This window comes from Cucumis melo, chromosome 7 (assembly GCF_025177605.1).
Source record: "Cucumis melo cultivar AY chromosome 7, USDA_Cmelo_AY_1.0, whole genome shotgun sequence".
NCBI classification, from domain to species: domain Eukaryota; kingdom Viridiplantae; phylum Streptophyta; class Magnoliopsida; order Cucurbitales; family Cucurbitaceae; genus Cucumis; species Cucumis melo.
The window spans coordinates 25,624,617-25,695,240 of NC_066863.1; the positions used below are offsets into that span (position 1 = coordinate 25,624,617).

Genomic DNA, 70,624 nt, shown 5'->3' on the forward strand with positions numbered 1-70,624 from the left:
CTTTCTACTTTTGCTTCTCTATCCATTAATCTTCCTATTTTTGTCCTTTTAAACCCCAAAATATAGTTACTATATTTTACATTGTTGTTTTCAAATTTTGGATTAAATTTATCTTAATAAATATCAATATCAATATCAATATATATATATATATATATATATATATATATATATATATATATATATATCCATAACTCAAATTTAAAGCTATATTTTATGAAATTTAGAAGAAGAAAAATTCTTGACATGATGGAAAGTTGTTGGTTTTTTTTTTTTCAATTTATTTTATAAAATTTTAAATCCTTTTAAGAATATATTTTAGTAACATGTAAATTAGCACATAGGGAAAAAAGTAGTAAGATAGTATATATGTTAAGAAATGAAAAAAAAAATAATTGATTAATTAGATACATCAGTTAACAATAATATTCATATAAGATATATTTTTTTGGTGGCAAAATGTATAAACATAATAAATATGAGTTTGAGACAAATACTTTTAATATCATTGGGGTATAAAATTAATTTGTGATAGTAAGCTTTTTTGTTCTAACACAACAAGAGAACTTAGGCTCGAAAAAACTTTGCAAAGGAGAAGAAATCAAGCGTTAATAGCATGAACGAAAAAAATCGTAAAATATATATCAAATTTATCCCATAAAATATTATGAATATATTAGGACAACCAACCATCAACAAAACAAAAAATATATCGATAAAATATTGAAAATTTTCATTGGGATCGATCTTTTAGAAATATGATTCTACGAGTATCATTATTCAACCTTCATCATCAATGTTTTAGTTAACAATAACAATAATACATGTTTATTAGTTCGTGTAATTTACTTTATCTATCTTGAAGAAAGACATATATATATATATATATATATATATATATATATATATATATATATATATATATATATATATATATAATCATGTTGATATTGTTATATTCATATAAACTGTAAAACAAGACTATGTTTCATTAGTATAACAAAGTTAAGTAGTTAAAAATAGCCCCTAATGGTTGACTTATTCAAACATAGTTTAATTAGTAGACCTAATTAATTCAAAGTTAACCAATGAACATGGTTAACTTTACTTCATAGGAACAAAAGGATAAGACCAATGAGGTAGCAGCACCAATGGAAAAGAAAGAGAAAAGGCTTTAGATTAAATAATTAGTCTTAATTAACAATGAGATTATTAAAATGAATAAATAAATAAATAAATAAATAAATAAAAGAAAAGGTGATTGGGGAGCATGAATATGAGATTCCCTTCTTTACAAGCTTTTATTATAAAAGTAATTAACAGAATTAATTAATTTGTTATTGAAAAAAAAAAGGAAGTAATAAAACAATATTGCTTTGACTTTAAAAAATAAAAATAAAGAAAAGGTAATTGATTAAGTTTTATTAATTGAAAGATTATAAACTAATGGGTGTCATGTTTATACCGACAAAGGCAGGCCTTGTTTCCCCATCTTCCAACTTCACAAGTTGCTTTAAACTTATTGGTCACAATTATGATTGATCACATCTTTTAATTATTTTTAATTAACCTGCCAAATCAGAGATTCCCCCTTTGATTTCAAGCACTTATTTCAATTAACCAAATCCCTCAATATATATATATATATTTATAGTAATTTTTTAATTATATATTATTATAGGTTTCTCTACTTTCCTAGGGTTTTGTTCTTTTAATTATAAAAAAAGAAAAAAAAAAAAAAAAAGCTAATTATGTTTGAGAGTGTTGATAGTGGGGATGGTTTGCTTTTGTTTTTCTCGAAAAGAAATCTTTTCTTTTCTAAATGTTTTAATGTTTGGTCATATTATTATTTATATATTGATAATAATAATTTTTTAAAAAAAAGTTAGAATTAAAAAGCAAAAAAAATCTTTCCTAAAGATCATCAAAACCTGCCAATACAATCAAATTACCCTCGGATTACTCAATCAACTTTTAAGTTTAATCTTGTATATATGTTCGGATTTTACAATTTTGTTAGAAGATCGATAATTAAGAAAAAAAAAGCGAAAGATAACATCGATAATAAAGATCTTAATATATATTTACGTAATTCGCTAATGATATGTTAGCTATATCCACGAGTATAAGAAGAAAACTAACTTTAATTATTATATCAAGAAGAAATATATGATATATCTCTTTGAAATCTAATTAGGCTAAATATTGTAAATTACATAATTACATTTAAATGCGTTTATAACTTAGGTTTTGGGGTGTTGCTTCCAAACTCCATCGAAACGCATTGCCCTTAATTAGACATTGATCGTGTTGGATTATTTTAAGTGTCATTTAATAAATTTAAGGCATTTCAACAAATTTTTAGCTTACTACGTCATTTTAATACCACTTTATCTTCGCTATTGTTAATCGATAATTCATTCCTTCTCCCAAGAATTTTCATTTCATTCTTACCACGATAAGCTATTATTGGAATTTGTCTACTTATTGTATATAAAAATGGCTACTATATCATTGACTCAAAGGGAAAAGGAAAATAAGAAGCAACTAGGATAAAAACCTTTAAAGTATTAATTCTTCGTCTTATAATATTCATATTAGAGGCTCTTTTAATATAATAAAATAAATTAAAATATTTATAAAAAATATAACAAAATTTCAAATTCTATCGAGATATTCATACCATTTTGCCATATTCTATAAATATTTTCATCAATTTTACTCTTTGTAATAATTTATATATCTTCACCACTTCGAAAAGCAACAATTTATCACTATATTAATTTTTAAATTACTCCAAACTATCTCCATCCTTACGATTTAGTTCATTTTGATTTTAACTTTTAACAAAAATATAATAGAAAAATGAATCAACCAAACTGGTCAATTTTTTTTAAGCTGTGCACTAACCCATATAAACATTTTTAAAATATAAAAAAATAAAGCAGTATTTAATCCTTGAAAACATTAATAAACAAATCAAATTATCTATTAAATATATAACAAATAATTTAACCAGTAGAGGAAATGGATGATGAGGAGACAAGTTGTATTCTTTTGATAAAGTATACCCTATAATTTATTAAAAAGAAAAGATTTACCTTAGACTATATATAGATGGAGATCTTGGCAAAGAGAGAGTATATATATATATACACACACACATATATATAACTGCAGTAACATACTTTATGCAGGTTACCCAAATGATTAAAAGTATTTCAGATTGTATATTTACCACTTTTCTAAAATAAATAATAAATAGATCTAGGTTGTATTTTCTATTTAAATTTATTTTTGGTTAATTGAAGCTATAGTTTTCTTAATTTAGTGACATACATAAAAACTTTCTAATATTCTTTTGTAACTACATCATACCATAAAAGGAGAATGGCATTATATTTAATGAAACTTAATAAAAGAGATATAAAAATAAAGGAAATTTAGTAAATAATATATTTTGGTACAGTAATAATAGGGTTCAAGAACATATAGAATTTCAGTTTTATGATAAAAAGCTTAACACGATTAGAAAATAGTTTGAAATCACCTTCACATCGTTCCAAACACATCCAACTTAGATATGACAAAGAAAAAGGTATTAACCAAAATTTAGTAACCAACAGAACCCCATCCAAATCTTATAACTTACTTGACATTGCATTAAAAACTAGAGCATTATTTAAAGTTGGTAATTGCTATTAATTATAATTTTAGTTTCCTTAAAAAATGTGCACTGTGCATTGTAAATTGTAATATTGAAAATGAAAATGAATGTCTAAAAATCTTCCCACATCCTGAACCTTGTTCCATTTCAATAAAAATATTTTCTTTTCCTTTTTATATCAAACAAAACCCATTGTTAATATATATATATATTTGTAAGATTTTCTGAATTTGTATTTAATCCTATAGTTAGCCTTGAATTACGCCATGATTTAGTGCTTAATCTTGGTGGGGTTGTGACAAATTTCCAGCACTAACTTCAAGGGATAACTGTAGTATTCAACTGACTTCTACCATTATTCAAATACCTTTACTTCTTAATTCCTTCCCTTTACTTATTAAATTATATACTATATAGTATTACATTACATGGTGACGTATTGCATGATTTAATTCCCAATTAGTTTAAAGATTATTTCATCAAACCACGTGATATGAGAGAGAGAGAGAGAGAGAGAGGAAAAGATATTAAAATTTACCTGTCAAAAACAGAGAAAGAAGGAGAGATGAAAACCTAACCTTATTATATAAACAAATAAAATAAATAAAGAGTGAAAAATAAAGCATTGATCTTTAATATATATTTGTCTTCTAGAACGAGGAGGAGCCTTTTGTTTATGGTTTAAAGATTAGGTAGGGATGTCATCATATGGTATCATTCTGGAATAATGAGGACCATGTCATCTCATTTGGTTGGTGTGCGCGTGAAGCTAATGGAATGGTCCATCGTTGCCTCGTGCGTTGGTGTCTTTTGACGATTGGGTTGGTTATGGTTTTGGTTAGTTTTGTTTAAATGAATTGGCTTCTAAAAAACACTTTCATTTGGATAACTATTGTGTTAAGACCTATAATTTCATAGATATATTTTTTTAAGTGTTTTTTTTATGTGCGTGTGATTTTGGCTTTTGAAGAAGTTGATTGTACATGTGTGTAAGAATATTCATGCAGGGATGATTTTTCCAACTTACACATTATATAAGAGCTTAATTGATATAAAGTAGTAAGTTTAAATCAATAGAATTAGTAATATACTTCACAGGTGAGATGATTATTAAAATCACCAATAAATTCAAAAGATGAAACTAATGAGTGAATGTAAATTCAACATTATTATACCAAACACCGAAAAACTTTTATAAAAGATCACTCGTAAAAATACTTTTTTTTTAAAGGAGACAAAGCGTCCGGGAGAGCTTCAGGAGAAACCTAAGATTGAATCCTAAAATGAATCCAAGATACAGATTTATTAATAATACGAAGGTGCCATTACAAGCTAGGCTAGAGAAAAGCCCTTATGTGAAAGCTCCTAAATGAGCAAAGCTTTGAAGTTTAATGTTGTAGCACTATGTTCATAGTACGTCTTTAAAGATAGGTTGTCTACGGTACCATAAACCTAGGTAATTACGATGAGAAGATACGATTCTTTCTTTCAGACCAAATCATCCTGGTTTAAGGTTCGTTGATTTTAAACTCGCAAAAAAACTTAGAGGCCAAAAATGACTTTTTCCGAGTTTAAAAATTACATTCAAGTATATATATACTTTAAATAATTGAAAATCCATTTATATTTGAGGAAAATTTACAGCTAAAAATGTAAAATGAAAGAAAACCATAAGTAAAAAAAAAAAAAAAAAAAAAAAAAAAAAAAAAAAAAGAGTTCATATAAAAGATGGTTTTGGGCTGGACCAACCTTAGGGAACAAATAATTTTATACAAATAATAATACAATGGGCTAAGATATATTAATGGACCTAAGTTTGTCTTAATTTTATATGCTTTGATAGTACCACCTAAAGCAACACCATTAGATGTTATCATTTGTAATATTAAATTATTTTTTCTTTGAAAATGTCCTTTGTTGAGCATTTAACTTAATTACACTTTTTAATTATTTATTTAAATTTAACAATAAACAAAAACTCATAAATTTACAGTTTGAATGTTTTCATTTTACAGTTTTTAATTTTACTGTTGAAGAAAGAAACTGAAAATGATGAATGAAAGAAGTTCATTCAATAATTTTAAATGTTACCTTAATGCAAATTAATTAAAAACTGTAATCTCAAACTATATATAAACTCTCATTTCCTCCCATTTATTCTCAACCACTCTTTCCTTTTTCTTTGTATGATCTTCATAATTTTGAGGGTGTGGATTTTTCTTCATTTCAACACTTTGGAGATTTTTTTCCTTTAATTCCTCTCCTTTTGATTTTGTATTCCAATTACAACTATTTCGCAAAATTCGTTATGGAATACCAAATATTCCTTTTGATTTTGCTTGTTGCCTTCATTCCAAGAACCATTTTGGGTTATAACGTTACAACCGGTAAGATTGTGGTTGATGGAACCACAAAAATAGCTGAAACCGACGAGAATTTCATTTGCTTCACTTTAGACATTTGGCCTCATGATGAGTGTAGTCAACCCAACATTTGTGTTTGGGATAGCCATGCATCAGTGCTCAATCTGGTAAGATTTATTAATCTAGCTTGGACGATGTTCAAAGAAAGTAATTCACATTATATTTTATTAATCAATTTCTTTTCTTTTTTTAGGATTTGTCTCTTCCTATCCTCAATAAAGCCGTTCAAGGTAATTTTGCTCTTTGGAATACATGAACGAATTACCAGTTAACCTTTGCGTTAAAATTCTAATTAACCTATAATTTTATGCATGGTTTGTATGATATTAGCTTTCAAGACGTTACGAATTAGAGTAGGAGGTACCTTGCAAGATAGGTTGATTTATAATATTGGAGAAGGCTTTGAAGGCAATTGTCATCCATTTGAAGCTGATGACAGTTTACTATTTGAGTTTACGGAAGGATGTTTGTACATGGAAAGGTGGGATGATTTGAACAAATTTTTTAATAATACAGGGTACGTTTATCTCTCTTTTCACAACCCAACTATCATCTGAATATTTTTCTTATATGTATTAATTTTTTTTTCATTGATTATTCTATATATATTTTCATTAAAATTAGTTTTTTTATTTTTTTATTTTTTTTTTTTAAAAAAAAACAATAACAGGGCCTTGGTAACTTTTGGATTAAATGCTCTATTGGGAAAGTATCATACAAAAGGAATGCAATGGGAAGGGAATTGGAACCACACTAATGCTGAAGCTCTAATTAAATATACAGTGGACAACAATTATCAAATTAACTCTTGGGAGTTTGGTAAGTTAATATTAATTTAACAATATATACCAAATTTCATTTCTCATGGTTGAGTTAAATAATAAATGTTTTGAAGAAAGTTTAAAAGTTTAATGGAATATATATATATATAGGAAATGAATTGGGTGGAGCAAACAGTATTGGTGCAAGTGTTAGTGCTGCACAATATGCAAAAGACCTACTAAAGCTTCGAGAAATGGTAGATCGTTTGTATGAGAATTCCCAACAAAAACCTATGATTGTGGCACCTGGTGCATTCTTTGATGACAAATGGTACCATGAGCTTGTTACAAAAACTGGACCAAATGTTGTTACTGCTCTCACTCATCATATCTATAACATGGGTGCAGGTATATATATATATATATATATATATATATGTAAATGTATAGAAATTGTCTTAATTTCATTTAATAATCTTCTTCTACCTACTTTACTTACCTATATATATATATATATGTTATTATTCTGTATAGGTGATGATCCCAAATTGATATATAGGTTTGTGAATCCAACATACCTAAGTGAAGTATCAAAGACATTTAGACAACTGAAGAACATAGTTGAAAAGCACGCACCTTGGTCTTCTGCTTGGGTTGGTGAAGCTGGTGGAGCCTATCATGGTGGAGCCTATCGTATTTCTGATACTTTTATCAATAGTTTTTGGTAACAATTTAAATTCTTCTTTTATTACTTTTTCTTTCCTCCATTTTATTTAAATATGGTTTAATTTGAATAATAATAATAATATTAATGTAGGTACTTAGATCAACTTGGGATGGCCTCTTTGTACAATACCAAAGTCTACTGTAGGCAAACTTTGGTCGGTGGATTTTACAGTGTCCTCAAAGCTAAGACTTTTGTTCCTACACCTGATTACTATGGGTAAGATTATTAACATTTATAAAAGTTTAATATTGTCTCAAGTGGAGTTGTCGCATGAGATTAATCGATATGCATATAAGTTGATTTAGCACTCAAACCAATATCATAAAACTTAAAACAATTATCTTACATGAGTCGGTTTTTTTTTTTTTTTACTTTGTTAGTGCACTTCTCTTCCATCGGCTTATGGGTCCAGGTGTTCTCAAAGTTTATAATAAAGTCTCTCCTTATCTCCGCACCTATGCTCATTGCTCAAGGAAAAAAGTATGTAAAAACCTCTTTTTAAATTTAAAGAAATTAGTACTTCAATTTAGTAATTATATGGATTTTTGTTTTAAAATTTTTTAAAAATAAGCCTATATATAAACACCACTTTTCACCTATAAATTGACCATATATATCATTTTCTTGTAGTCTGGTGTAACCATGCTTTTCATCAATTTGAGCAATACAACAGAGTTTACGATAAATGTTGAAAACCCCATAAACCTAAGTTTGCACAAAAGAGGCAAACCCAACTATGATTCATCTTCAAATGATAACGTGGGAACAACAGAAAGGGAGGAATATCATTTGACACCACAAAATGGTCTTCTTAGAAGTTCTACTGTGCTTTTAAATGGAAAAGCATTGGAGCTTACAAAAGAAGGAGAATTGCCAGATCTGACACCAATCTATAGAGACAGTAATTCTTCTATAAATATTGCTACTTGGTCGATTGCTTTCATTGTCATCCCTGACTTCGTGGCCATTGGATGCAACTAATTAATTAGATACATTTTATTTTATACGTAAGAAATCAAAGAGTCATCGTTAATGTTTGGAATAAATAAAACACCGAAATGGGTGCTTCTTTATATTAATCGTGATATTTTCTTTACTATTATTATTAATTGTCGCATATTTTTCTAGTACTTAACTGAAAAAATAGCTAAATTAGAGCATTGAAACCAACGATGTGTACATGTTATTGATTAAAGTTATTAGGTCTTGACAAGTACTCCAAGGAAGGACATTGTTATAAGTGAAATATTCTTCTTAATAAATAACGTAAATTCAGTCAGAGATAAAGTACTGAGTATAGAAAAAGGGAATAATTAAACATCAAATTGATACAAATTTGTTTGGAGACACCCGTATTGATTTTACATTCAATAACCACTAATAAGGTAAATGAATATGTGATACAAATTGGTAAGGATTTGCCATAAACTTCATAAATGAAAAACCCCAAGTTAGCTTATAAACAGAGTTGGTGTGGGGTGGGGTCTTTGATTAGGAGGAAAATTTGCATATTTACACCTTCACCCTAACCTTATTTAATTGTCTTCTTCCCTCCATCAATTGCTTTCCACATGTTCTTCGTCATTTCAATTTTAACCAACAATAGTATTATATTTTCTCTGTCGTTCCCATCCACCCCACCTTTTGTTGCTATGAAAGACTAAAATTTCTTGAAGGTTATGTTTTTCGTTCGAGAGGTTCTTCACAATAGAGTTTATACTTTAGATCACATTATGAGGGTCTTATACTGTTGTATCTGTAATTGGTTGAATGGAAAACCTGGCTTTTGAACTTGGTCAAATTGGTCCGTTTCTTCTAACTAATTAGCATGAACGCAAGAAGATCATAGGTTCCTGCTTATTCCCCTAATCTTATGGTGATTATCAAATCATTTGTCAAATTTTAGAACAAGGACTTGTTTGCTTCGATTTCCCTTAAAAGTAAATAACTATTACTATAAGTGTATCTATGCGTATATTGCAGCTACACCTGAATCCCGTACATGCAGTTGTGCAACTTCAACCATCATTTGAACACCTTAATTCTGGTGGCCCGAAAAGGAAAAAATGGCGTTAGAGCTGATTCAGATATTAAGTGATCAGAAGAGCATGCGGATGTTAATTCTGCAGGTGCATCAAGGAAGCAGGTTATGTTCTATTTTTTCTATTCCGTTCCCAAATTCTAAACGCATCCTAACCATTTTCATGATGGATAATTTTGTCATTGACAATTACATCTCATAACATTTTCGTGGATAATTTTATCATTTATAATTACATTTAATGTAAAGGAAAACCATTGAAAACTCTTATCTTAAAAAGAAGGGGAGAGAGAGAGAGAGATGAAGAAAAAGAACGTTCTTTTTCTGAAAATCACAAGGGAGAGAGAGAGAGAGAGAAGAGAGAGAAGTGAGAGAAAAACTTATCTTCAAAATAAATCATAATGGAGAGATCTGATAAAATAAATTTTTATAGTACAATTCACGTCTTCGCAGAATTACGAAGAGAATAAATAAATGGACACTAATCTTAAAAATTTTCTTGCTCTTTAGAATATATAACTAACAATTGCAGATTACAAATATCTATCTTAAACTGTGCATCTCTTAAACTGAGCTCTAACCAAAAAGGAACAGAAGCAAAAGAAAAAGGAAGGATTATAGCCCGATAGTTAGGAAGATAAAATTTAAATTATTGAGATCGGAGGGGTGCGCCAAGCCCGAGCTGTAGTGGAAGGCCTGGGCTACACTCGAGAGCTGGAGTAGCAAGCTACCGTGGTGAGCTCTTCCCCTTAAAAAATAAATTTAATATCATGTGGGCCGATGGCCCACGTATCAGATATTAAACTGATAAGAACAGATACTACACTTGATCTTAGCCAAAAGGCCGAGAAAGGTATGAATTATTAACACCCCATGCCTTTGCTTTTATACTTCATCTTGCTTTCCTTTGTTCCACCCAACCGATGTGGGAATTTCCACACTTCCTTTCTTCTACCCCCACTAATGGCTTCCTTCTTCTTCAATGGAATAAAGTGGTTCAAAACTCAATTTCAAGCCCTTTTATTACCATTTTTTTTTTTAAGTTCAGTCTAAAAGGTTGTTTTAAAAAAAAATCAATTCGATTTTCAATAATGATATAAGAAGTCTAAATATATATTTTGTGAGTATCAAGGAAGCCAACGTAATATGGTTATTGTAATTTGAGCGTTATTGTGACATGGAAAAAATTACTGTACTAAAAGTAAATTTGAGTGACTTTAGTACTAAATTGACTTTGTTGGTTGCTCTCCTAGATGTTAAATACAACACTCTTAATTCTACATTTACTAATAGAAATTGATAAAATAACAAGAGGATTAAGAGGGGGATCAACAACGAAAAAACACACAAATATATTTTAAAAACCTTTTGATTCTAAAAAGCAAATCAAAAAGTAGTAAAATAAAAAAACTCTATTTAGAGCAAGTGTAGTTACACGTGCTCCCGAATTAATCATTTGTAGCATGCATGTGGAAAAAATATTCTACTACACCACGAGAACATTTGCAAGTTTACAGTAACATCTTAATATCCTTTATGTATGAACCAACAAACATTTTCTAACCAAAGTTTATTACAATATGCCAAAATCTCAAGCCATTCACAACCGTTGATACGATGGTATCACCTCAATGCATGTATATTGAGAGATGTCATGAAAACCAATATGTGTGGTAGATGCATCCATTGTTAATTCTCCTTATTCTTTTATATCTTAGATAGTGATGATAGTTTCATTTCCCATACTTTTCTTCACATTTTGTATTTTAATATTTTCGATGGATGATAAAGATACGAACAAATATGAAGTACAATTTTAACTAACGAAGAAATGAGTAAAAAAAAGTTTGGAACAAGAAGTGAGTTATTATGGTTTTGTTATTATAATTAAAAGGCGATAATTTGATAGGTATGATGTGAAAAGGGATGTTGTATAAAAAGAAAAAACCTCGAGCATTTTTGTTATAAATAAGAACCTAAGGTTTTTCAGACTTCAATAGATAGACCTTAAAACCCTAGAGATGTCCTTCTCCATCTCCACACGCCACCACATCCGTCGACTATCTACGGCAGCCACCGCCGCCGCCACCAATGCCACGGAGACGACGTCCTCTTCACTATCCATTTCAAAAGCGAAGTCTAAACTTAGAAACGAGTATGATCCAGATAAAGCCTTAGAAATTTACTCCTCTGTTTCTAGTCACTACACCTCCCCTGTCACTTCTCGTTACGCTCAAGAAATAACCATCCGCCGTCTCGCTAAGTCCCGTCGATTCAAGGACATCGAATCCCTAATCGAGTCCCATAAAAACGACCCGAAGATCACTCAGGAACCTTTTCTGTCCACCCTGATTCGATCCTACGGTCGAGTTGGTATGTTCGAGCACGCCATGAGGACTTATAATCAGATGGGTGATTTAGGTACTCCTCGATCCGCACTTTCATTTAATGCCCTGTTATCTGCTTGTAACCATTCGAAGCAATTCGACAAGGTTCCTCAACTGTTTGACGAAATGCCCAAGAGATATAATTTCTCTCCCAATAAGATCTCGTACGGTATCCTGGTTAAATCCTATTGCGACGCGGGTTCTCCTGAGAAAGCCTTACAGATTTTACGAGAAATGGAGGAAAATGACGTGGAGGTAACTGCTGTGACATTCACAACCATTATAAATGCTCTGTACAAGAAGGGTGAGAGCGCAGAGGCAGAGAAAATATGGGACAAGATGATATCAAAAGGGTGTGAACTTGATGTTGGAGCCTATAATGTTAGATTGATGCACGAACATGGTGGCAAGCCAGAGCGTGTACAAGCCATAATCGAGGAAATGGCTAATTCAGGTTTGAAACCCGATGCAATTAGTTATAATTACTTAATGACTTGTTATTGTAAGAATGGGATGATTGATGAAGCAAAGAAGGTGTATAACGATATGGAGATAAATGGGTGTAATAAGAATGCTGCAACCTTTAGGACCTTTATTTATCATCTTTGTAGAAATGGGGAGTATGAGAAAGGGTACAAGGTTTTTAAGGAGAGTGTGAAGATGAATAAGATTCCTGATTTTAACACGCTGAAGTATTTGGTGGAGGGGCTGGTGGAGAAGAAGATGATGAGAGAAGCCAAGGGTTTAATCAGGACTGTAAGAAAGAAATTCCCTCCTGATACTTTGAAGGCTTGGAGAGAAGTTGAGGAGGGGGTTGGTTTGGCTTCTGCTGGTGATGATGTTTCTTCTAAGGATGATAACGTTTCTTCTAAGGATGATGATGAAACTAAAACATGAGTGTTAAATTCAACTTTGTTGTTGTTGAGTTTGATGCTTTCTTCTCTGTATCTGTATTCATTGCTTTTTTATCTTTTGGTCCCCAATTGAATAAGTTCTGTTTTGGAAGCTATAGATGGCGAACAATTGTTGTTATGCATCGGCAATGGAAGTCTAAATTATAAGCAGTCATATGGGACTTGGGTAACTATAGAGTTTGAAAAGCACCAATTTTATTCTAATAGATCTTGAGCCTTTCTTCTTTCAATATCTCTCTAAATTTGCTTTAGCTACACTACAATAAGGTTCATTAAATTAATGAGTGAACTCTTAAAAAAATCTTGGCTGTAGATTTTGGAGGGGAATGTGCTACAAAAGTTGTCTTTGTAGATTTAACTATTTGATTTTGAGTAAGATTTCAAAAGTATCTGATTTTATATGTAACCACGTTTTCTGATTTTCAATATCCAAACTCTGCCCTTATATTTGTCAAAAAGATACTTTATGCAACATTCAAATATATTCGACTAAAAATACCAAGTAGACTCGATGAACTGATGTTTAAAGATGGATGGCTGTATTGAGGAAAGACGCAGCATATCAATCATGTTTTCAAGGTACAGAAAATAAAATGAAATAGAGTTAACTGATGTTTAGAGAAACCTTCAAGCCTTCTTTTTGGTGGCAATTGATGGTCCAGCACCGTGGCCGGTGGTCGTAGCCTTTCTGCAATGTGGTAGCAACCCACGAAGCATGGCGAAAACTCCCAACACCAAAAAAGGGGAATATATGGTTAACAGTATACCAGATGCTCTCTGTGAACCAATCAATTCAGCAGCTATAGCAGCCTGAGAAAAAAGAAAGTGTAAAGCTTGCTTCCATCTTCAAGAATTAGAATTAGAAAACAAGGATAAAGAAAAGTAAAATACCATAGCAGAGAAGAGGGAGACGCCATAGATCAAACAGGTGGTGTGCAGCCATGACTTCGCAGTGGAGATGGCGTAGAGGTTGAGAAGCGTGAGTGGCCATTGAAGAAGAAGCTCGAGCCAAAGCAAGCCGATGAAAAAGGGAGGCGGCTCGGCCATCAGATAATCGCCGGAGTGGGTAATGTATTGGTTTTTGAAATGAATGAGAATGTCGGGGAAAAGGGCTTGAGGGAGTAATAACTGGGCGCCGATGAGAGGAGGTGCCAAGGCATGTACAAGGAAAAACACAAATAGAACTGAGTTGAAGAGCTTGAGAGCAGATCCCATTGTTCCACTTTGCACAACTTCTCTTGCCGGAAGAGACTACGGGATATTGATTCTGAGATGTTGACTTCTAAATTCTGCTTTTGCTAAATAATATCACATTCAGAGATTCACTTAGCTACTTCCAAGCGTTGAAATTTAGTCTTTTACTTTTAACAAACAATAACATTAGAGGTCAATTTTTAACGAATTTGGTCAAATAATAATAGTAGTTTTCATTCCAGGAAAATGACATAATATGAATATTTTTTTCATGTCTGAAAATCTTAAAAATAAATTATAATAGTAGGGATTATTGACATTAAACATTTTAACATTTAAAACCAAATACACTACGATGGAATGAAATTTTTGTACAAAAAGTAAAATAGTATTTTAATAGAAACAAAACACTAGTTGAAAATCTTGTATACATTTGAAGTCTTGGACAATTTGAAATAGTTTTAGTTGGAACATATTATAGTTCTACAAAGAAAAGTCTCAAATTTTTTGACGCTTTGGTGGATGGTATATACATTAACGAAGTAATACATATCAATAAGGCTGCGAGCTTTTCCTAGATCCAAATAATAAGAAAAGAGAGCCTTGTGAGGCCATGAGCCATTACATTTTCTCTCAAGTTTGGAGGGTTTTAACATTCTGAAATTCATACGAACATGGATCCAAAGATAATTTTTCCTCAAGAATTTTTTGTATAGATGACCTATTTGAAAAATGCTAAATGAAATATAATCTTCTTTCTTAAAAGTATGTTTGACTTAACAATTGCCGATATAAAACATTGTGCATGCAGGTTGAAATTTTGGTCTCAGCTCTTTAAGGTTCGGGATTTTCCACTCAACTCTTTCTATCTTCTCTTAATAGCAAACATGCACAATAAGATCATTTCGGTAATTTTCATCGATAATGACAAGAAAAGGTTAAAAAAAATGTAAACAACTTTCGTTTGGACCAACAACAAGACAATTATCTCATATAACACTCTCCAAAGAATACAATTCCAGCTAATAGAACAAATGGTCGATAACTGAGGTGAAATAAGGGCAACAGATTCTCCACTACAAAAACAATATTGATACATAATTCCATCAGTAGAACAAAGTATTTCGTCTTGGTAATGATTGGAGCAATTTTTTGTTTCTCATAAAAAAGTGTACCAAACCAAAATACCCACGTTGAAGGAAAAAAAAAACGTCCAATCTTAAAACCTAACTGGACTAGAAGAAAGAAAACAGAAATCAGTCTTCAAAAAGAAAAAAAGAAAAAAAAAAGGTGGTAGTACATTTTTGGTTTACGACTGTGAGTGCTTAAGCCTACTTATGCCCAACTAATTAGGTGGGACTGCTACATGAACAAGCGAAACTCATAACGATGAATCAAAATTGTGGGTAAGAGGGAAAGCTTCCCTTGTTACCAATCGGAGGAAGGAGGTGCAACAGCTTCAAGTGAAGGTGCCGGTGGTGGTATGGCAACACCCCATCCGTCTGCTGCTCCGACTGCAAACGCAAAAGGGACAAATAATAAATATCCACGATAAAACCCTTTTATACACTCGTCCTAAAACCAGTGTTTAAAAAGCTCGACGCTGGCACCTTGCCTCTAAGAAGGAGGCGCATTTATTAGCACTCGCCGTTTGTAAAAGCCTAAGTCCTAAAGCCTTGGGACTTGGGAACTTTCATAATTATTTTTAGGAAAAATGACGGCCTAAGAAAATAGTTGGCAGTGTAAACACACCAATAGCAATGGCAATGGCAAAGGATTAAATTATTAAAACAAGCAAGAAAGAAAAGGCTCGTATCCAACCTGGCTCTTGTGCCCACCCAACATTAGAAACTGAAGCAGCGGCAGCAGTAGGAGCTACATTAGAAGCATCCCACTGAGCATCAGGAACCCATTGATCTACAGCCAATGGAGCAGAACCAAAATCTGCAATGCCGTAATCTGGTGGTGCAACAGCTTCTTCTTCCTCTTTCTCCTTCATCTCCTCGGGCTCTCGGTAGAAAAACAAATCGACCTGTGCAACAAACACATGTGCAGACCATTACCATTCATTCCAAGCCTTCGATTTAACATCCAACAATCAAGTGTCAATTTCAAGTATCATGTCATATAATGCAATTTCTCAAGTTCAGACAGATAAAGAAGTTACCATCACGTCCCATTTGTACCCAGGGCGAACCGTTCCACGCATCTGCAAAACCATCCTTGCAAGAAGCCAGAATAGACATCCTATGCTGTGTTTCCCCTTGTTATTAGCTGGAATCCCAATGTCAACATACCGCATTGGCGAATCAGTGTCGCAAAAGGCAATTGTAGGAATGTTTCCAAGGGCAGCTTCCTTGATGGGCTGCAACACGCAAATAAACCAACCAGGCAACATAAATAGCAGCAACAACAACAAAAGTAAAGCATACATGGATTATGCTTACGGGAATAAACATGAGTAAATCTAAATTTGGTAAGAGAAAACCATCCTCTTGAGTCTTGAACGCAAACTTACAATCCCAAACTAGAATTGATTCTTAAAGATGTTAAAGCACCTGATGATCAGTTCGAGGATCAGTCAATATCAGAAGACGTGGCTCATTGAATGAGGTTTGAAGCTGGTTGGTGAATGTTCCAGGGGTATGCCTCCCAGCAATTGCATGAGCACCAGTGTATTGAGCAAACTTCAAAACAGCTCTCTGACCATAAGGCCTAGCAGATTGAACAATAATGTCTTGAGGATTCTCAATAGCGACAATAACTCTAGCAGCCATCTGAAGTTTCTCCCATGTTTTACCCAAGTTAATAATGTAGATTCCTTCATCAAGATAAAACATATCCATTCATGAGGATTAACGAAATTATGATCAAATCCTGATTTGAAATATAGATAAAGCACACCCATTAAAGGACTTAAGAGTTCCAGTTCAAGCTAAATATCTATAAAACACTGAAAACAAAGAGAAAAGAAGTGGAAATGCCTTCTAATAATCAGTATCTAGCAAGCACTTGACGGATTTAAACAACAGCAAAGATCTATAAATCTGAAATTTATTCCCAAAATACCATCATTCCGGCGCTGGAAAACGTATCGCTCCATTTGGAAGTCGCAGTTCTTAGTTCCTAGATGAACCTCGGCGGCCAACATCATCTGAATGTCGGCCTCCTTCTGTGAGAGTTGACGCTGTTCTGCTCCAGTCGCCATTGCCGAATCTCTGTCAATCATAGTTTACATCAGGGTTGACACAGTATCTATATACTTACATGGAGCTATCTTAATAGAGACGAACAAAAATCTAAAAAAAAAAATAAAGAAAGAAAAAAAACATGGGTCAAGAGAGAAAAACTAACCGAAGATATGTTCAAGAGAGCGCAAACCGCCTCCGCCGCCGCCGCGGAAATCTAGTAGTATGAGTTGGATTTGGCGGACGGAATAAAAGGGTTCTTCTGATGAAGAAAGCCTCGTGATAAAAAGAGTTTTTATTGAAAACCCCATGAAATTTCGAAAATGCCACTCTTCTTGTTTGAAATTAAGTTATTAAATTTCACTTCAAAATTGATTATGCATTCAGTTTTAACATTTTGCGTAAACTTTTTCGATTTTGGAATTAAAAAAAAATGAATGGAAAATAAATTATTTTTAAATGAAATCTAAATTGATTTGTCTGTGAATTTATAATTTGATCGATAAAATTATAATTTTTGTTGTTAATCCAAACAATGATACAATATGTATAGTAAAAGTTGAGTTGGACAAAGTAACAAAAAAAATTGTTGCGTTAAATGTGTGATTTTATATGATAGCATAAATTATATATTTAAAATATGTCTATCTTTAATATATGTTATCCCTTTCTCACTTATTATAATCGATAAAATACTTGTTTAACAATAAACCGAGGATAACTAAGATATATATTTTATTTGCTTCGTTTTTTCGTATAAATATCTTCACAAAATCATCATTGATTTGTTCGTAAAGTGTGGTTTGTAAATATCATAGCAAAAAATTAAAAAACAATATAAATAGTTATATGTGAGAGAATATCGATTGTTATGCATATTTAACTTATATTTAGAGATTTAAACAAAATAATATGCTAAACTAAACCATAGAAATAAGAAAACACATACTCAATGTATTTGGATGGTGGAATCGAGACTATTGATTTAGGATTGGCTAACCTTTGGAACATTTTATTTCGTCTAGTCGTTCTCACTTCCCTTCGAATTTATCCCATCTTTTATTTTTAATTTTATATACTAATTTAGCAAGAAAAATTATCGCAAGAATAAAAAAGTAAAGAAATATTATAAATATTTGTAGAATAAATATGCATTAGGGTTCTTTTAAAAAATATAACGAAAGGAACAAATATTTATTCTATAGAATAATTCCGAAAACGGAAAAAACTCACAGATTCACCTTGAAAAATATCAAAAATGTTCTGCCAATCATGTCGTTAACAACACACATGTAATATATTTGGTACGTGATCGTTTAAATTTGGTCATTGTGTGGTATACGATCATTTAGGTTTGGACCTAAATCTAAACTTTTTTTTCAAAATTTGGTACACGATCGCTGTCTACCTGATTTTTTTTTTTTTTTTACACAATGGTTTACTTTTTTTACACAATCATTTACATCTGGCTATTCCAATCTAAATGATTTTTTATTCAAGATTTTTTTATCCATGATCTTTTAGATTTTGCTATTTTTGTACACAGTCATTTAGATTTAGCTACACAAATTTAATTGATGTAAAAAAAAAAGAATATTCTTTATCAGGATTTTTAAAATTTTGTTATTTTTCTTGTACACGATCGTTTAGATTTGGTTACCCAAATTTAAACGACATGAAAAAATAAGAGGAAAAGAAGAAAGACAATTGAAAGATTAAACGAGGTAAAAAAAGAATAGGAAAAGAAGAAATATTATGGAAAGAAATGATAGCGGAAAAAAGAAAGACGATGAAAGAAAGCGCAGCGAGGAGGAGAAGAAAGACGGAAGTGCAAATATGAAATATTTAAAAAATTGTTACTTAGGCATTTTGTTACGCGGGCCGTAAAAATGGTGTTTTGTTATATGAAAATTAACCTATGCATTATTCATTATGCTTAATGTCTATATAGTCACGCATTACTCTCACTATCATCCAACTCCTATACCAAATGTATTGAAGATACTCACTCTTAGTAATGATGTAATCTCCTTGTGCTTGTTAAATTGCCTATAGTGATATTTGGTAGATTTGTAAGATAGATACATGGTAGAGAAATCCATGAAATTTGGAAAAAGTAGAGAAATTTGAAATTTTGTGTTTTTATAATTAATTTATTATAATATTATATTTACTCGAAATCCGATTTCGGTTGTGTCTCGTTTTCAAGACAAAGAACAATTATTTGGGTGGGGAATTGATACTCACCAATAGGTGGGTTTTTTTTTTTAATAATGTAAAAAATAGGTGGGGTTCATACTAAAAGGTAGGGAATTTTATTTTTCCAATTCAATGATAGACATAGTATTAGATAATAGTCTAAAGAAAGATTTATTTTGCCAAATATTCTAAATTTCTAATAATGCAAAGTGAGATCCAAGGAAACAAAATCATCTTTACTTGCAATTTGTCTCTTCACTTTTTGACCATTTCAATTTTTCTCTCTTTTTATTTTCTTCCTTCCAATTAGCTATTCATTCAAATTTTAAATCAAACCAAATAGATAATAATTATAAACTTGTTATTCAAACAAAATTTAAATTAGAAATTAGAGTAATGTTCTATAAAATAAAAATTATAATAGAGAATTAGTGAAGCTGATTAACTTAATTTTCAAAAACTAAAATTAAAAATATGTTATAAAAAAATGAAATTTGTTAGTCTATTTTAATAGTCAATAAAAGAAAAATAAAAATATATCTTATATTATTTTTTCAAATATTTTTAATTTTTCATATCATGCTAATAGGGTGTGATTAATGTGATGTGATATACAATCAAAATATTCCTAAAGTAGTGATGAGTGTAGTGAATTTGTAATGCAATGTAAAAAGAAAAAGAAAAAAGAAAACTGAACTTAATTTTCATTTGGCTCTTGAATCTTCATGCATGATCTTCCTAGATTCCTAATATCCCGATCACATTTCAGATCTCCAAGGGCACAAAGTCTAACTTCCTCTCCTAGTAAATACTTTCTATATGAACAAAATGTAAAGAAAAATATAGCAATTTTAAGTAATAATGTTGAAGATATTACCATTAATTAGGATGAGAGACATTGAGAAGAAGAAGAAGGGGATCAACTCTGTTTTCACAATGGAAAAAACAGACATAGATTGCAATCTGACAACCATCAGTTATTACAGAACAGAGACTGCCAAATCTCAGCGAAAGCTTCAACAATGATCCCATGGTGTTCCCTATCATTCAACGACAACAAACAATGAAGAAGCTGCTCCAAATCCTTCTCCTCGAACATCTCCTTCTCCATTATCATCTCCATCATCGACCTTTTGAAATCCTCAAACGGATCTGCAGATTTCTTCACCACCGCAAAACTCTCCCTGATTTTCCCCTCCACCGTGCATGGAATCAGCCTCTGGAACACCGAAAGCCTCGCCGGCGACTCGATTTCCGGCGATGGGGATGTCTTAATGATCGTTGTCCTCTTCTGTTTACGACGTCGTTTCTCTTTCTCCTTCTTTCTCCTCAATTTGATTTTGTTTGGTTTCTCCCGTATGGTTTCCAATCGAGGATTGAATTCAGAGGAAGAATCGTTATCGTCGTCGGAAGTGGAGATTGTTTTGGACGATGAAATTAGGGTTTCGGTTTCTTCTAGTTCGTCAATTTCATCGAACGATTCGCTACTGAATAAACCGCTCTCCGTCGACGAGGTGCTGGTTCGGAGGCGTGTGAGTGTGGTTGATTTTGATTTGTTTTTGTTTCTCCGGCGTCGTCGTCGCTTCGGGAAAGTTGAACCGTCGTCGTATGAGTGAAGGAGGGGCGTGGGCGGCACGTGCGTCGGGAGAGTTGGAGTTGATTTGGGAATTTGGTCGTCGTCGGACTTGGTGGAGGATGATCTACAGCCGCAGGCGGCGGTTCGGAAGGCGGAGGACACGTGGCGCCTCAAGGAGGAGTGTTGGGGTTTTGACGGTGGCGATGGCGATGGTGGGTCAGTGGGGACGACGGAGATGTCGTTGGAACGACAACAATGGAAGGAAGGGATTCGGAGTAGCTTGAATCGTTTTGGCGTCATCATCTCCCAACTCTCTCTGTGTCGTTGTCTCTTTGTTCTCTTTTTATACCTGTCTACTCATTACTCATGATGTTTGAGGCAACAACTCAATTAGTGAACTCCAAACAGTGGCGTGAAGTTCGGAATGTTTTAAATCTTTTGATAATGTATAAAATTGATGTTTTTTTAGTATGACTTACTTATCATTCGACTAAATAATGAGTAGAGTTGATTAAGTTTCAACCATATATGGACCAACTTTAGAAGTTGTTCATCACCTACTTGTATCTCTAGAGAGTTATCTCTTCTTTGAATTTAGTAGGAGTTTGTTTTTTAGATGTATGTTAATTTATTCTTTTTATAAAATAATAAATATTGATTATAATAATAGTAGTTGTAAACATCAACTATTATAATTTGAGTCTCAAACATGAAGATTCGAACTAAAGATCTAACGATCGTTAATACATTTGGATGTTGGATGAGACACTATATTGCTTTGGTCATTTGATATTATTAGTTTGCTCCTTATCTTGGTTCTAATATGTATTATAGAATTTAATTTTATATACTAGATTAGGGGGAAATATTTGTCACAAGAATCAAGAATTGAGGACAAGATAATTTGGGTGAATAAAAAAGAGGGGAGCTTGGTAGTTACCAATAGGTGGGGTTCCTACTTAGGAGTAGGGAATTTAATTTTTCCAATTCAATGATAATATGAGATAATAGAGCTTCATCAAAAGACATTTATTTTGCAAAAAAGTCAATTCAAACAACCTATTCTAATAATGCAAAGTGAGGATCCAAGGAAAACAAAATCATCATCTTTTACTTGCAATTTGTGTCTTTTCACTTTTTGACCATTTCCATTTTTCTTTTTTCTCTTTTGTCCTTTTTTTTTTCCTAAGAGTCTTTCACCAATTCACCAAATCTTTTGCCCTATTTAGACTCCAATGTCTCTCATCCATTCTAATGATGCATCAACATCATGTATTCTATATCTTTCTTTCTTTAAATTTATATATATATATAAAAAAAAATGTCCAATATTATATCGAAGGACTTGTATTTATCCAATGTATATTCCCACGTCATATTCATATGTTATCAAACTCGTATGCATTTTAGGGTAGATTCACGGGATTGAATTGTAGAAGTTAAATAGTGTTAAATCATTTTCAATATAAAAACTAAAACTCTTGTGACAAAAAAAAAAGTTAATAAGTTTAGTTTATTGTCTATTTATTAAGACAATGCTTTCGATTCCAAATGTTGAATGATTGGAAAGAAAGAAGAGAGAGATTCTTCCTCGTAAGACATGCGAGTTTAATTATAATGATTTATACTTAATGGTTACTAAGTCACACCTACACTTGTACATTTGTTTGAAGCATCTTAATTTAAATGTAGGCCAATAAGTAAAGCATGCACGACATGTTCTTGTCGATTTATATCTTCTAAGTTTGTCAAGTTCTATTGATTAGCTTTACCCTAAACTTTTGATTTCATTATTTGGCTAAATGTATGGTCTATTTTAATGGGATTGAAAACCAAACTAAAAACTCAACCTCCCTAGACTTTGGGGACAAGAGTTGAATTTTTTCCAAATTTTAAATTTTTAAAATAGAGTTTTTTTTTTCTCAAATAGAATAATTATAGTATTGTATAAGGATCTTTTAAAAAATATAAAAAAGCGACAAAATATTTACAATGTATAGAACAATTCTGAAAACGAAAAAAGCCCCAACCATGTAAAATACAAAAAATGTTCCATCAACCACGCCGTCAATAAGACGTAATATATTTGTGATCGTTTAAATTTGGTTATTGTTTGTTATTCTGTCGTTTAATTTTGTTACACTTTTAATTTGGTAGATTTCTCTAAATGTCGTTTAATTTTGTTACACTTTTAATTTGGTAGATTTCTCTAAATTATGATTTATTTTTTTATACGATCATTTACATTTGGCTACTCCAATCTAAATGAATTTTTTTCACATTTGGCTACTCCAATCTAAATGATTCTTTTTTAAGATTCTTTATATACGATCTTTTAGATTTTGGTTTTTTTTTACAGTCATTTAGATTTGATTAACCAAATGTAAACGACATAAAAAAAGGAAAAGAAAAAAAACAATGAAAAGAAACTGCAACGAAAAAAAAAGAGAAAAAGTAGAAAGATGATGGAAAGAAATCGAAAAAAAAAAAGAGAGAAATACGGAAGATAGAGCGTAAGTAAAGAATTGAAAAATAAGAAAGACAATGAACAGAAATCAAAAGGAAGAAAAAAGAAAGACGATGAAAGAAATAACAGGACAAAGATGAAAGAAATTGGAGGACGATTTCATCGCGAGAAAGAGAAGAAAAATAAAAGAGCAAACCTGAAATATTTAAAAACTAGTTAGCTTTATGAACTTTGTTATACAGACCGTAAATAATTTGGTATTTTGTTACATTTACGAAAGTTTTCTTATTATATAATTTACATTAGATTGCAACTATCAATGTTAGTAAGGTTAATGTGAATTTTGAAAGAAAAAGATAAGAAAATAATTAATTAATTTTAAAAAAGGAAAAAGGAAAAAGAAAAGGTTGAATGGTACTGTTTGGTGAAATTAAGTTATATTCACCTTTTTTTTTTTCCTACTTTTTACTATTTATTAAAACTGCGAAGTAACTTTCTTTTAGAAAATCATTTTCTACTCGCTTCACAAATGATTTTTTTTTCAATTTTGAAATGCACTCTCTTAATCTCTCTCTTCTCTTTGAAATCTTTTTAACTATATCTTTTTTTTTAAACAAAAAAAAGTTAACTATAATAGGTACCCTTGATTAGGCTTGTTTTGAGTGTTAAGATTAAATATAATGTAAGAAATACATGATCAAGAACAATTTAGATAAAAAATGTGTTTGGGAGTGGTTTTGAGATTGTCAAATTTTTTTTGGCATCAACTAAAACTGATTTTAAAAAAATATACAACGATTTCAAATTGATTTTAGAGAAATTAAGCCATAGGTGATTTTTGTCACTTAGAAATCATTCTTAAATTAATTTTTATGTAAAATTTTGCTACTTAGTCATTTGCGAATTTTTTTAATTATAGATATTGAAACAAAATGACGAAATGTTTGTCATTAAATTGTTAATAAAACATTATATACATGCTTTAAATTTTTTTCAATATTGATGTATATAAACACATATCAACCATACATATAAAAATTTTAAATAAAATAAATTGAAATAAGTATTCACCATGATTATTTAGTTAAATAATTATTTCTTAATTAAAAGTTACGATTACTAATCGTGTAATTCTAAATTAACTTTTAGAACCAAACCTAACAATACACGAAGATCCTCTTAAGAATTTGGTACCGAACATAAATTTGATTATTTAAAAATAAAATTTTCAAAATCTCTTTTCCTAAAATCACTACTTCAACTAGGGTGAGTAGCAGGCGGTTGGGATCAGTTTTCCGACCAAACTGTCATCGGACCGACCACAAGACGGCACATAAGTTGCAAAATCGATCTCAACCGTTGTTTCCAACAAAATCGACCGGTCCGACAGTCGGTCAATTGATCGATTTTGGTCGGGTTTTTTTTTCTCCTTCTTCCTTTTTTCCTCTCTATGTTTCTTACTTTCTTTTCTTTTTCTCCCTATCTTTTTCCTTCTTTTTCCTTCTTTTTTCTTTTTCTTTTCCTTTTTTCCTTTGTTTTCTGAAATGTGAAATATATAGATTTTTTTTCCTTTTACTTTTAAATTTCCTTTTACAAATATTACGAATTGTAGTTTATGGTTGTAGCAAAATTTTCTTTGACAAAGGATTTTAACAAGAATTACATTATTTTGTTTTATTTCTCTTTATAAACCTAAACTTATAATTATAATATATATATAATTTTATTTTAAAAAAATACATGGGTCGGTTCAAACCGACCGATGACAACTCGATTTTTGAGTTTCGAGAACCGAAACCCGACTGCCGATTGTACTATCCTGACCGTCCGACCTCAATTGGCTTGGTTTCAGTCGTTCGTGTCGATTTTTCAGCCAACCGTGCTCACCCCTAACCTCAACTGTCTTTTCCAAACATGCTAAAAGAGGCATACATTGGGCCTATTATCTACGTTGAATTGGTGGTAAAGAAGAAACATGGAGTATGTGTTGAACGATAAATTTTGGACCAATCACAAATAGCCACATCATTTACCAAATTAACAACAAAAAAACAAAAAATTGAATTTGAGAATTAAAAGTTGGCATGTGTTTCAAATTAAAATTGAAGACATAAATTGGCAGGAGCACTAAATCAAGTTAATTATTCAGGTCAATTAAATATTATTTATTTGAGCTAAAGTTCTATTGAACTCAAAAGTAGCTTAATTTAGTCCATATGGTAAATAAGACTCAAATAATCCATATAGTTGGGCCTATGAATCTATTCATGGACTAACCAAGTGTTTAATTTCCATACATCAAGTGTATGCATTCAATCGAAAGAGAATAAAAAAAATCAAGTACTAGAGATCGAATCATATCGCCACTAAATCAATACAGACACAACATCAACAGAAGTTTAACTCCACGAAACATATTACTCCGAAAATCTCGTGTAAACAATGTGAATGTTCAAACTAAAAACTAAGGCCATGAAAAAGAAACCCCAAAGTAGAAGAAACGACGGGAATAATAGAAGCAACGTTGTTATCTTCAAATCTAAAAGTCTTTTGTGTATGCACATAGATCACATGTTTCTAGTGGTATATAGTACAACTTGTTAAATGGTGGATGTCTAGATTTAATGTCTACGTACATATCAATAAAATATTGGATACTCTAGTGAATGAATAGCTAAAGTGGTAAATATCTCTATATGGTACCTTATGCAATTAAGTTGTCTAATGAAAAAAAATTGTAATAAGTGCGTTTAATTTTAATGATAAGAAAAACAATCTATTTTCCACAACAAATAATTGAATAGATTTGAAAGCGTAACTCCCCTAGAAAAACCTACCATATCAATAATAGATTTAGGTTGGGGTGATTTAGTTATTAATGTTGTTATTACTACTTTTTTGAAACACACATGATATCGGAAAAATTGTTGGTGTCCTAAAGATAAACTAGGGTTTCATACGTGTCTAAAAATTTATCCCAACTCCGAAAAAGTCCATAGACTCAAAACATGTGTTTTTTCTTTTTCATTAATTGAAACTATCCATTTTGATTAAAGGATTACAATGGGTCAGTTTAATAAATATTCAAATCGATTTTTCGAATGTTGAAGAACAAAACGAACGTATCGATCAATTTTGGTCGACTTGAATAATTGATTTGCAATTTGCTAAACACTTGTTAAGCAAGTCCCTCATCTTCCCCGATGGTCTTCTGATTTGGTCGGTTCAGTTATTTAATCTACATCGAAAAAATGACGTATAAATAGTATGTGTGCATATGATTATTAAGTACAATCATTTGAGCTTTGGACAAATTCAAAATTGGTTGAATATTTTGGGTTTTTATTTTGAATTTTACAAATTCAAACCGTCAAATTGAATTGTTTCTAACTCCAAACTAATAAAATTTTGACTGGACTTGAGTAGATGTAGTATTACAATTTTCAAATCATAATGTATAGCAATGTTTGCTATTAATATTACATTTTCAAAATTTTCTTTATTACAATATTTACTATTATTATTAAACTAAAATATTTTGCCCTAAACACAAATATTTAAATTAAGATATTGTACTAAAAAACACATACTATTATTAACCTACTAACTATAACACCCAACCTAGTTTCATAAATACACCTTTAGATTTCATTTCTTTAAAACAAAATCAATAATTGATTTGGGCATTTCATTGTTTTCAATATTTAATATTATTTAATGTAATACATACAAATTTATTTCTCATCCTTGTACCTACTTGGATTAAGTTTAAAAAAAAAATTACACTAAAATCAATTTAGTTTAACAATAATTGGAACTTTCTTATTTAAACGTAAAGAATTTGATCCTTTTCTTATAACTAGTTTTTTTTCACGTACGTTGCACGTGGATGTATGTATCTTTTAAAATATAAAATTAATAATATAAGTTATAATAATATTTGATTAATAAATATATTTTCATATTTTTATAAAAAAATTACGTAATTTAGAGTTACATCCCATCATTTTTTACTTCTATTTAAAATTAATATTTGAATGATAGAAATGTTTCAAAATTAATTTCTATTAAATAGTGAAGGCAAACTTTTTTTTAATCTTTTTATTTCAAGTTTAGTTATAAATTAAAATGTGATAATATTTAATTTACTTTTTTAAAAAATTAATATTATATCTCTAAATTATAGAATAATTTTAAATTAATATTATTGAAGATTATCGAAAGAAATATATATATAAAAGAGTTAAGTAATATAATAATACTAATTTTTAAATTTAAAAACACGTTCTAAAAAAAAAGAGAAATTTTAGAATGTTGATTTAGAAAACATAAGATCTTATGTCATTTTACTTTCTCATTTTAGCTAGAAAAATAAAATAAAAAATAATATGGAAGAAAATTTTTCATTTACTCATTTATATAACTAAAAGTTAGTAAAAAAAATAATATTTACAAAGAAATGAAAAAAATATATTTATATAGATCTCCAATATTGAAGAAATAAAAATTGTATTACATTTTCCTTTCCTCTTAATTGAAGCTGCGATTTTCTAGATTCACTATTTATCTTATCTTCTCATATTTTTTATCTCATTGCAGTTCCTTCTCCATTTTTGTTGCTATAAGGAAGCAAGGGTACGATATATTTATATTGAATAAATTGGTGAAAGTGTGGGTTAGAGAATTCTAAAAGGCTTCTTTGAATTTATTATTATGTTTATACAAATTCTTCTGCGTGAAATTAATTAGGATTATAAATATTTTTCAATTAAATATTGAAATGGTCAAAGAAATGGAGAGAAATGGTTAAGATTCACCCACCATCCATCATTGAGGTTGAACGACCAATTGTCATCAAATGAACATTAAGAATACTGATAATGAAAAGGGTAAAATAATTTTTTTTTAAATATAATAAACTATAAATATATTTATAACAAAATGAAAAAGTCCATAAAATTTGTCATTTTTTTAAATTATTTCAGGTTTACCCTTCATTTTCATCATCTTTACTCTCTCGTTTTTCTTCTTCTTTCATTCGTCTTTCTTCTTTTCTTAATCCGTTTTTCTTTTATTTATTTTTTTTCAAACTGTTATTTAGTTCAACATCGTGTGTCAACTGTTATTTTGTTGTTTAAAATTGTGTACACATATAAACGATCTTGAAAAAAGAAACATGCTTTAGATTTTGATTGTACCATTAAATCTAAACGATGTGTACCAAACAATAACCAGATCATACTTTACGCATGTTGTGATTTTTGATATTTTTCATTGTAGGTATTTTATATTGTGTACATGTGTACGTTTTCTGTTTTCGAAATTATTATTAATATTTTGCACTTTGTTATATTTTTTAAAAGACTCCTCAAATAAAATTAAAATCCTATTATGCTAACCAAATTTCAAAATGAAAACCAGAAAAGATGAAGAAAAAAACTTTAGAATTAAATTATTTTAAAAGAAAATGTGGATTATTTATTTATGATTATTTGAAGCAAATATTTGGCAGCAAACGACTGGGATCTTCTAGGTAATTTCGCTCCGAGGTTGGAAATTACAATTCGCCATAGCGTAGACTTTGACGAAATCGCGGAGCAATGGATACGCGTGGTACCATTTTTCATCTTCCTCTTCTTCCCCCATTCCCCTTACTTTCTTTCACTTCGTCAATTCTCTCCACTCCCGATTCTCTATTCCTCATCGCCCATCCTTTCCCGAACTATCCGGTAACTAATTTGTCGCCGATCCTCTCGTCGATATTTCGTATCCGATCGGAATTCCTATTCTCTCCCCCTTTTCATTCTCACCGCTCAACAGTACTACGAAATTTTGTGCATTAAACGAACAGAGCCATTCTGTTTCTGGCCAGGTTCGTCTTTCTCGGTTTCGCCTCTTCTATTTTTCCGTTCTTCATTTTATGTCTTAGATTAAGAAATATGTTTACTTTTGGGAGAAAATCACTGAGCAGTATGATTTTAAGAGTTTGTTTTAGACTTGGGAGTATTGATTTTAGAAAAATAAATTTAGGTTTGATTGGTTTTATAAAGTTGATTTTTAAACCATGAAGTTTATTTCTTTTTTTTTTTTTTTACCAAAATTGATTTTCATACGTTTGGTTTCAAAAGATAAACGTAGGATTACTCATTGTATTTTAGATTTGAGGAATAATTACGATAAAAATACTTCTATTTATTTTACGGTTGGATTATTGCATCATTTTTAAATATAGCATAAAATTAAAATCATTTACAAAATATAGTAAAATATATTAAATTTAACGTATTTTAGTTTTTTTTTTTATATTTTATAAATAGTTTTAATTTTTATATTCATAAAATATCCCTTTGAATTTATTATATACATACGTTGATATATGTTTATATATATATATATATATATATATATATATATATATATATATATATATATATATATATATATATATATATATATATATATATATATATTAAAAGAAAAATTAAATATATATAATTTGTTTTATTAACCATTTAAGAGAAGACGATATTGGTCATTTTTTGTTCTAATATTTAAAATTTTAACATATACACAAACCTCTAACAAAAAATATTTTATACAACAATTTGGGCACTTAATGAAAATCATCTATCTCTTAGTTTCTCCAAAATCAAGTTGAAATGATTTTATATTTTTCTAAAATCAATTTTAGTTAATGTTAAACATCATTTGAAAGAAAAGTGATTTTGACATTGTTAAAAAATTACAAATATATCAAAGTTTATATTATCTCTTAATAGATATGGTATATCAAAGTCAATTAAATTTAATTTTTACTATATTTGTAAATTATTTTACATTGTTATATTTGTTAATATATTATGTTTGAGTGTCCTACTTGCACTTATAATATTAATTAATGGATTAATCTTACCCATTTAGAACTTTTAAAAAATGAAACTTTTGTCCTGTGATCTTATTAAGTAGACTTACAAAACAGGATTTTGTTGGGTTCCAAATTTGAAATATATCGTGCTACTTATTTACCATTGATTAGCCTTACATGCGTTTATACTAAATTCAACTCTAAAAAATGTCTGAGATCGAACTATTCATCTTCAAATAGAACTATAAGGTTAATTTATAAGTTTTTGTCTTCAAACACTTTCAAGTTTGTTATCTATTTAATCCCGAAAGGTTCTAACTTAATTTGTATTTAATAAGCTTTTGATATATCAAAAAAAAAAAAATAATAAATTGATTGATAATTAATCTATTTATATATACAATTAAATTTCATGCCTTATAAATGTTAAGAGTCTGCTGTGATAACCAATTGGTTTTAAATTTTTAAAAATTAAGTAGAAAGAACTTTTAAAATCACTCACAACAATATGTTTTCTTGAAACTTCAACTTGGTCTCATTGACCTAATAACAACCAACGTCAAGGTTTGCATGATTTTCTTTGCAATAAACCATAAGCACAATGCACTCTCTAACAAAAAGGATGCTAACCCTAAAAGAGAACAAACCATCTAATAAATAAGCTTCTATAAAGAAAAAAAATCCCACAACAAAAGAAAAAAAAAAGAAAGAGTGAATGTTTGATTAAATAGGTTTATTGTCCGGCTATTTGCAACGACAAATTCACATTTCTTATTTCATTATTTATGTCAACTCGTCCGTTGACTCTTCTATAATAATTAACAATATAACTCAACTCAATTGATCGTCAAACAGAAACTCACTAAAAGGTATGTGTAAATTTGAAACAAACCATAGAAATATTTTCAAACAGAATACACAACATAGAACATGATGCATGCTTATTTTACTAGTGGACTGAACTTCTAAAATTTGTATTGTTTCAGTTTTTTATCGGGAGAAAATGAAGACTGATCTTGAAGAAGCTATAACGAAGCATGTTCTTCGTTTCCTCCCAGCAAAATCATTGATCAGATTCAAATCAGTTTCAAAAAACTGGTACAATTGGATAAATTCCCCTTTCTTCACCCATCAACAAGCCACTCATTTCAATAAAACCTCCGCCTTCATCTCTCAAGCCTACCACCGTCTCTGCCCTTTCTTCATCCCTCTCCACCGTTATTCCCATGGCGTCCCTTCCTCGGCCTTCCTCCCCTTCCTCCCTCAAATGTCCACCATCAGAACCACTTCCCATGGCCTCCTCTGCTGCAAAAGCATTTTCAAAGACAACACTTATTTCATCACTAACCCCACCACTGAACGATGGACTGAACTCCCTGAACCTACTCTGTTTCACTCTTCTGTTTCTGCCCTGTCGCTTGCTTTCACTCCTTCCACTTACAATTTCTACTCCCATTTCCAACTCGTCTGTGCTGTCCCTATTCCTTCTGTTCTTGCTGTTTTCTTCGAAATTTACTCTTCTAGAACTAATTCTTGGAGGCTTTCTGATTCCCAATACTTTTATGATGGTGATCATGATTTGAGCTTTAAAGGAGATGGGTTTTTTATGGATGGATTTGTGTACTGGGAGACGTCAAATGGCATCATTCTCGCGTTCGATATGACAAATGAAGAATATGGGGAGATTTTGCTCCCTCTTGATCTCCCTTCTCCTCACTATGGAGCTTTAATGGAGATGAATGGAGAGTTGTGTTACGTTACGGTAATTGCGAAGAATGACGACGATAAGGATGATGGTGATACTGGCGATGATGATGACTGTTATTATTGGTTAGGGGTGTATGGTGGTGGTGGCCATGAGATGGTGTTGAAGAGAAGAATTCCACTTCATGATGATAATGGGGTTCGTTTTGAGGGGGATGTTAGAGTTTTGTCAGGTTTAAGTGAAGGTGCAGTGATGATTCTTGTGGGGAACAATGTGATTCTTTATCATGTGGAAGAAAGGAAGGGGAAGTTTGTTGGAATAGTCGATTCGGCAGAGATTGCGGCGATTGATGTCGAGGATGGTGCCGTGCGGTTTTTGCCATATGTGAATAGTCTTGCGAGCGTGTGTCCGGTGGACGAAATGCCGCCGGAGGATCATGAGTTTGATAAGATCTCGAGAAAAATGAGCAGAAACAAGATTGTGTAAGGCTTTTTATTGGGTGTGATTGAGTTTCTTTCTTAGTTTCTTTTTCTGTTGTGTATAAAGAATTTGGATACATAGGAATGTCATAATGGGTGTTTGAAGGGTATTGAACTTCTACAATGGGTAAGTCACCCCATAATTCAAATAAGATGCTTTTTAGTATGGTTCCTAGCATTAGATCTAGAGTAGATCCTATCCTTCGACTGTGTTCCGATTTGGATTATCTCAAAGTGTTTAACTTCTCAAAAAATCATTTTATAAAAAATTGAGGTGTTTAAGTGTTTAAATTTGAAAAAAAGTTTATTTTATAAAAAATTGAAGTGTTTGGTAACTTCTCAAAATGTATTTTAAAAAAATGAAATTGAGAACACTCAAAACTAAAATATGACAAAATAGATTTTTTTAGTGATTGATCGAAAATTCAATGGGGTTTTTCATGTTATATTAAAATTATTAGAACGTATACTATCCCTCTTCCCACATTTTTTACTTACCCAAATGATTTTCTCATATGTTGTAAAATATATTTTTGTAAAAGGAAAAATATCACTAAAAATTTATTATTACTATGTTTTGTTGTTGGAGATCAATTATAGTTTTTATGATAATAGAATTTACATATCAATATATTTGTGCTTTTAAAATAAAATTGTCTAAAAAATTTAATACAAAAAAATAATATCTAGTGTTAACTTTAATAATTTCAAAATTCTAAAAAAATCAATAGTTTCAAGATACGTTAATTTTGAAATATAATTTTTTTCTAAAAAGATCAAAATAGAAGAGTTACTTTACAAAATTATTCATACACAGTGTTTAATAATCTTTTATGGTAATTTATGGTAATTTGAGTTAAATATAAATATTTTTTATATATAACAAACAAAAAAATTATGTATATAAATACTTATAAAAATTATTCTTGAAAAATATTTTTTCCATAAATCATCCAAACGCACTCTTAAATTAAAATACAACATTATATAGCAAATTTATAGATCTCTATGACATTTCAATGCAACAAATGTTGTAACACATGTGACACTATAATAACAATAGTATATAGTTGAATAATACCACACCAATTTTAAAGTACAAAATGTTGTCTTTTGATATTGTCTCGACAATCTCGACGTTATTGTCGCCTATTGCATTACATAAACATTTTTCCGTTGCCTTTTTTTTTTCCCTCGAAGATCAATCCTTGGAGGTTTGAGACCAAAACACAAAAATAAGGAATTGGGAGTCGGGTAATGATTTCAAAAGCGTGTGGGAGGAATATAATTTCAAGGCTGATCAAGATGATGAAGATTACATCGTAGAGATCTGGTTCATCTTCTTAACCTCTGTTTTTGTAGTTTTGTTAAGGATTTTAGTCTAACATAGATAACTAAATCCATTTGTCTTAGGAGTGGATGGCCATTGGATTTTATGATTTAACGAATGGAATGTTTGTTTTGTGCTTTTATTTTGTTAGAACAGTTATATATATGTTTAGTGCTTTTGAGCTTTTAACCATTGATGGATGCTATTGTATTTTGATTTAGATTATAACTCCATTTCGTATGATTAGTGTAGTGGTAAATTTGTGTTAAATTTTACGAGAGTTGTTTACCGCAAAAAGAGGCGTAAATTAGTCTTAAAATGTATCTAAGTAAATGCTTTATATTAATGAAGAACTTACCATATTTAAGATAAATTTTTAATTTTGGGGTATTTAAGTTTCCATGATGATATCAACCTTTGTATGTTTCTTTATATAACAAATAGAATCTTCGTATATCATTTTATAAAAATAAGCGTTTAATCATCATTCCCTCAAACAAAACAAAAAGTACCTTAATTTGGAGTAGTTTTTTCATCTTCATCCCTCGAATAAACCTATAGAACTTCACTTATATATGTTCTATGTCTTCCTTTTTTTGTAGCCAATGTGTCATTTCGTTCACTAAGGCATAACATCATGGCTAACCATCTTGTTGAAAAATATATCAAGAACCAAAAGTGAGCACAACTAAACTAATTTATACTATATATTAGTGTTTAGTTATGTGATTCAATTCTCTCACCTCTATATTGAAACTAAAATCTTTGTCCTCGATGAGATTGAAACATAATCATAGATGAAAACTTTTGATATATATTAACATTCTAAATAAAGAGGGACATAGATATTCTTAAAACTTAATTAAATAAAAGAAACCTTAATAGACATTAATTCATGGGTCAATTTGGGAAGTAAAACAAAGTAAAATCATGGGGAGTCAACAGCCATACATTATTCATTCAGTTTTTTACTCAAGAAATTTATTTTCCTAAATAGTTCATAACTTAAAATCATTGGCTAATTATTGTGGGGTTTGAGGCTGTGTTTGGAACAAATGTAAAAAAAAGCTTCAAAAAAGGGAAAGAAAAAGAAACATAAATAAAAAAACAAAAAGTCCTCCACCCTGTAAATTGGTTAATTATTAATAACAAACTCTCAACTAAACTTGGGATTAGACAGAAAAAAGCATAGCCTAATCCACCTTGTATGTAGGAGACCATTGGATTTCACAAGCCAAAAAGGGTCTCCCCCTCTAATTTCTCTTATGGGATTCTCACTTTGAAAACTCATTTTCTTTCCTTTTCCCCTTCTCCATAGGTAAATTCTTCTTCTTCTTCTTCTTCTTCTTCTTCTTCTTCTTCTTTTTCATGATCATAATTAAATTAATAATCTCTCAATTCCTTTGTTTTTTTTTTTTTTAATTATTTTTTCAGGAAGTTGGTGAAATTTCCGGCAAAAACTATTTTCGTGTTAAATCTTGGCCGGAATTTCACTGCTTTGATAAGAGAAAGATGAGTTCAAGCGATGGTGAGAGTTCTCCAGGGCCGGACTCTCAATCTTCACCTGCCGCTCCATCCCCAGATTCGTCGTCTCCGTCATCACCTGATCCACCGTCGCAGAAATCGCCGCCGTTGCCATCGCCACCGTCTCCCGATGCCAATTCCGATTTCTCTCCTCCACCATCTCCAGAAAACGATGGCTCTTCCAATAATTCCTCACCACCACCACCCCCATCAGGTTCTATTAAATCATCCTCATCTTCTATTACTTCTCTCACTTGGAGTTTCTATTTTATTAAATTGTATTTTGAATAAATGTGGCATTTTTAACTCTATTTTTTTCTCTTATCCATTTATAAACTTTTATAGACATTTCACAACTATTTTTTTGGGTTAAAATTTATGGACCAATAGTTGCTATACTGTTTTTAAAAACAGTAAAATGGAGCATAAAATGTAACATAATAAATCACGATAAAATTATTACGTGTTTATAACTATCACACAAAAGATATTGATACTGTCTAACACGTTTAATAATTTGTGATGCTTGTTATATTTTGTGGATAACTTCAAAAATAATCTCATTTAAAATAATTTTCATTTACCAAACGTATTATCATAATTATTGTTTCAAAAACTTTTATCTTATTGAAATTAGTTAGTTTAGGAAGTTCTTCGCACTGATTTATTTTTCTAAAAACAAGTCATTGTAAATAGTAAAATTGTTAAAAATATTTACAAAATATAATAAAATTTCAAATTCTAACGTTATATACATTAATAATTTTTAATAAACTTGTAGACATTGATAGGAGTCTATCGATGTCTATCAATTTCATCATTGATATAAATGAAATTTGACTATATTTTATAAAATTTTAAAATATTTAAAAATATCCAAAAAGAAAAAAAATAGTTGATGAAATAGTATATATAATAAATTGTAAAAAGAAATATAGTACAACACTACTCTGAAATTAAAGATTTGGTTCTTCTTTTTTTTTTTTTTTTTTTTTTTTTTAAAGAAAACATGTGTTGAGCTACACACTAAATATAGAGTTTTTAAACTATGAGATGTTTAAGGCCAGATTTGGATTTTGGAGGAGCAATTCTTGGTTCTTCATTTTGGTTCTTTCTTATAAGATGTGAATTTTGAATTACAACCTTTTCAGTAATATTTCATCTTTTATTTATACATACATATAATATATACATATATATATTATCATACGGTAGATAATTCTTCTCCATCTCCAAAGTCCCCATCCGATGGTTCTTCCAATGATCAAAAATCCCCTCCAGCTCCAAAAGAGGGTAGCCCCCGGACGTCACCCGTTGCTCATTCTCCTCCATCCCGATCTTCGTCACCGGGACATGAATTTTCTCCACCAGCTCTGCCGGAAGGAAAGGCATCACCAAGATCGCCAGCTAGACAACATGCAGAGAAGGATTCATCGCCATCGGAGATCAACCCGGGGATTATAATTGGAGTGGCAGTGGGGGTGGGCGTTTTCATAATTGTTCTCATATCACTTATTGCAGTTTGTTCAAAGAAGAAGAAGAGAAAGAGAGAACCTATGCCATATTATGGAGATCATGGTCATGGAGGACCTAAAAGTAAATTCCTTTTCTTGTTTTTTTTTTTTTTTCATAGACAATTTACGTTTATTTCATGACATTGGTTAACATGCAGGTGGTGACTATTACAACAGTACACAGCAACAACAAAACTGGCACAACGGCATGCACGGTCCCGGGACAGATCAATTTGGGAGGCCTCCGGTATCGGGGTCTTCGCCGGGGCCGGGTGGGTGGCCAATGAGCGGCGAGAACATGACGACAGGTAGCTCCTATGCAGGGCCTCCTCTTCCTCCACCATCACCATCGATTGCATTTGGGTTCAACAAGAGCACGTTCACGTACGACGAACTTGCTGCAGCTACGGGTGGGTTTGCTCATGCAAACCTACTCGGGCAGGGTGGATTCGGTTATGTGCACAAGGGGGTACTGCCCAATGGGAAGGAGGTGGCAGTGAAAAGCTTGAAGGTGGGCAGTGGGCAGGGTGAGAGGGAGTTCATGGCTGAAGTTGAGATTATTAGTAGAGTCCATCATCGGCATTTGGTGTCTTTGGTTGGGTTTTGCATTGCTGGTGGACAAAGAATGTTGGTTTATGAGTTTGTTCCTAACAATACATTGGAGCATCATCTTCATGGTATCATCTTGTCCCTTAAATTGCAAATTGCATTCCTATTTTAAAGAAATTTAGAATTTAGTTTAGATACACGAAACATTTATAAATGGTTCTTACAGTAGTAACTATTTGTGTGTTGTTACAAAATTTTATCAAACGATTCCAACTGTTTTAAACTTTTTAATCATAGAGTTTAAATTTTAACTTCCTTCAAACTATAATGAACAAAGTATAGGAAATAAATTCATTTTTAAAGATTTTATTGACCTGTGAAAGTTAATTATATCGATGAATTTTGGTTTCAGGCAAAGGTCTTCCAGTAATGGATTGGTCGACTAGACTTCGCATTGCCATAGGTTCTGCCAAGGGACTTGCTTATCTTCATGAAGATTGTAAGAATTTTCTTTCTTTTATGTTGTATGAATGGATAAACATCTGAGAATGAATATAATGTTAATTACGGTTGAGTCAAACTCACATTTACAATCAAAACCAACTTTATAACTTGTATATAAAATTTCTATTAATGACTAGTCTAAAACACAAATCTAAGTACTAATTGTTTATTCTCCTATTTAGTAACATCGTCTTTTAAGATTTATGTTTATTTTCAACTCTCTTTCACTATTACTCTGGAAAAAAAACATTGGAAAATCCTAATTTCTTTTTTAGTGGAAACCAATAAAAAAGAGAGAAAATAGACATGTTTTTCAAAAAAGAAAAAAGAAAATTAATAGTGAAATAATTATTAAACAAAAGAAATTTATGTGGTTGCTTACAATAATACATTTTTTTTAGTCAAGTTAACTTTATTCTATTGATAAAAAGTAATTAAACTTCATGAATTGCTTAATAAAGAATAATAGAATATATAGTGTTCATACTTCATAGAATAATTAACATAGAGATATCAAATCACTTCTCCTTTCAGGTCATCCGAAGATTATTCATCGAGATATCAAGTCAGCTAATATTCTGATTGATGCCAATTTTGAAGCTATGGTATGTCTAATTAATAAACAAACATGACATGTTTGAATTATAATAATTTATCGATAACATATGGTTTCTATTGGTGGGAATTCAATTCTAATTATGTTTGATGGGGCGTGTTAATTGAAGGTGGCTGATTTTGGATTGGCTAAGTTGTCTACGGATAATCACACACACGTCTCGACTAGAGTCATGGGTACATTCGGGTAAGTAAATTTAAACTACATACATCTTAGTTACTAACATATACTTGCAGTGTGTAGTTGAGTAATAATGTCTACATGTCTAACTAAAAATATTGTATGAGGATTAGTGTTTTTGTTAATATTGATATACATGTAATTAATTCAGGTATTTGGCACCAGAATATGCATCAAGTGGAAAACTAACAGAGAAATCTGATGTGTTCTCGTTCGGTGTAATGTTATTGGAACTCATTACAGGAAAACGTCCCGTAGATCCTACTCATACCATGGATGACAGTTTAGTTGATTGGGTTTGTATACTTCACAAACTTATAATTAGTCTATTTTACGAATTTAGTTCTAAGAAATTAGATTTATCAATATATTTGTGATAAAAACATAGCTTGAATTGGAACTCCAAAAAGTCTAAATTAATTTAATCAAAATAATTGAAATGATTGACTATTTACGACGCAGGCTCGACCACTAATGACTCGAGCATTAATGGATGGAACATACGATGAGTTGGTGGATATACGTTTGGAGAAAGATTTCAACACACAAGAAATGGCTCGAATGGTGGCTTGTGCTGCAGCCTCCATACGCCACTCGGCTAGAAAGCGGCCAAAAATGAGCCAAGTGGTTCGAGCCTTAGAAGGAGACGTGTCATTGGACGACTTAAACGAAGGCATAAGACCAGGGCAAAGCTCCATCTTTAGCGCCGCTAGCTCCGACTACGACTCCAATGCCTACCAAGCCGACATGTCGAAATTCAGGAAGATCGCTTTGTCGGACGACAGCAGTGAGCACGCGACTTCAAGCAACGATTCCCGAGAAATGAACCATCCCGGCCCCGGGACGACCCAAAGGCCGCTCTTTTAATCTTCTTCTTCTTTTTTTCTTTTCTCACTTTAATATCATTATCAAAATTCAACTTTGTTTGATTACATAGGAAAAAAGGGGAAACCAAAAAGGATAAATATTTGAGTTTGTTTGAATTTCTATTGGTCGATTAAAAATTGTGATGTGGTCGTGGCCAAATAGCCAAGAAGGATATGGATCAAAATGTGGTTTTATTAAAGTTTATTTTTCTTTTTTAAATTTTGTTTAGGTTTTGTTTTGATCATACTATCTGTAGATTTTGTGTCTTCATTTTTGGAGGATTGATTGTTTCTTCAATCATACATACCTTACATTAATTGTTTTCTGCAATTTCTATTTTTCTTTCTTTTTTTGGTTTGATCTCTTGTTCTTTATTAATTTATGGTTTGTATACAAAATTAGCATGTAACTAACATTTAGTTTACGAAACTAGTGATTAATTGTATAAATTACTTGATAGTATAGAGTTTCGTTTCAAAATCAATTAACAATGGAGAGGAAGTAACCTATCTATTTCATAAGAATTGTGAGTCATTGTTTTGTTTTCTCAATATGAGATTCTTAACATGCTCTCTTTGGATAATGTTTCTGACTTACCAATCTTGATCGGGTCTCGATTTCATTTTATTGGATGAATACATGATTGGATTTTATGTGTTTTGATGCCATATTTAATATAGAATGAAACCTCGTCTTAAATTTAATTGACAATGAGAAGAGTAATTCATTTCTATTGTAAGAGTGGATATCGTTCTCCTGATTTTTGATCCAATGTGGGATTCTCACCATCTTAACATGCATAAATTATTGCAACAAACATATATTTCTAACCGACTATATTTTGATCGTTCAAATGAGTATAACTCAACTAACATAAATAAAATTTAACTATATATATTAGCTTTTTTTTTTCTTTTGGAAATAATGAAGATTACAAAATAAATTAAATAGATGGTTTTGAATAATGTAGGAATTATGTCCTTGTAACCTGGAGTAAAAAGGGTAGTTTTTCCAATACATATCATTATCATCATTAATGGAGATTATAGTGGCAAATTAAAATATAGTGAATTGAAGTTTAAAAATTAAAGGAGAACATTTAACTATTTTTTTTCTTTTGTTTCTTTACAAAAATATTGAAATATAATTTTATACGATAACCAAAATAAGTTCGTACAAAAAGATGGGAAAGATCTTGAAATATAAGAGAAAAAGACCTAACAAACTCTTTTGTTTCGAGTTGAAAGGAGGTGGGAGAGCCACTGGACAAGAATATAGGCTGCTCAAGACTTGAGAGGAGAGGGACCTTTTTGCTCGATCGAGTTGTTTTGTTGATAGTAGTTTTTGTTGACAAAGTAGCAGTCGATCTAAATTTATCTTATCGAGAAGCGAACTAAAAGAATGTGATATTCAAACAACATTGAACTAAAAGAACTATCATTGTCCAAAAAATGTGATAAATTAAAATTGGATTTATCATTGAGGAAAAAGTTCTCCTTGACTAATTTAATTTCAAGTCATCAACAATCCTTATATTTTCCTTTTGATGGGTGACTTTTATTCAAAGCAAAATTGTTAGGAGGGGGATAAATTTGATTATTTTCATGGAATTTGAATAAGAATTTTTCATGCTTAACTTGGTAATTGTTATCATTATCAAAAATAGATTCTTCTTGAATAATCTCGACATTGTCATCGAAGATAAAAAAAAAATTTATCATTTGTATGTTCATAAAATTTTGATAAGTTTGCAAATACGATGACAGAATCAAAATTTTCATCAACGATTACGATACGATGCTAAGAAATTTTTAACAACAAATTCTTCACTGATAATATTCAATTACTCAAAATCACTGTTGAAAGATGGAGAAGACAATTCATAAAATTGCAATTATCGAATTCATTAAAGAAGGAATTATTGAATACATGAATTAATGATTTTCTAAAAAACCATCATTCATATCTAAATCATCAAATTTATAGTCAAAAGAGATGCATCATTCTTGTCAAATTTTTAATCAAAATGCTCGTGAACATAATCATCATCAAATTCATGAAAATTATCGTTATCAAATTCAAAGTGAAAATCAAAATCAAAACAGAGTGGAAAGGTTTCATCTAACTTTTCATCAAATAGTTTATCAGGTAAATGTAACACTCTCATCTAACATATCAAGAACATGATTTTTAACAAATTCATCAAAACTCAAATCATTCAAGTAAAAACCTAAAGAGGGTAAAGAACACTCATCGAGATATTTACTAAAAAAATGATTAGTAGATTTTAAGAACACAGGAAAACATTTATAAAAGCATAATGTTGGTTTTGTGGTAACATGCAAGAAAGTAAAATTGAAATACTACCAATGGAGAAAGTTTGAACTTCAAAAATTAGGCCGAACAACGTCCTCTTTCAATCAGTGAGATACGCCTTAAAGCTATGGTGTTTCATTGGATTCATAGTTGTTTTTCATGAAACCAGTCAAAGAGTTCACTCATGCATGGATCGAGCCTAACAACCTGCCAATTATGACAAAACTTTTTTAGAAAGGGAAGAATTATTAAAGTTGAATCCAATAAAAATGTTGGTCTTTATAAGAAAACTCAAAATTCTAGTTGAATTCGTATTTAAAAAAACACCTCTAAAATTGAACCAAACAATTTATACATGAATAGTTGTATTAAATGATAAAATTTTTGGAAATATTTTCAAAACCAAACTACAATTATCATTGAGTATAAAATCTTGTTATATTTTAAAAATATTTTTAACAAATTTTCATTTACAATAACTTGTCTACCTTTTATTTAATTTGAATCATTTTAAAAAATAACAAAATATTATATTTAGTTACACAAGAGAGCAAAATTCATAAACTTTATAGTTTTTTTTAGCTATATTTCCTAAATAGCTTATTTCTTTCCATCAATAACAACTCTCTTTTCCTTTTCCATTTCAATTTAATTTAGTTTACCTACAAAATCATAATGAGTTTTTCCAAATATTAATAGAATCTAATTTATTTTTTTTGTTATATTTTATAAACATTTTTGTTAATTTTGTGATATAAGATAATTTCGGACCCTCCTGCTTGTAATAAATAATAGTAGGGAGGTATTTTCGTAATTAAATACTTTTTCAGGGTCCAAAACGTCAATAAATTTCCCGCCTAAAACCCCCGACCACGAAAATGAAGAAAATACTTTTCTTCTTCATAATTAAAAAAAAAAAAAAAAACAAAGCCAACATTACAGAACTCGCAGCTTCTTCGCAAACTTGACGACGATCCATTTTTCCATTGCCGTTTCCCTCTAAAGTTTTCTTCATTTCTCGCTTAATCTCAACTCGAGAACTAAACTTTGTTCGATTTTTTATTGTGCATTTGGTTCGTTCTGCTTCCGAATTTTCGTCTTTGTATTTGTTGAGCGGTAAGAAATTCAGTGATTAAGATGAATCAACTCTGCTCACTGTTTACATCTTCTCAGGAAGATCACTAAGCCGTTTCTTTCTCTCAAGTGATTTTTATTTGTTTCTAGGTTTAATCTGGTTTCTGTTAACTGTTTGGCACTCATTTTAGGGCTGAAAATGGCTGTCGAGGAGAAACCTAGAGCCGATAATTCCGCAGAGTCACCGACTTCGGTTCTGGAAGATGAGGTATTTAACGGTTTCTTGACTGTGGTTTTGTGTTCTGTTTAATCTTTTGTGCCTCGTGATTCTTTTGACATTGGAAATGACTTTATTTGGATATTTTAGTAGGAAAGAAAAGAATCGATTTCGTGTTTTTAACTGCTTTCGAGAAGAACTTTTAAACGTTGCTTAAGAAAAAAGGATTGTTCTGTACCTGAAATCATATTTTATTATTGAAAACGTAGATTGTTCATAATACAAATAGAGAAAAGGGAGCTTTCTGGGAATAATTATCTTAATGCGTAATGATTAATCTCTCGTTTTTCTTCTAACAGCCGCATGGGAAAAAGAAAGATTTCCTTTTACTCTCCTTTTCGTTTAATTACTTCCTGTCAAAACGGTGAGTTAGAAGATTTTTCATTTTTCCCTTAAAAAGGTTTTCCCTGGCTCTAACGTGTTGGCACTTGAGGCCAGCATCTTTGTTTATTAGCACTGACTTATATAAAGTAACGTTTGTGGTGAATTTCACTAAGATATGGTGGAAATACTTCCAACTTCTTGGCAATGTTAGATTAAACGGAAGGGAATATGTGGTATACTTGAGATTCCTCATTCCTACGCGTTTGTTTTCTTGTGCATTATTTTTGGTATCGTGCTCAAATGGGCTATTTTTGCATGTCCATGCATTGCAGTAGCGAATATTTCGAGTATGGTGTATCCAATTCCTACTGAACTGGTATCTCTTTTTCTAATGCTGCGCCAAATTGGTTTATGACTTCTTTTTCTACCTTTTTTCACGAAGGATTTATGTAATGGGGAAAAGGAGATTAAGTTGGAGGAAGATATCATTTTGGAAGCAAAAAATGGGGATTCCTGTCTTATATCAAAAGAAATGGCTGAGGAGGAACAGAAATTGCTGGAAGCTCGGGTCAAGGAAGAGGAAGCAAAAAGACTTGAGGATTCAACAGAATCTGCAAAGTTGAACGACAATCAGTTTACCAAATTGGATGAACTTCTCACTCAAACACAGTTATACTCAGAATTTTTGTTGGAGAAAATGGATGACATCACTTTTGTATGTCAATGTGCTGTATAATTTATGCATTTTGAAGTTATGCTCCTTTTCTGCCCCTCATTGAATTTTTATTTCAACTATTTACCAGAATGGAGTGGAGGAAGATAAGAAAACTGTTGAGAAGAGTAGTGGGCGTGGTTCAAAGAGGAAAGCTGCTCCTCGTTATAATAATGTAAGAATTATGTGCTTCTTATGTCTTAGCATCTAGGGGTTTTTCTAAAACCTTTTTAAATTTGACATTTTAACCTCAGGTAACGTGTTTTTAATTGAACTTCTTCTATATGTTTTATTACTTCAGTACTGTTGGTATATTGCCAAATGAATTCTAACCTGGGATGAAAATGTTTTTAGAGGAAGGCAAAAAGGGCTGTTGCAGCTATGCTGACTAGATCAAAAGAAGGTGAGCAGGATGAAGATGTAAACTTGACCGAGGAAGAAAGAATTGAAAAGGAGCAGAGTGAACTTGTACCTCTATTGACGGGTGGCAAATTGAAGTCCTACCAACTCAAAGGTGTCAAATGGTTGATTTCATTATGGCAGAATGGGCTAAATGGAATCCTTGCTGATCAAATGGGTCTTGGTAAGACAATTCAAACCATTGGCTTCCTTGCACATTTGAAAGGGAAGGGACTGGATGGACCTTACTTAGTAATTGCTCCTCTTTCTACACTTTCAAATTGGATAAATGAAATATCAAGGTACTCTCCTGTGTTAACTTTGTTTATCTTTTAACAATCGAATTGTTTAGACACCTTATTTTTCATTTGTTTTTATGTCTGCATATAGATTTGTGCCCACCGTGAATGCTATTATTTATCATGGTGACAAAAAACAAAGGGATGAGATTCGAAGAAAGTCTATGCCTAGAACAATTGGACCTAAATTCCCCATAGTGGTTACTTCTTATGAGATTGCGATGAGTGATGCTAAAAAAGTTTTGAGGCATTACAATTGGAAATATCTTGTCGTTGACGAGGTCAGCCATTTTAGATCATGCTTCTAATGTGTCTCTTATAAAATATAGTTCATGAATTTTGATAACTTATGGTCCTATAAACATTTTTCTTGAAGGGGCATAGGCTGAAAAATTCAAAATGCAAATTGCTGAAAGAGTTGAAGTACATAACTGTTGAAAACAAACTGCTTCTAACAGGGACACCACTGCAAAATAATTTGGCAGAGCTTTGGTCATTGTTGAACTTTATTTTACCAGATATTTTTTCTTCAAATGAAGAATTTGAGTCATGGTGAGTATGCCTTTATCTATCTATTGATGCTTATAGTCTTCAGATTTGTTTTCCTATTCACGATAATGGAGTGGATGTGAGTTTATGGCCTCTGGAAGTTTGCATTTTTTTAAAAAGAAATAACAGAGTAGTAGCATAAACCTTAAAAGTCATTATCGAGATTGTAGATGCAGGGGATCAAACAATTATCATTACCATATCAAAATCAATTTGCTCCCAACAATTTGTTTTTAGGTTTGATCTCTCTGGAAAGTCTCATGCTGAAGAAAAAGAAGAAACACAAGAGAACAGAAAAGCCCAGGTTGGTAATTCTTTTGATACTTTTTCCAGCATTGTATGTTGCATAAGTTTGTCATATTCAGATATTCAAATCCTGCAGGTGGTAGCAAAACTGCATGGAATACTGAGACCATTTCTACTTCGGAGAATGAAATCTGACGTTGAGCTGATGCTTCCTCGGAAGAAAGAAATTATAATGTATGCAACCATGACTGAATATCAGAAGAACTTTCAGGAACATTTAGTTAACAAGACATTGGAAAATCATCTCTCTGAGAAGGGTTCAGGTAGTTTAGCATTGGGTTTGAGTATTAGTATATGAATGCAACGTGCTTGATGCAACTGCCAATTATGTTGTGGTATATTTTCTTCGTCATCCTGTTTTATCAGTTATCGTATGGTATATAACTGGGGAGATGATATTTTCTCTTGGTTGCCATTTGGCTTTGAAAGTTGCTAAATAACCAGGGGTTCAGGGATAATTTTCAAACTCCTTTTACCTTTCCTGCTCTAATATACTATCAACGTTCAAGATGAAGTAATGGAACTCTAAGATTATACTAGTGTTGACGGCTTTTTCCCAGCACATAGAGTGGGCCGAAGTTAGTGGTGTACTTCTTGGTTTGCTTTGGTTCGGTTGAATTTTTTGAAATCAAATGGTTTTGTTATTTTTGAAAATTAAGAACCGAACAATCTGTTCAATGTTTGACCAATGGTTTGACAAATTGTCCTCAAATTTCTATTTTTGCTTTAACACTTTTGTATATTTTGTTTGTTAAAAAATACACTTTATTGTCACAACTGATTTGCAAAGTGAAAGAATCTAACTAATAACATATTGGAAAGATCATTTATCGACAATTTGATGACAGAACTGATTTTTTTTTTATACCCTGTTCCATTTTATGTTTTGATGATTGTGGTAATTTGTTTTTGAAAATGCAGGACGTGGTTTTAAAGGAAAGCTTAATAATTTGATGGTTCAGCTTCGGAAAAATTGCAACCATCCTGATCTCTTGGAATCAGTCTTTGATGAATCTTGTAACTTCCTCTTATTCTTCAATCTATCATGTTAGAGATGTATTATAAAATTTCTCTTAATCCCAGTTTTTTTTCCTGACAGATACGTACCCTCCTGTAGAGCAGCTAGTTGAGCAGTGTGGCAAATTTCGTTTACTAGACAGATTGTTGACACGGCTATTTGAACGCAAGCATAAAGTAAATTGCTTTATAAATCTTGTTTAATTCTTATGAGTTTCGCCTAGTTAACCTGATTGCCTACTTTGCAATTCTATTAGGTCCTGATCTTCTCGCAATGGACTAAGATTTTGGATATCATGGATTACTATTTTAGTGAGAAGGGATTTGAAGTTTGCAGAATAGATGGTAGTGTGAAACTTGATGAAAGAAAAAGACAGGTATGAGCTTCACATGAAATATCCAAACAATTGAAAGTCAGTTGTGTTATGTGTTGTTGGTCTTGTTTTTCCCTCCATCCCGGGTTTTTTCACAGTATAGATGCCAAAATGTTTCAGTATGATGTCAGTTTCTTTCAGTATGATGTCAGTTTCAGACACTGTTGTTCCTAAGAACTATGTTCCATGTATCTGATGTTAGAGCTACGTCATCAATGGAAAATATACATGCATTCACGCATTTCTTTGACCAAAATCCTTTGAGAGCCATGTATAGCAAAGCAGATGAAATTACTAAGGAGTCGTGCTAGAATTTGGTCCAAGCGAGAATTCGTGGATAATCAGAAACACTATTGTAATTTCTTTTTGAACTGATTTGTTTTCTTTGCTAAATTTTGAAAGTAATCTATTCAAGTGAAATAGTTTTCTTGAAAGTACTTTCATAGAGAGGAAAGGGAAACCTAAGAGCATTATAAATGTTTTTTTCTTGAAATTTTTAAAAATACATTTTGACATGCAATACTTTTGAAAAGTACTAATTTGTAGCACCGTGGTAAAAAGTACTTTCTACAATAGGTATGAAAGTACTTTCTACAGTCACGCCAACTTGTTGAGGACCATAAGAGTTTAGTGAACTGATTTTCCCAAAGGATGATTCTAAATGTCATGTCTAAGTCATTGTATGCTATACTGGACATATCCGAAAGGTGGACAGTTTGTTGGACAGTTTGTAAGATGGAAGAGGAATATAATGGCAATCATATGTGGGGAGGGGAGTTCAACATCTTTACCATATGGAGACGGGAGTTCTGATTCTATGGGGTGGGAGCATTTCTGTGGAAAGCAGAAGAAATAGCTAATAATATAGTGGAGGATATACACAGAAGAAATCAAAGAACAAGACATTGTTAGAAGAAAAACAGAATTGTGGACCTCACTATGGCGCAGATGATGCATGCCTCAGTGAGGTCACCTCAACTGATCCGAGCAAGGTTTCTAAGGTGAAGATGAGTTTTTCCTAGTCTACGTGCATGCGTAGGCCTTCCAACTGGTTCATTTTTGTACAAGAAATGTCTGGTTCAAAAATCTCAATACTGCCCTGCATTTTACTTTGTTGCTTTTCTATTTTATTCTTTTGTGTTCTGTTGCTTCGTGCTACTACTTTAGTAGGTTCTGTTGGGATCTTGAGAAATGTTGAGTTTTGAGATTAATCGTTACTTGCATGCTACAAAATGTGTTCTATTCAATTTTATGTAATGATTAATTGAATTTTTCTTTGCATGCCGCAGGTAGACTAGAAATTTTGCAAATATTTCCATCATGATAGTGTTGGTGATATGATGGTGCATTAAGGATGATGTAATTAACCAATTTATGTTTTCTACATGTAGATCCAGGAGTTCAATGATGTTAACAGCAACTACAGAATATTTATTCTAAGCACCCGGGCTGGTGGTCTGGGTATCAACCTTACTGCAGCAGATACTTGTATACTCTATGATAGCGATTGGGTACTTTTCTCGACACTACATTTATTTTTTTCTTTGCCAGTTTCTGCATTGCAATTGACTCACCATGTTGCATATGTACACCAGAACCCACAAATGGATTTGCAGGCCATGGATAGGTGTCACAGGATAGGTCAATCAAAACCTGTACACGTTTACAGACTTGCAACAGCTCAATCTATAGAGGTAGCTTGCTGGTGGTCTTATTCTTTTGTTTTGTGTATTCATGATGGTATTCATTAGTATTCTATGGAATATACTTAACAGGGCCGTATTCTGAAGAGGGCCTTTAGTAAGTTGAAGCTTGAGCACGTGGTCATCGAGAAAGGCCAATTCCACCAAGAACGAACAAAACCCAACGATCCCGATATTGTAGAGGTTTGTTAAACACATTTCAATTCATTTTATCTGATTCTTCACTGCCAACATTTTACTTTTGAATATTTGAGTAGAGTCGTGATGTTTGAACTTTGTAGAAATTTTGGTTGGGAGCCAAGGATATTGAATATAAAAATGGTTCATCTGGCCATTGTTTTTCAAACTCTTGGATTCTCAATTAATATGTTTGAATTTGTCAATTTAAATCGCCACCACCATGAAACCTTTTATTTTCTTTTGACTCTATTGTTACGAAAGCGGCTCTTTCGCCTAGGAGGTTCAATTATGTTTCTGGCAGACCAACATCTCTTATGCCTGCAATCAAAATTTCCATTGTTTCTTACCACATCACCGTTCAACTGCTCGTGCATTACCCGGTTGTGTGAATTTTCAGGAAGACGATATACTAGCACTACTAAGGGAGGAAGATTCTGCTGAAGACAAGATGATACAGACAGAGATCAGCGATGCTGATTTGGAGCGTATCTTAGACCGCTCCGATCTGATTGCCCCAACCGGTTCAGATGACGAGAAATCTAAAATTTCTGGCAATTTATACCCTCTCAAAGGGCCTGGATGGGAGGTGGTGATACCAACTTCAACAGGAGGGGTACTCTCTACACTTAACTCTTAAACTGTTAACACAATAGTCTTGTAGGATTTGGGGACTTGGGGAAAGTGTATGTATTTTGGGGGCTTGTGGTGCATGCAATTTTTGGTGTTTTTTAGTTGCTGAGCATGCAAAATTAATTAGGGCAGCAAGTTCTGTTTTAGGCAAGGGGATAACAATTTGTGAAGAAGGCTGTCTTCTGAATCTAATTTTTGTAATCTTCAAAGCAGAGTTTCTATGGCCATAGAAACTTTCAGGATCTCTGGATCTTTTGGGACTTTAATTAGAAACATTGATTCCCATTCTAGGCCATTTGGGTACAGCTGGTTGAGGAGAACCAAGAACAATTTTGGATATTTGAAAATTTTAACCTCTAAAAGGAAATCTAGAAGTATGGGGTTGTCATTTCTTATGTTTGAAATATTAGAGGATATATTGATTATCAGACTACAGTTGAGCTTAGGATAAATGTAGATGGCACAATACATAGCAACTTTTTCTTCTTGAGAAGAAAGAAATTAATTCGTGGTCTAAATTTCTAAGAAATTGACAAATTTCAGTACTAAATAACCTATGTTAAGTTACTTGAGTAGGTCCTTTGTTTAATTATTTTTAGGACAAAATGGACTTTTGGTTCTTGAAGATTGTAGTTGATGTCTATTTGGTTCATGAAATTTCAAAATAATCATTTTAGTTCTTGAGGTTTGAGATCGGTCCCTAAAGTCATATTGACTGTTAGTTGACTAACTGTAAAATGATGTGACGGTTAAATATAATTAATAAGCAAACTGATTTGGCAAAAATGATTATAATATTAATTTTTTATGATGTGGCATTCCGTCCCCACCCTTTTCTTCAACCTCCCATCACTGTGCTGCAATTCTTTTTTTATTGTCCTTGTTGCCAATGAAGAACAAAGATGAATTTAGCCATCGTACATATTAATCATCGTACACAACATTTTCTTTTTCATTTCTTGCCTTTTCATTTTTCCTTATGTTTCCTACAACCTTCATCTCCCCTATAAAATTACTGTCTTTTTTTTTTTCTTTTTCCAACCAAAATCATCACTTTAATACCCTCATTTTGTTGTTAATAGAGTGAGAAATGGCAAGAGCAAGTTCAGAAGGTAATATCACTATGTGTAAGCGGAAAGGTCCTTGGATATTTGCCTGGGTGTTTCTTTCTCATCCACTCCTACAGAAACTATTTCATGGTTCTTTCTTTTGGATTTTCGATGAAGAGAGAAGAGCTAGAAGAAGAAACAAAAATAGAGAGAAGAATTAGAAAGAATGAAAAAAAAAGAGGAATTGTAGGGGAGAATATGAGGATTCCAGAAAACAAAAAGGCTATAAATGAAAAAGAAATGCTGCTTATGATCTGAATAAAATGTTTAAATTCATCTTTGTTCTTGATTAGCAACAATGGGATATAATAACTTTTGCCGAATCAACTTGTTGATTAGTCATATTTAACCACCCTATCATTTTATGATAGTCAACTTTTGATTGATAATACAAAACCCTAACCACATAAAAAAGATGTGCGACATCTTTTGATTGATAATAGAAATTTCTCATTCAGCATACTTTTCCTCAAAACTTTGATTGTTTTTACTGTCCTTAACTTCAACTTCACTCCAAATATGAACTTTATTCACAACTGTACATGTCTTTTTTAACTCGTCACATCGTGTTCTAAATCTTAATATCTATGTGAAACTTGTCCTTATATATCTTGTCATGTTATTTTCTTTGTTATATTCTTTCTTAGAAATCTTATCTCAAACCATTTTCCAATTCCATCCCTTCACTTACCAAATACAAATGAGTTGTTACTCATATTTTTTATTACAACTCTCTTTCTCAAGCCCCCTTCACTCATCAACATATGTCTACAAAGAATACTTTCAAGGTCCCATATTGCAATTCTCCTACATCAATCTAACCTCATCCTTTTCTCTCCATCTAGTGGCTTGGGGGCCAACTTTAATTTCTCATTGTCTTTACTATTAGACTTAAATGTGCCACTCTTTTCCTTTAGGAGAATTGTCACATTATTTCTATTAATATTTAGCTATGTCAATTCTCAATATCATATTATAAGGATCCAATAACTTTAAATAATTATTAACAAAGGAAAAAAAAAATAGTTTCAATGTAAAGAGTAGCTTCTGTCCTAGAACACATTTCTTTTCTTTTACTATATCGGTATGGGATGTGGGGCATTGTAGTTTATCATAAAGTTTAACTTAAATTACAAGTTTAGTTCCTAAATTCAATGAACTTTCGATCTTGGTATCTAATAAGTTTGCAACATATAGCAAAATTTTAGATTTTATCAATGATAGATACTTATATTTTTCCTATTAATCAGATTGATAGATACTGATTGAAGTCCATCGGTAATATGATCTAAAATTTTGCTATATATTATAAATATTTTAATTTATTTTACTATATTTAAAAATGTCCCTCTTCATTTTTTTTTTTGAAAAGAAAAATAAAAAGCAAAAATAACCATGAATTGCAAAATTGAACGTAGTCCATGAGACACAATGTTCAATTTTACCATCTAATATATGTGTTCATTTAAAAAGGTATAGTTTGTTAAAATTTTATTAAACACAACAAAGTTGAGTGTTTAAGGGCTTTGTTTTGTAATTTAATATACAGAAATAATATAAATATATTACATTATTTTTTGTTTATAAACTTTCACAAATGTCAGAGATTTCTAGACATTTTTTTCACTATTAGGTCTCTAACATTTAAGAAAGTGTCTAATACTTTTATAAATTTCAATTTTGTGCCAAGTAGAATTTTTAGTAATTATGTTATTCGATATATTTTCTTTAAGTAGATAGATCTACTTGACATGAAATTAAAAATTTTAGACCTTTTTGTAACTATTTAATTTTTTTAAAATAGTTTTTTGTAATTAAGTCTATTTTCTACAAAAATTTTTTGTCATAGCTTGTATATTTCTTAAGTAAAATAGTTGAATTTTTTGATAGACCTAAAAAAACTGTTTTTCCTTGAAATTTGGATTGGTTTGTGAAAGACATTGATAAAAATAGATAATGAAACTAGAAATTTAAATGTAAAAATGTGTTTTATAAACTTAATTTTCAAAATTAAGAAACCACACCATTATTATTATTATTAAGTAAAACCTTAATGTTTTCTTAACATAAAATTAAATTTTATATTCAATATATCAATATTTATCTTTTTGTAAAAAAGTAAATATACTTCGGTATATAAAATATTAAAAAAAATTATAAATGACAAGATTTAATATATTTATAAAATATAATAAAATATTAAATTCTATCCGTGATAGATGGACATTATTGTTATCATTCATAAAATATAAAATTTTGTTTTATTTATTTTAATATGTTGGTGCTTGTAAAACATTTCATTAGATATTTTGAAAGTTGAAGATCAATAAAATACTGAAATGTAAAATGATTAAATGATTCAACAATCATAAATAATAATGGACAAAAAGCAAAGTAAAAACTTGAGAAGATAATGAGTAATAAATAATAAAAAAGAAGGAAATGGTGGTTCGAGGAATAAAAGTATAGAAATGGGAACGTGCAACTTTGATGACCAAACAACCATTGGTTGACCAAATTTATTACAAACTCAAATCATCAATGAAAGAAAACGAAACAAAACCTAACAGAGAACTAATGTTTTTTTTTTTTTGTTTCTTTTTTTCCTTCCGGAAACTCCGTACAGTGTGGATAAATTTAACCCCTCATCGGCCACTCACAACTCGCCACCTCGTTTATTTCTCGACAACATTTATTCACTAAGAAAAAGAATTCGATCACGGCTAGTGTGTTCATTGTCTGAAGAATAAAGACATCTGTGGTGTTAGAAGATGTATCCAAAATATTACTCATTGCATTTGTGATTCATCTTGAAGAAAGGAATTCTCCTCTAAGCCATTCTCAAGCTTAGAGGAGCCTAAGCTAAGCTATACGAGTGAAGTTGTCTTTGCTCGAGAGGGAAAGTTAAAGTTCAAGGTGAGAGGATGTCTCATAACTTGAAGGGAGCTTAAGTCTAATTGAAAAGGGAGTCTATGTCTTAAGGAAAGTTTAAGATATTTTTCGCTATATTATAACTTAGGGAGAATTACCTAAGTCACCTTCCAGTAGAGAAGCCTAAATGAATGGTTGAGTGATTGTGTTGTTTGGAAGTCACTATAATCTTGTTACTATTACATATATATAACGCCTTGAGTTTAGGAGGGAAACAAGAATGAACCGATATCACATCTGAATGTAAGTGAAGACATGAAAGTAATATTAAGAAAGACTTAAAAGAAATAAAAATTTAATATTTATACCAACAAAGTGTACCTTCTTTTTTTGAAGTTTATAACAGAAACTCCACAGTTAAACGTGTTTGGTTTGTAGAGAGAACTTTCCCTCTAATAAGTCTAATTTTGGGGATCCGAATTTCAAATCCTGATCTGAATCTTAGACTTGGGGCGATACGAGATACACTTTATTGTAATTACTTATCATTCATATTGGCGAAACTATTTTTTTTTTTTTTGCAAACTACCCGAATACCGTAGTAATATTTATCAAACTCAATAATCTCTGTGTAAATTTTTTATGTTCTATGAAATGATATACTAACACTTCTCGTTTTTTTTTTTTTTTTTTTTTTGTAGTAGATACTTTTATACAAATTTCATGTTTTATCTTTATTTCTTCATTTATTTAATTTAAAACTAAAAATTCTATGAGATCGAATAAAGATTTTCAAATCTAATAAAACCTTGCAAGAAAATGACTTCACAAAATGCTTAACTCGACCACACAATTTTAAGATGAAGTAGAAGAGAAATTCAAAGCTTTGTTTGCACCTAAAGGCTTAATTCGACCCCACAATCATAAAATTTTAGGTGTTGATAACAATTTTACTTTTAGTTTTATGTTTTTAAAAGTTATATATGTTTTTCAGTCCCATAATATGTTTCTCACATTTTTTGTACAAATAGTTGAATTCTTTATCAAATTCTAAAAATAAAAATAAGTTTTTTAGATTTTAAAATTTATTTAAAAAAACATTAACAACAAGTGATGAATAAAATTTATAGGTATAAAATAGTACTTATAAGCTTAATTTATTAAAAAAAAAGTGATTATCATACAAAACATTAAATACTTTATTTTGATCGCTAACTACTCGTTCATCTAATGATAGAGTATCGAGTCATGTAAACAAAATCTTTATATAGCAACTAATAAAACAAATATTCTAGCTACTGTACCCAAGAAAATGATGGACATAAATTAAGGTCCCATTTCATAACCACCCTATTTTTTTTGTTTTCTATTTTATGTTTCATTTTCTAAAGAAACGTACGTGTTAATAATCATCTTCGTTTTTTATTTCCAAAATTTAAAGAACATTTCTAAAAATTAGGTAAAAGTAAAGAAACTATAGAAAATAGTTTCTTCCGGGCCTGTTTCAATTTTTAATTTATTTTTATTTTTTGTTCTCTTAGTTTTCATAATTATATGTTAATTTAATTTTGAAATTTAAATTTTCAATATTTTAGAATAACAGATCATCTTATTGTCGAACTTCAGTTCTAACTTTTAAATTTCTTTTCTGTTCAAATATATTTTATTTTGAAAATTGTAAAAAATAGAATATTTAATAAAATATTTACCCTTTCATATGAAAACTAAGCGTAAAAAATTTTGTATTCTAGTGATTTTGTTCTATAGGAATTAAATAGTTTAACAATTTTTTCTATTTTTCGAAAAACCTCATATTTATTTTATATTTTATGTTTATTAATTTTTTTTATAATGATATGTTTAATTTAATTTTGAATTTAAATTGTAATTTTAAAAAACTCGTTTCTTATTCTAAAAAAATAAAAAATAAAAACATAAAATAAAAAACCAAGAAACACGAATGTTACCAATCAGACCTCCTCGAACGATAAAAAAAAATAAAATTTAAAACAAACATATACTTTAGAAAAAAGAGGGAAGTAAAATAATGATAATAATAATAATAATAATAATGGGAAGAAAGATAGAGAGTGGGGTTGGGGATGAGTGTATATATGTGACGAAAATGCCTTTTTCATTAAATTAAAAATCTTCACACACATTCATTCATTCATTCATTCATTCACAATTCAGTGCCGTCGCTTTCCCTTTCTTTTTTCCTTTTCACATATCATCTACTCTGTATTATAATTTAATGGTCTTTGTGAATTTTTAACGTTACCACATTCCCAAATTCATTACAACTTAAACTCCATTTAATTAATAACTTAATATTTTGTACAATCCATACTTTTTAAACTCTTAGATTATATGAAGTAACAAATGCTTCTAAAAGGATATAAGAGAAGATAACAATCTATGAAAGTATTACATATTTTATTTTTCAAAATATTAATGAAATCCAACAAAATTTTCCAATTTCATTTTGTAATTACAAAACTGGCTTCAATTTAGATTGGTGACCTTAATCATAATTATCAAACCTTAATACCTCTTTTATTATTACTTTTCTTATCCACCCAAAGAGCCGTAGATTTTGAAGTGTATTTTTCTTCTCAATTAATTGACTATATGAAACGAATGTATTGTATCCATGTTTTTGGGATCTATGCTATTTACGAGTTTGATCCTAGAATTTAAGAGTTGTGTTCTCTCTAATCTTAGAAGTGTCTCTTGATATGTAATTTTATATTTTCTAAGACTAAACTTCTCTCTTATTTTATCTAATACACTATTAGTGAACTATGTAAATCTTTACGTTAATTTTCTATTGTTTTCATTTTCTGTTTATCTTTGATTGTCAATTTCTTAACAACAAATATATATATAGTTGTTATTCTAACATCGTATTTGGCTAGTTCCTTGTAACCCTCGTGGTTGTGATAGTTGAAACCCCTTCTTATAGATAGCGTCTAAAAGTGAGATTCTTATGGTTTTTACTACAATTGTGAGGTGAGAGATCGAACCTCCATATTCTTTACAGAGAAGATGAAGGTCATCTCAATACCATTTAGTCAAGCTAACTTTGACAAAGGTAAGTTTATTATATATGTCATCTTTGCTTACACCTCTTTTGTTAATGATACTTAGTTGTTTTATCATGGTTTTTTTAACAAATATGCATGTTTGGTTAGTGCATGTGCTAATAACCACAAGATTTATGGTTTGAATCACTCTATTCACGATGGTACTAAACAACAAAAATTAATAGACTATGAGTTAAAAAATTCAATTAATTTGAATCTTAAAATCGAGTTGGTATGTTTTTATGACTTGTAAATGTTCACATAAAGAAAAATTGTAGGATTATCAAATTCAATAAGTAAACTTTAAATTAGAGAATAGCAAAACTAATAACAAAGAGAATGTGTTGCTAAAAAGCACTAGAAACAATGACAGTCACAAAATGACAAGTGTCAAAACTGAGTAACCTTGAAGACGAAAAAAAATGAACGTAAAGATAAAGATGACAGTTTGATACATGCAAAAGTATGAAGGCAATCCAATCTGTAAAGATAAAAAGTCTTATAAAAACTCAAAGTCAAAAGCATATCATTTATATCTAAAGCATCAGCTGAACACAAAATAGAAAACAGAATACAGAAGTCAGAGAACACCATGTTTTAACTGCTCCTATCAAACTATGTTTCTGTCCTTTCTGCCGAGTCAAACAGAGGGTTAAATCAACCATCATTCTTTTTTCCCTTTTGCTAAATCATCTACTCCTTCAAAAGCTTTGTTGAAAAGCTACCTTAAGCTAATGAGTTAAGTTATATCATGTTTCAACATTCCCCTTAATTTGTTGACTTAAAGAGTCAACGAGTAGAATACAGTATTCATTGTTGAACTTGATATTATCTAATATGCAATCATCCCACATGAAACATAAACAGATGTTCGATCAAAAAACAAACATTATTGTGACATTTGATATTAAATTTCCCACACTAGACAAATAAAAAAATTTCACAACTTTTATAATATAAATGAGAACTACCTTTAATTTCATTGTCGATTGTTAGTTCATTATAATTAGTTTTGATATGAAAGTTTCATATTATCTAATAAATTTTAAAAGCAAATCACATTCAAAATATATGATATAATTAGTTTCATCGGATACAAGAATGATGATCCTAAAGATAATTAGGAGTCAAGATTATATAGGAAATTTATATAGGGATACACATTGAAAGGCTCACAATAAATGCAATATTTCAATAGAAGCTATAGGGAACGAAATACAACGAAGGTTTTACAACAGAAGAAAAACCATCTTATATATTTCAATAATTACCGAATGACTTGTTTAATATACATTTAACAATGTAGTAGAGCTTATGGAATGATTCCTAGTAAATAAAGAATATTACTAACCATGTTTTAATGATTTGTTTTCAACCTCTAAAATCTGGAGGGTAGAATCAAGGAAGTCGAGAGAATTACACGAGTGTGCGATGGCGGACTCTGATTGGTAGACCTTTAGGGAAATCAACAAAAGGGTAAGCAAAAGCTTGATCTGAACCTACCAATTCCCATTGGTAGTTCAAAACCAAGTGATGGATAAAAATGGCCATTTCAAGCTTTGCTAGTTCTGAGCCAGTACATAATCGCGGTCCTCCGCCAAACGGCATGAAATTATTGGTTATTGTCGTGCTCGGGATACCCAATGACGATCCATTCATTTGCTGTATCCATATAAGACAGTTAAATTGAAAGGTTAGAACTTAATTATACAAGCTATGATGTAATTTATGAAGCTAGGTATGGAATGAAGTTAGAGGGTGATTATCTTGAAAATTTATTTGGTTGATTTGACAAGATTTTAATGATATCTTGGCAAAAACAACAAAAGATGAGAATAATAAAGAGGTTCAACAGTAAAACAAAAGGTAAAAAGGTAACCAACCTATATTTCTATCCTCACCTATATAGCCCTCATAGAATCAACAGCCTTATTTCTACTATTCTATAGTTTGATTAAAAGAAAACGCTTAAATTACCACTGACTATGAAATTTGTACTCAAACATACTTAACTTTCAAAAAGTAGAAACAAAAAATGAAAATAACTATCAAACCTGACAGAAATGGTTAACAAATGGGACTTAAGCTTTTCATTTGATTTCTAGTACTAGATTCAAAATATCAAAGTTAGATTAGATACGATATCATACACCCTCAAGCATTGATTAAATGCAATCACGACAGTGGGTACGGGTCTTGACCGACACGAAGATACCGGATGAAAAAATGTGTAGAAAATGAAGAGAAGGAAAAAGGCAAATGGGATTGGGAAAGTTGAATGAGTAGTAGGGTATTTTAAAAAGGGGGAAAGGCATGGAGGGGAAGGAAAATATATATATGGGGATGGGGAGGGACCAGGTTTGTGCATAAATCCAGAAGAGAAAAAGGCACCAGTGCACGTGCAAGGGAGTGTCCCACCATCCACATGGGGTTCTAATCATCTCAACCCAATAAGCCTGATCATATCTACTTGGCCCCCCACTCTCCCCCTAAATTATAATGTTCTTTCCCATTTCACTCTTTCAGTACAATTTCCAATTTCCACAACTATTAATTTCACCATTTTCACCATTTATGTAAGTGTTAAATATCAAATCATACTAAAGTATAATGACTACAAAACAGCCATAAATGAGCATGGCTAAGTGATAATTGACATGTATTCATTATTTCAAGATCAACACTTCAAATAATTATACTTCGCTTATTACTAAAGAAAATAAAGGAAAGAATAAGCTGATGATATTTTATTAAAGGGAAAAAAAAGTTAATATATGATGCGTATGTATTGACGCTAACAATATGTAGGATGAAAAATCAAACCTCAAACTCTTGATCAATAGTTTATATTCTAATCAAAGGAATTGCTATGATATTTACTTTTAACAGGTGGGCTTAATTTTTTAATCATGAAGTTCACATTTCCTATAGAAACAATTGCATTCATAGTAATTTTCAAAAACTAAAACAAGCTTCTGAAAACTATTTATTTTAATTTTCAAATTTTTACTTTTATTAGGAAACACCTAAAATGTAGACAGAGAAACATAAAAATTAATAAATGAAATTAGTACATCGAGATTTAATTTTCAGAAGAAAAAAAAATCAAATGGCTACTAAATGATTCTAACAAATTCAAAAAATTATTGGATGTACCAACCTACTACATAATATAATGGCTTATTCTCCCAAAATAATCATCTAAATGCAACGTCTCAAAATAAAAAATAGCATTGTATATCTCAAAAGAGCCTACAAACCCTACCATGCCCTTCCTTTTAGGGATCACTTGATGTGTCACATCATGTTCTACTCAAAAACTTTTATTTATCATTGTCTTCAATAAATTGTATAGCCTAAGAAGAGATTTGTATCCAAATAGAAATACCATTTTTCTCCTAAGGAGATGTCTAAATCCAAATAAGTGTTTTTAAAAATATTGACATAAACGAAAAACAAATCACAAGGTAACATCCAAATAAACATAATAAACAAATGAATAAAAAAAAGTTTGCGAAAGACATTAACATATAAGACATTATGGTTTGGACTACATATAACTGATATTTTGGCTTTTAACTTCTTAATCAACCATACAAATTTTATGTCATTAATACTAAAAACAACCATTAATCTCTCAACTAAGAAATGTTTTCAAAAAAGAATTATTTTTATTAAAACAATTTCTCAAAAAAAAAAACTGTTTAAAATACAGTTTTTTCAATTGTAGTTAAACATCCTAATTTTTTTCAAAATAACTCATTTTTTAATTTTAACATTTGAAGATATGTTTTATTCAAACACACCCTTAAACTAATTTTTAAAAGGCTTTGAATTATTCCATTAAAATTACTTTTCCATTTTAAAATGTCACCACACCTCTTCAAAAACTCAACAAATGAACTAAAAAGGCAACATTTTTCTAAATATTTCATTTTTTAATTCACTCAATGAAGTAGTACTTTTTAAAAAAGAAACTACTAAAGTAGTGCATGACATGTTAATTACATATAAAGTAATAAATGTTAATTACATCTAAACTATCTTGTACTTCTTTTTTTCCCCCAAAGTTCAGAGACTTAAGTTTTAGAAACCATAATTAGTATTATTATAAATGTGTATTTTCCTCAAAGATCTATGCAAAGACTAAAATAGTAATTGAAGGTTAAAAAAACAAACAAACAAACAAACCTGCCATCTCCATGGATTAAAGTGATGAGGTTGGTCAAAAACTAGAGGATCCAAATGAGCTGAAGAAATCACAGGAAGCACTTTCCATCCACGTGGAATGAAATAACCTTTTTCAAAATTCCCACAAAACAATAAATAAATAATTGAGTTGTTTTTAAATATAGAAAAATCAACTAAAATATTTTTTTTAAAAAAAAAGAGACAACTATCTTTGTCGTAATAAAAACTACTTTGATATATTTTTAAATATTTTTAGAATTTTTTTACCTAAATAATTCATTCGAACTTATAAAATTATATTTTCCCGGTCATTTTCCGTCAAGCCAAACAGCTTTTTAACTCTTTTTTTTTCCCCTTTTTTTTTAAGCTTATTTATTTAAATTCTTACCTCTGTACCGTACATCCTTCAGTGCCTTTCTATGAAGAAATCTCACGACGTTTCCAAGACGAAGCGTTTCGTTAATCACCTAAATCCAAAATAAAATTTACAAATTTCAATTTAAAATTTCAGAATTAGAACGTTGAATTAAATCGAATTGAACTTCTAGGAATTATTCATTACACTTTGCGTGAATTCCATTTTCTTGTAATCTTCCCAATCCAAATCTGTTTTTCCCAATCGCTTTTTGCCTCTGGCGATTTCCAGGTGTTCTTCCTGTAATTTGAACGAAATCAGAGAGGACAAGGGGGAATCGGCGTTGGGAAACTTTTTCGGTGACTTACTGTCAACTGTTGAACGGCAGCTGGACTGCCGGAGAGGAAGAAGATGGCTAAAGCTATGGCGACTGAAGAAGTTTCGTGGCCGGCGAACAGCAAACTAAGAATTAGGTCGAGGATTTGCTCCGTTGAGAGATTTGAGTGCTTCAATGCCCAACCGAGTAGATCATCATCCTGGAACTCACCGCCGTCGGCTTCCATTTTAAACTTCCGTTCCTCCATTTTCCGTTCGATGAACTTCAAGATCGTCGACCGAGACTGGAAAATCGAAACTCTATGTTCAAACTCCTCAAAAAACCGTTGTGCAATTGCGAAATTAGTATTTCCGATTACCTTAAGAGCTCGTCTGTACGGCGTTCCGGGAAGATTCAGCGGCGGAGAAATCACTCCTTTCATGAAAGTCACATACTCCTTCTTCAACATCTCTGTTTCCAACTTCCATGGATCCAAACTCATGATATGTTTCGCCATTAAATTAAAAGTGAACTACAAAAACAAATCGAATCTCCAATTTCATCATCGATCAAATAAGAATGGTAATCATATTTTAAAAAAACGAACAAACGAACAAACCGAATCAAAATCCGTTATCCGTACCTTTTTGGCTTCGTCCTGCGCCAAAAACGTGGAAGAATCTTTCCAAGAACGAAGAACAAGAAGCGTCTGGTTCTCAACTTCCTTCAACAGATTATTCTTAAGCCTACTCTGACAGAGAAAATTCAAGGATATCATTCTCATATCCCGGTGCATGTCGCCGACGGTAACCAGCATCGACCATTTCCCTAGGATCCCACCGATACTCCGCGGATAGCTACATTCAAACAACCGCCCTTCGTTTTGCAGAATATATCGATTCAGTCCGGCATCGGCCGACACCACCGTCGGCTCTCCGAACAAGTTCGACTTATACACTTTACCATATCTGCATGTTAAAAGATTCACCAAAACAACAAACTAAGAACAGAGTAAAAAACAGAGAGTTGAGAGATTTTGTTTCCTAAACCTCCTGATGTGATTCTCCATGAAAGCTCCGATGGTGGTAGCGGAATAGGGCCGGAGATAACCGATGGTCTCGCCAAGAAACGGCCAACCCATACTGCCGGGGGGGAGATCAAGATGGACGGCATTTCTCTTTCGTTTGAGGAGAATGAGGAAGAGGAAGAGAGCTAAAATAGAAGGGAGAAAACAGAGTAAAAGCTCTGTGTGGAACATGGTGAATGTGATGAGAAGTTTAATTTTGAATTGAGTTTCTCGATGAACTTGAATCAATGGTGGTTTGTTACTTTTGGGGTTTTTTTTTTCTTTTTCTTTTTCTTTTTCTCTGTCTACAGAAAAATGGAATCAGACATAGGGGTTGAGAGAATCGAGGAAGAAGGAAGCTGGAGAAGAAACAGAGAGATTTGGAAAAGGGGAAAATGGAAAATTGAGAAACTTTTGTAAAGACGATGAGCTTCCTTTTATAAGCTTCTCTCAACTCTGATTGTTTTAGCTCTAAAATGGAAATTTCGATTTAGCTTCTATAAGTTTAAACTCAAACTACTTGTATTGTATTTGTATTGGATGTTCAATAAGTGATTTTTGTTACCTGAATTTCTATCCATTGCTCTCAAAATGCTTACTTAGTTCAATTTCTTAGCTATTATATATATTTTCTAATGGATATTTATCCTAACTATTTTTCAAATCAAAAATATACCTAACAACTTCAAATTAACCTTTATAACCAAATATAATAATTTAAAATCAATGACAAATATGTGAAAATCATTATTAAGAGCTTGATACCCAACATAAATTTGATGGTTTATAAATCAATTTTTTTTTACAATATCAATTGTACATAAATTTCTTTTTCTAAAATCGATATCCCCACTATTACTTTTAAACGCACACTAAATTGATATAATAGTTAATATGGTGAGTATTTTTCAAATATAATAAAATAAATCAAAAGATTTACAAATGTAGCAAAATGTTAATGATAGATACTAATAGATATTTATCGATATCTATTAGTGCTTGACTATGGAATTTTGTTGTATTTATAAAGAAAAATTCAACTTTTTTATTTAAGATAATTTTTTCTTTCAAATATATCAAATGAACAAAAATATTCACAAATATAGCAAAAATTTACTTTCTATCTACACAGTAAATTTAGATAGTAGTCTATTTGTAAAAAAATTATCAATTTTATCATTTAAAATAATTTCTAATCATTAATATTTTAATTACATTAGCATAAACTCCGATGTTTTATAATGTAAATTTATATTTCTATGAAGAAAAAAAATATTATTTTGGTTCTAAAATATAATGCATTTGAGCAAAATTTTGCTTTCTATCCTCGATAGACTACTATCTATATCGCAATAAATCTATATAGCACTCCATTGTAATCTATCGTCGATGAACTATGATATTTTGCTATATTTATAAAAAAATATTATACTTTTATCGTTTAAAACATTTATTATTATTATTTTATTATTGACATTTGTATAACCTCCTAAATTTAAGAATGGAAATTTATATTTTTATTGATCAAAGAAAAGTATATTTTTTTGGTCTTCAAGTATCATACATTTGTACATTTGGTTTTTGAATGTTTTAAATAAATTTAAAATAATTTTAACTATTCTTTTATTTTAAAAGTTGACTTGACATTTTAAGTTAAAAATAATGCTTAAAAAGGAATGTGAAATTAACTTAATAAAAAAAAATCTATAAAATATGAGTATATTTACAATAAATTAAGTTGATAAATTACCATATATATCTATATCTATTCCTTATGAACAAAGCATAACAATCTATCAATGGTGACATTTTATCATATTTATAAATGTTTACAAAAGTTCATAACAATCTATCAATGGTGACATTTTATCATATTTATAAATATTTACAAAAGTTCATAACAATCTATCAATGGTGACATTTTATCATATTTATAAATATTTACAAAAGTTCATTACAATCTATCAATGGTGACATTTTATCATATTTATAAATATTTACAAAAGTTTTTATCACCTAAAATATTTTTCTTTATTTAGTTTAAAGGGTTATGTCCACGTCCAAATAAACATAATACAAAAGATTTTAGAAGATTTTATCTCTAAATATGGCTTAAAGATGGGTCTTATTGACACTTGTTACTCAAGTTAGGAGCTTAGTTATTTTCAAAAAAGGAAACTAGTTAGAAAGGCGATTGGTTCATCTCCTCTAGGTAGGTCGATTTAAGTAACTCACGGTGTTCAAAAGAATTATCTAAACCCAAAAAACCACATGAAAATGATTAATTTTAAAAATACATGTTAATGATTACTCTATATTTTGAATATAGTTTAGTTAGTATTAAGTACAAATTAATTTTTTCAGCAACTATTTTGTTTTTAGTTATTGGTTTTTAAAATTTGAATCTATAATCAATGCTTTCGGTCTTAACTTCTACTAATAATTTAAAACTCAAATCAAAGTTGTTTTTGTTTTTTAAAATTTGATTAATGAATTAAACTACAATATTTAAAAATGATATAAATCATAGTTAAACGAGACATAAATATTTAAAAAATTAAACTCGGTTCGATACGGTTTGTGTTTTATTTTCACCCATAGAAATTCAAAGACAAAAAGAAAAGGGTAGTACTTAGAAATGAATTTTATTTTTATATTTGAAAGTTTTGAATAAGGAATTTGGATTGTTAGTTGTTTTTCTACATCACTTATTGATTGATGGAATATGACAGTTGATAAGGTAATTTACTAGAAAACTTTTGTATAATATGACGTGGTATATTGATGAAATAGATTGCAAATAATGTTATATTCCAATGGTTGAATTGAGTTAGTTAAATACGTTAAAATTTTTGTTTTAAAAAAATAGAAATGGGCGGTAGAAAAATTTTAAATTAAAGATCTTATGGTTAATAACATGTTTGTTATTTGGACTATGCTCATTTTGATATTAAAGTTAGACTATTTTGTTCTTGTCTAGCTTTCGGTCCTTTAAAAATTTTCCATAAGCATCGAATTGAGATTCACAAGAGATATTTTTTTACCCTTTTTTTTTTTATGTGCAATATTTTTCTACAACTCTTTAAAGGAAGCATTTTCAATAAATTTTTACTTAAAAAATTATAAGATGTCTTAATAAAAATAAAAAATATTTTCAATTTATTAAAATTTAAATACACGCGATTTAAAAAAAAAAAGTTAAAGTTGAAATATTACTATATTATAATTTTTCTAACATTGTGACTTTTTTAGTGAAATAAAATGAAATAATCAATAACCAATTGCAAGTATAAAATACATCGTCTAAAGGATGCCAAATTAAGGTACAATAGCACGAGTAGCCTATTTGTATGCACAGATAGACTAGTTAAGAAGAAAAACCTAAACTATATATACAAGAGGGTGTTTAATCCACCAACTTAATAAGTTGTACTAAACAACTCCCCTTTAGTATCGAACACAAACTTTTAAATGCAAATTTCACATCATTAAAGTTGATTTTGAACGATTAAACAAATTCAACTTCAATAATACCGAACAACTCAACTCTAATAGTACTCGACCCAACTTTACTTCTCTTTTCAGATAAACACACATAAAGTTAACGAAGAGACCATCATTATCAATTAGCTATAGGCCTATTTTTGCAATATCAAAGGTTTTATCAAATATGTCCAAACATTTTCGTACAATATAGTTAGGAGGATTTCAATCAAACAAAAAAGCAAACAATAATAGACCCAAATTATGGTATGTTTCATAAGTATATTTAATTTAGACCTTATTAAAAAGAAGTCAATAAAAAAGGCCAAATTAGATTGTGAGTACATTCAATATTTCTATTCAAAATAGGTACATAGTACCAAACACAACACCATATTGCACTCTTAGTGATGGATTGCCTTCAACCATCCATTTCATCTCTACATGCTTCCTCTCAATCATTAAAACATATCCAAAAATATTAGCAGCCGACCTCAACCTCCTCATTGCTCCATTTATTATAATTAAATGTTAAGTATCACCCTAATGTAACTTAATTGACATGTAACGTTTTAGCTATAACAAAAAAAATATAATACCTTCGGTTTCTTTTACTATTGTATTAAAAATAAATTAAATTAAATTAAATTAAAGTTTACAATAAATAAATAACTTTTAAATTTTCCTTTTGTTCTCTTTTATCTTTTAAATGATAAGTTATGCTTATGATTGTTCTGAGTTTTAGTATTTGTGTCATTTTAATATATCTTTATTTTAGTATTAAATAACCGAATCTTTGAGGTTAAAAATATAGAAAATTCGTTAAAAATAGAATATTTGACAAAATATTTACATTTTATAGAAAAATTAAGTGTAATAAATTTTATGTTTTAAGTAGATTTATTTTATAGAGTGTAAATAAATTGTGAATCTTTTCCGATTTTTATAATTAACAATTGAATTTTTTAAATAAAAGGAAGTAGTTATTTAGATTATTATAATTTCAAATTTCAAATATTTCCGGTACGAAAGCATTTGATTCATTTCTAGTCCTTGGCCATATATGAAGATTGGAGAAGGTTTGAATCGGAAATAAAAGAGTTATACAAACGTTGATTCATTTGAGATGTGAAAGAAAAAGTTAGAATTTGGGTTGCTATAAAACGAGGGGTGTTACTTTTAAATATAGCAAAATGAATCAAAATATTTATAAAATATAATAAAATTTTGGAATCTATTAATGATAGACCGTGGTAGACATCTATTGTCAATCAATATGACTAATAGACGTTGATAGAACTATCAATGTCACTAATAGAGACATTAACAAACTTCTATAAGTGTTTTTTCATTGATAGAGCTTGAACTTTTGTTGAATTTGGTAATAAACAAACTATGATCTTTTTTAATTTTATAGTTAAATCATGTTTTTCAATATTTGTTTTCAAAGATAGCAAAATGAACCAAAATACTTACAAATATAACAAAATACTGCTGATTAATGTTGATAGACATTGATAGTTTACAATAATCTATTATTGATAGATTGCGAATTTTTGTTACACTTAATATATATATATATATATATATTAGCAATTTTTCCATTTAAAACAAATTTTCTTTTTTCTTTTTAACAAGTTTTATTGATTTTACGCAGATAAACATCGATATGAAAAGTAATAATTGACTTTTAAATTTCGAGGTTGAGATCACGATATCATCAAATTATTATTTAATAACATTAAGGATTGTTTGTAAATATAATCAAATGAACCAAGATATTTGTAGAATATTACAATCAATTTATAACATATCATGATAGATTACTACTTGTGTCTTTCCGCAAAATAAAAGTTAAATGTTATTAGATATACACTTAAATATATAATTTTTCTTTAATATTTCGTGGACGTGATATAATACATAGATATATACATACATATACATATATGTATATGTATTATTTGGTCAATTGTATGGTTTTACAGAATTAGTGTCTTAAATAAAAACATGGGAAATTTTGAGATTTTCGTATATCTTTTTAATAAATGATAGAGGGGGACGTCCATGATTGAATAGTACTTTTCCCACAGGCATTTAAGTTGTTGTTAATATGGAGAATTGGAGGCCGACCTCCTTCATAATTCCAATCTTAAATTAACACACACATATAATATATAATCCTTTTTAAACCTCCATTAACTCCCACTATGTGTAGTAAATCATGCACGGTTTTACTTAAGTTCAACCGGCTCGAATTTTATTTGATTTTATGTTATTTGTGTGATATATATTAAAAATTGTTAGTTATTTTAGTGGCAAATTTATTTTCCAATTCAATCGACATATATTTTTAATATGCAACAACCGACTTGTACTATCAATCTCAAAATTAAACGTTTAATTCTCTATAATATGGGTTAAGAAAAAGAAAACTTTAACACCGTTGTAATATGTGTCCTATGATCGATCATGAATATTTCAAAACTTAATATTGGTCCCTCTCTTTCATGCATTTCTTTGTTAGTTGAATAGTCCTCGATAAAAAGCAACTTAATTAATCTTAGTTTCAAATCTCATTGTACTTTTGGAATTGTGATATTTAATACTTTAAAAAGGACTACTTAATTTAGTATTTGTGATTAATGTATCTTTTATTTTTATTTTTCTTTCCACCTAACATCTATTTCGTCCACCAAACTTAATCATAACTTAAGTGATTAATTAAGATATTATTCAACTCAATTAATTTATATCCGTTCCCTTAATACCCAAATTAGGCAAATGTTCACTTTATGACACAGTTGGAAATGGTTTTAAACACAAATATAATATTAATAATAATAATAAATAGTGTAATAAATAAATAATTGAAAGCAACAGTATGGCAACAGTGGTTTTATGGACGAAGCCAACGCCTTTTCTCTTTAAGCCGATAAGCTCTCAATTACATAAGGGTCCGCTCTCTCCCATTGCCAGCCCCAAAATTCTTTCCTTTAAAACACACCCATTTATATTTCTTTCTTTTGGGATATTATATTTTAACTTAAATAAAATAATTGTAATCGATAACCATTTTATAATAATAATTAAGTATATAATAATATTTTTTAAAATTATAAAAATATTAATGAAGCAATACAACAATCGATATAATATATTCTTTAACAATGATATGGTGAGGTCTAAATTTTTTTTTTCTCTCTCTCTCTTTTTCTTGTTTTTTGCATGGCAACTTTTTCATGAGATGGTCCAAGCAATTTATATACAGAGAGAAATTTTAAATACACCTTTTATTTCCTTGCAATTGATGGGCAATTTGATCGAAATGATGGAAACAAAACGCTCAATCAACCCAACACCCTGTGGTTGCTAATACTATTAAAGTTTGTGTTCTTTTGTTCTCGATCAGTTTTTATGATGTTTAGTATCTATTTTAGATATTATAATAGGGTTGTTCATAATTTAGCGGCTCATGCTGTTTTACGTAGACCAGTTTTAGCACGTCGAGAGGTGAATTGATTTTGGTCCCCTGTTTTGGGGTTTGTTTTTTGGAAAACAATAATAATGTCCACGTGCGTACATCATTACTAGTCGCGTGTACACTTGGCCTGCAACTTTGCTTTTGAGCATTTTGACTCTTTATTCACACGATGTAATGTTGTACAAAAGAATGATGGTTTTTATTATATTCTCTTACTTTCTCATTTTCCTTTCTCCCATCACTCTTTCTTTTTTCTTTCACGTATAGTCTCTCAATTTCTGACCTTGCATGATCCAACCTTTTTAAATTATCATAATTTCCAACTTTTATTTTTATATTTAAAATATTCATAAATTTATAAAATTATCTATTAAATATCTACAACTATAATCCCTCCTTGTGCTAAATATGGTCATTATATATATCATTTTGATTTTTCTTTATTATTATTTCTTAAATGCTAAATATCTATCAAGTACGAGAAAGTAAATTTCATGACTAGTAGAACCGATTTAAATTCAAAATATATAATTGTAATGAATACCACTTTTAAGTGTGTGTGAATATAATAAAGGCTATTGGAGATAAATTTAACACCACCAACGGTAAATTTTGTTGTTGATGTGTTTTTATTACTAATGTGATTTATCTTGTTTTTAAATTTTTTTTACATTATGCTACATTTACTAATACTATACTATGAGCGTAAGTTATAGCAAGTGTCCTATCATAAAAAATTTAACTACGACGTGACTTTCCTATACAAAATTATGAAAACCAATGGTAATCTCACAATTTATAGTTAACTTTGGAACCACCACACTTT

General features: G+C 30.4%; 9 protein-coding genes and 1 non-coding gene across 12 annotated transcripts; 5 read left to right on the top strand and 5 right to left on the bottom strand.

Moving 5' to 3' along the window:
- The first annotated feature begins 5,975 nt into the window (after window positions 1–5,975).
- Window positions 5,976–8,559, top strand: LOC103494371 (heparanase-like protein 1). Its single transcript, XM_051088128.1, has 7 exons — window positions 5,976–6,197; window positions 6,284–6,320; window positions 7,023–7,259; window positions 7,386–7,575; window positions 7,669–7,794; window positions 7,959–8,058; window positions 8,209–8,559. Exons 1-7 carry the CDS (start codon window positions 5,976–5,978, stop codon window positions 8,557–8,559), a joined length of 1,263 nt encoding a protein of 420 aa, XP_050944085.1.
- A 1,472-nt stretch (window positions 8,560–10,031) lies between these two features.
- LOC103494373 (uncharacterized) lies at window positions 10,032–14,260 on the bottom strand. The gene is made up of 2 exons (XM_008455508.3): window positions 13,812–14,260; window positions 10,032–13,730 (listed from the first exon to the last, which is right to left on the bottom strand). The coding sequence occupies exons 1-2, from the start codon at window positions 14,133–14,135 to the stop codon at window positions 13,548–13,550; spliced, it is 507 nt and encodes a 168-aa protein (XP_008453730.2). The 5' UTR covers window positions 14,136–14,260; the 3' UTR covers window positions 10,032–13,547.
- Window positions 10,281–10,476, bottom strand: LOC127150426 (U2 spliceosomal RNA). Its single transcript, XR_007822732.1, has one exon. It is a non-coding gene; the product is annotated as a U2 spliceosomal RNA (small nuclear RNA).
- On the top strand, window positions 11,590–13,150 carry LOC103494372 (pentatricopeptide repeat-containing protein At4g36680, mitochondrial). The gene has a single exon (XM_008455507.3). It carries the CDS (start codon window positions 11,641–11,643, stop codon window positions 12,901–12,903), a length of 1,263 nt encoding a protein of 420 aa, XP_008453729.2. The 5' UTR covers window positions 11,590–11,640; the 3' UTR covers window positions 12,904–13,150.
- A 905-nt stretch (window positions 14,261–15,165) lies between the features above and the next one.
- Window positions 15,166–17,634, bottom strand: LOC103494374 (40S ribosomal protein SA-like). The gene is made up of 6 exons (XM_008455509.3): window positions 17,469–17,634; window positions 17,184–17,332; window positions 16,673–16,935; window positions 16,282–16,479; window positions 15,936–16,146; window positions 15,166–15,628 (listed from the first exon to the last, which is right to left on the bottom strand). The coding sequence occupies exons 2-6, from the start codon at window positions 17,320–17,322 to the stop codon at window positions 15,543–15,545; spliced, it is 897 nt and encodes a 298-aa protein (XP_008453731.2). The 5' UTR covers window positions 17,323–17,332; window positions 17,469–17,634; the 3' UTR covers window positions 15,166–15,542.
- A 2,698-nt stretch (window positions 17,635–20,332) lies between these two features.
- LOC103494376 (transcription repressor OFP7) lies at window positions 20,333–21,597 on the bottom strand. Its single transcript, XM_051087190.1, has one exon. It carries the CDS (start codon window positions 21,378–21,380, stop codon window positions 20,475–20,477), a length of 906 nt encoding a protein of 301 aa, XP_050943147.1. The 5' UTR covers window positions 21,381–21,597; the 3' UTR covers window positions 20,333–20,474.
- Window positions 21,598–29,078: 7,481 nt separating this feature from the next.
- On the top strand, window positions 29,079–32,759 carry LOC103494377 (F-box protein At5g49610-like). The gene is made up of 2 exons (XM_008455511.3): window positions 29,079–29,416; window positions 31,396–32,759. The coding sequence occupies exon 2, from the start codon at window positions 31,413–31,415 to the stop codon at window positions 32,598–32,600; it is 1,188 nt and encodes a 395-aa protein (XP_008453733.2). The 5' UTR covers window positions 29,079–29,416; window positions 31,396–31,412; the 3' UTR covers window positions 32,601–32,759.
- Window positions 32,760–35,060: 2,301 nt separating this feature from the next.
- Window positions 35,061–39,896, top strand: LOC103494378 (proline-rich receptor-like protein kinase PERK4). 2 transcript variants are annotated; one of them, XM_008455512.3, is made up of 9 exons: window positions 35,061–35,241; window positions 35,358–35,661; window positions 36,663–37,043; window positions 37,120–37,638; window positions 37,923–38,009; window positions 38,549–38,619; window positions 38,740–38,816; window positions 38,962–39,106; window positions 39,273–39,896. In XM_008455512.3, exons 2-9 carry the CDS (start codon window positions 35,436–35,438, stop codon window positions 39,675–39,677), a joined length of 1,911 nt encoding a protein of 636 aa, XP_008453734.1. In that variant the 5' UTR covers window positions 35,061–35,241; window positions 35,358–35,435; the 3' UTR covers window positions 39,678–39,896. The 2 variants fall into 2 exon arrangements, with proteins under 2 accessions (XP_008453734.1, XP_050943149.1); XM_051087192.1 differs by having other exon boundaries at window positions 35,077–35,241; window positions 36,729–37,043.
- Window positions 39,897–42,894: 2,998 nt separating this feature from the next.
- LOC103494379 (ATP-dependent DNA helicase DDM1) lies at window positions 42,895–50,241 on the top strand. 2 transcript variants are annotated; one of them, XM_008455514.3, is made up of 16 exons: window positions 42,898–43,109; window positions 43,259–43,335; window positions 44,111–44,383; window positions 44,472–44,555; window positions 44,735–45,081; window positions 45,170–45,359; window positions 45,455–45,630; window positions 45,865–45,931; window positions 46,010–46,196; window positions 46,855–46,950; window positions 47,033–47,127; window positions 47,208–47,327; window positions 48,716–48,835; window positions 48,920–49,018; window positions 49,100–49,210; window positions 49,605–50,241. In XM_008455514.3, exons 2-16 carry the CDS (start codon window positions 43,267–43,269, stop codon window positions 49,842–49,844), a joined length of 2,274 nt encoding a protein of 757 aa, XP_008453736.2. In that variant the 5' UTR covers window positions 42,898–43,109; window positions 43,259–43,266; the 3' UTR covers window positions 49,845–50,241. The 2 variants fall into 2 exon arrangements, 1 of the variants encoding a protein (XP_008453736.2); XR_001763251.2 differs by lacking the exons at window positions 48,920–49,018; window positions 49,100–49,210; window positions 49,605–50,241 and adding an exon at window positions 48,052–48,325 and having other exon boundaries at window positions 42,895–43,109.
- A 7,889-nt stretch (window positions 50,242–58,130) lies between these two features.
- Window positions 58,131–63,433, bottom strand: LOC103494380 (cytochrome P450 90B1). The gene is made up of 8 exons (XM_008455515.3): window positions 62,815–63,433; window positions 62,409–62,733; window positions 62,145–62,297; window positions 61,818–62,069; window positions 61,657–61,749; window positions 61,483–61,561; window positions 61,095–61,201; window positions 58,131–58,565 (listed from the first exon to the last, which is right to left on the bottom strand). Exons 1-8 carry the CDS (start codon window positions 63,021–63,023, stop codon window positions 58,320–58,322), a joined length of 1,464 nt encoding a protein of 487 aa, XP_008453737.1. The 5' UTR covers window positions 63,024–63,433; the 3' UTR covers window positions 58,131–58,319.
- Between the last annotated feature and the right edge of the window lie 7,191 nt (window positions 63,434–70,624).

Coding starts and splice junctions, on each gene's coding strand:
- LOC103494374 (XM_008455509.3), bottom strand. CDS start 17,322: ATGGCGACTGGAGCAGAACAGCGTCAACTCTCACAGAAGGAGGCCGAC. Junction 16,936..17,183: donor TTTCCAGCGCCGGAATGATG/GTATTTTGGGAA, acceptor ATCTTGATGAAG/GAATCTACATTATTAACTTG. Junction 16,147..16,281: donor GGTACAAATGGGACGTGATG/GTAACTTCTTTA, acceptor TTTGTTGCACAG/GTCGATTTGTTTTTCTACCG.
- LOC103494376 (XM_051087190.1), bottom strand. CDS start 21,380: ATGATGACGCCAAAACGATTCAAGCTACTCCGAATCCCTTCCTTCCAT.
- LOC103494373 (XM_008455508.3), bottom strand. CDS start 14,135: ATGGGATCTGCTCTCAAGCTCTTCAACTCAGTTCTATTTGTGTTTTTC. Junction 13,731..13,811: donor TCTCCCTCTTCTCTGCTATG/GTATTTTACTTT, acceptor CTTTTTTCTCAG/GCTGCTATAGCTGCTGAATT.
- LOC103494371 (XM_051088128.1), top strand. CDS start 5,976: ATGGAATACCAAATATTCCTTTTGATTTTGCTTGTTGCCTTCATTCCA. Junction 6,321..7,022: donor CCTCAATAAAGCCGTTCAAG/GTAATTTTGCTC, acceptor ATATATATATAG/GAAATGAATTGGGTGGAGCA. Junction 7,795..7,958: donor CCTACACCTGATTACTATGG/GTAAGATTATTA, acceptor TTACTTTGTTAG/TGCACTTCTCTTCCATCGGC.
- LOC103494372 (XM_008455507.3), top strand. CDS start 11,641: ATGTCCTTCTCCATCTCCACACGCCACCACATCCGTCGACTATCTACG.
- LOC103494379 (XM_008455514.3), top strand. CDS start 43,267: ATGGCTGTCGAGGAGAAACCTAGAGCCGATAATTCCGCAGAGTCACCG. Junction 44,556..44,734: donor CTGCTCCTCGTTATAATAAT/GTAAGAATTATG, acceptor AAATGTTTTTAG/AGGAAGGCAAAAAGGGCTGT. Junction 46,197..46,854: donor TCTCTCTGAGAAGGGTTCAG/GTAGTTTAGCAT, acceptor TTGAAAATGCAG/GACGTGGTTTTAAAGGAAAG.
- LOC103494377 (XM_008455511.3), top strand. CDS start 31,413: ATGAAGACTGATCTTGAAGAAGCTATAACGAAGCATGTTCTTCGTTTC.
- LOC103494378 (XM_008455512.3), top strand. CDS start 35,436: ATGAGTTCAAGCGATGGTGAGAGTTCTCCAGGGCCGGACTCTCAATCT. Junction 37,044..37,119: donor TGGTCATGGAGGACCTAAAA/GTAAATTCCTTT, acceptor GTTAACATGCAG/GTGGTGACTATTACAACAGT. Junction 38,620..38,739: donor ATGCCAATTTTGAAGCTATG/GTATGTCTAATT, acceptor TGTTAATTGAAG/GTGGCTGATTTTGGATTGGC.
- LOC103494380 (XM_008455515.3), bottom strand. CDS start 63,023: ATGTTCCACACAGAGCTTTTACTCTGTTTTCTCCCTTCTATTTTAGCT. Junction 62,734..62,814: donor ATGGAGAATCACATCAGGAG/GTTTAGGAAACA, acceptor TTTAACATGCAG/ATATGGTAAAGTGTATAAGT. Junction 61,562..61,656: donor AAATGGAATTCACGCAAAGT/GTAATGAATAAT, acceptor TTTTGGATTTAG/GTGATTAACGAAACGCTTCG.